Source organism: Triticum aestivum, chromosome 2D (assembly GCF_018294505.1).
Source record: "Triticum aestivum cultivar Chinese Spring chromosome 2D, IWGSC CS RefSeq v2.1, whole genome shotgun sequence".
NCBI classification, from domain to species: Eukaryota; Viridiplantae; Streptophyta; class Magnoliopsida; order Poales; family Poaceae; genus Triticum; species Triticum aestivum.
Window position 1 is genome coordinate 336,786,128 of NC_057799.1, and position 72,089 is coordinate 336,858,216.

At 43.7% G+C, this 72,089-nt stretch overlaps 2 protein-coding genes across 4 annotated transcripts; one reads left to right on the forward strand and one right to left on the reverse strand.

The window, feature by feature from the left end:
- The first annotated feature begins 10,733 nt into the window (after positions 1-10,733).
- Positions 10,734-13,279, forward strand: LOC123053038 (tyrosine--tRNA ligase, cytoplasmic). The gene is made up of 3 exons (XM_044476410.1): positions 10,734-11,370; positions 11,838-12,044; positions 12,993-13,279. Exons 1-3 carry the CDS (start codon positions 10,801-10,803, stop codon positions 13,134-13,136), a joined length of 921 nt encoding a protein of 306 aa, XP_044332345.1. The 5' UTR covers positions 10,734-10,800; the 3' UTR covers positions 13,137-13,279.
- A 986-nt stretch (positions 13,280-14,265) lies between these two features.
- Positions 14,266-29,102, reverse strand: LOC123053039 (oligoribonuclease). Of its 3 annotated transcripts, none has more exons than XM_044476411.1 (10): positions 28,849-29,102; positions 28,512-28,680; positions 27,419-27,529; positions 19,523-19,599; positions 18,693-18,774; positions 18,531-18,586; positions 16,213-16,299; positions 15,831-15,921; positions 15,706-15,756; positions 14,266-14,633 (listed from the first exon to the last, which is right to left on the reverse strand). In XM_044476411.1, exons 2-10 carry the CDS (start codon positions 28,633-28,635, stop codon positions 14,512-14,514), a joined length of 801 nt encoding a protein of 266 aa, XP_044332346.1. In that variant the 5' UTR covers positions 28,636-28,680; positions 28,849-29,102; the 3' UTR covers positions 14,266-14,511. The 3 variants fall into 3 exon arrangements, with proteins under 3 accessions (XP_044332346.1, XP_044332348.1, XP_044332349.1); XM_044476413.1 differs by having other exon boundaries at positions 28,763-29,032; XM_044476414.1 differs by lacking the exon at positions 15,706-15,756.
- Between the last annotated feature and the right edge of the window lie 42,987 nt (positions 29,103-72,089).

Consider the following 72,089-nt stretch of genomic DNA (forward strand, 5'->3'; position numbering starts at 1 on the left):
CCCAGAAAAGTGTGCCCGGCCAAAGGAGATCGAGCGTGTTGGGTTATGTGGTACACCCCTGCAGGGAAGTTTATTTATTCGAATAGTCGTGTCCCTCGGTAAAAGGACGATCCGGAGTTGTACCTTGACCTTATGACAACTAGAACCGGATACTTAATAAAACACACCCTTTCAAGTGCTAGATACAACCGGTGATCACTCTCTCACAGGGCGACGAGGAGGGGATCGCCGGGTAGGTTTATGCTATACGATGCTACTTGGTGAACTTACCATCTACTCTCTTCTACATGCTGCAAGATGGAGGCTGCCAGAAGCGTAGTCTTCGACAGGATTAGCTATCCCCCTCTTATTCTGGCATTCTGCAGTTCAGTCCACCGATATGGCCCCTTTACACATATACCCATGCATATGTAGTGTAGATCCTTGCTTGCGAGTACTTTGGATGAGTACTCACGGTTGCTTTTCTCCCTCTTTTCCCCCTTTCCCTTCTATCTGGTTGTCGCAACCAGATGCTGGATCCCAGGAGCTAGACGCCACCATCGACGACGACTCCTACTACACTGGAGGTGCCAATACTACGTGCAGGCTGCTGAAGACGACCATGAGTAGTTTAGGAGGATCCTAGGCAGGAGGCTTGCGCCTCTTTCGATCTGTATCCCAGTTTGTGCTAGCCTTCTTAAGGCAAACTTGTTTAACTTATGTCTGTACTCAGATATTGTTGCTTCCACTGACTCGTCTACGATCGAGCACTTGTATTCGAGCCCTCGAGGCCCCTGGCTTGTATTATGATGCTTGTATGACTTATTTTATTTTTAGAGTTGTGTTGTGATATCTTCCCGTGAGTCCCTGACCTTGATCGTACATGTTTGCGTGTATGATTAGTGTATGATTGAATCGGGGGCCCGCATAACAACATACGTCATTCCCTTTGTCATGTGTATGTTACTTACCCGAGATTCGATCGTCGGTATCATCATACCTAGTTTAATCTCGTTATCGGCAAGTCTCTTTACTCATTCCGTAATGCATCATCCCGCAACTAACTCATTAGTCACATTGCTTGCAAGGCTTATAGTGATGTTCATTGCCGGGAGGGTCCAGAGATACCTCTTCGATACACGGAGTGAAAAATCCTAATCTTGATCTATGCCAAACCAACAAACACCTTCGGAGACACCTGTAGAGCATCTTTATAATCACCCAGTTACGTTGTGACGTGATACGTCTCCAACGTATCTATAATTTTTTATTGTTCCATGCTATATTATATTCTATTTTGGACATTAATGGGCTTCATTATACACTTTTATATTATTTTTGGGACTAACCTATTAACCGGAGGCCCAGCCCAGAATTGCTGTTTTTTTGCCTATTTCAGTGTTTCACAGAAAAAGAATACCAAACGGAGTCCAAACGGAATGAAACCTTCGAGAACGTGATTTTTGGAACGAACGTGATCCAGAGGACTTGGACCCTACGTCAAGAAAGCAACCAGGAGGGCACGAGGTAGGGGGCGCGCCTACCCCCCTGGGCGCGCCCTCCACCCTCGTGGGGCCCATGTTGCTCCACCGACGTACTTCTTCCTCCTATATATACCTACATACCCCCAAACTACCAGATACGGAGCCAAAAACCTAATTCCACTGCCGCAACCTTCTGTACCCGTGAGATCCCATCTAGGGGCCTTTTCCGGAGCTCCGCTGGAGGGGGCATTGATCACGGAGGGCTTCTACATCAGCACCATAGCCTCTCCGATGATGTGTGAGTAGTTTACCTCAGACCTTCGGGTCCATAGTTATTAGCTAGATGGTTTCTTCTCTCTCTTTGGATCTCAATACAAAGTTCTCCACGATTCTCGTGGAGATCTATTCAATGTAATCTTCTTTTGCGGTGTGTTTGTTGAGACCGATGAATTGTGGGTTTATGATCAAGTTTATCTATGAACAATATTTGAATCTTCTCTGAATTCTTTTATGTATGATTGGTTATCTTTGCAAGTCTCTTCGAATTATCAGTTTGGTTTGGCCTACTAGATTGACCTTTCTTGCAATGGGAGAAGTGCTTAGCTTGGGGTTCAATCTTGCGGTGTCCTTTCCTAGTGACAGTAGGGGCAGCAAGGCACGTATTGTATTGTTGCCATCGAGGATAACAAGATGGGGTTTATATCATATTGCATGAGTTTATCCCTCTACATCATGTCATCTTACGTAAAGCGTTACTCTGTTCTTTTGAACTTAATACTCTAGATGCATGCTGGATAGCGGTCGATGTGTGGAGTAATAGTAGTAGATGCAGGCAGGAGTCGGTCTACTTGACGCGGGCGTGATGCCTATATACATGATCATACCTAGATATTCTCATAACTATGCTCAATTCTGTCAATTGCTCAACAGTAATTTGTTTACCCACCGTAATACTTATGCTCTCGAGAGAAGCCACTAGTGAAACCTATGGCCCCCGGGTCTATTTTCCATCATATTTAATCTCCCGACAACAAGCTATTTCTGGCACCGTTTTTATTTTGCTTTCTTTACTTTGCATCTTTATCATAAAAATACCAAAAATATTATCTTATCATATCTGTCAGATCTCACTTTCGTAAGTGACCGTGAAGGGATTGACAACCCCTTTATTGCGTTGGTTGCGAGGATTTTATTTGTTTGTGTAGGTGCGAGGGACTCGTGCGTGGCCTCCTACTGGATTGATACCTTGGTTCTCAAAAACCGAGGGAAATACTTACGCTGCTTTACTACATCACCCTTCCCTCTTCAAGGGAAAACCAATGCAGTGCTCAAGAGGTAGCAAGAAGGATTTCTGGCGCCGTTGCCGGGGAGTCTATGCAAAAGTCAACATACCAAGTACCCATCACAAACCCTTATCTCCCGCATTACATTATTTTCCATTTGCCTCTCATTTTCCTCTCCCCCACTTCACCTTTGTCGTTTTATTCGCCCTCTCTCTTTTCCGTTCGCCTCTTTTTCGCTCGCTTCTTGTTTGCTCGTGTGTTGGATTGCTTGCTTGTCACGATGGCTCAAGATAATACTAAATTGTGTGACTTTACCAATACCAACAACAATGATTTTCTTAGCACTCTGATTGCTCCTCTTACCGATACTGAATCTTGTAAAATTAATGCCGCTTTGTTGAATCTTGTCATGAAAGATCAATTCGCCGGCCTTCCTAGTGAAGATGGTGCTACCCATCTAAATAGCTTTGTTGATTTGTGTGATATGCAAAAGAAGAAAGATGTGGACAATGATATTGTTAAATTGAAGCTATTTCCTTTTTCACTTAGAGATCATGCTAAAGCTTGGTTTTCGTCTTTACCTAAAAATAGTATTGATTCTTGGAATAAGTGCAAAGATGCTTTTATCTCTAAGTATTTTCCTCCCGCTAAGATCATCTCTCTTAGAAACGATATTATGAATTTTAAGCAACTTGATCATGAACATGTTGCACAAGCTTGGGAGAGGATGAAATTAATGATACATAATTGCCCTACACATGGTTTGAATTTGTGGATGATTATACAAAAAATTTATGCCGGTTTGAATTTTGCTTCTAGAAATCTTTTAGATTCGGCCGCGGGAGGCACTTTTATGGAAATCACTTTAGGAGAAGCTACTAAACTCCTAGATAATATTATGGTTAATTATTCTCAATGGCACACCGAAAGATCCACTAATAAAAAAGTGCATGCGATAGAAGAAATTAATGTTTTGAGTGGAAAGATGGATGAACTTATGAAACTATTTGCTAATAAAAGTGTTTCTTCTTATCCTAATGATATGCCTTTGTCTACTTTGATTGAGAATAATAATGAATCTATGGATGTGAATTTTGTTGGTAGGAATAATTTTGGTAACAACGCGTATAGAGGAAACTTTAATCCTAGGCCGTATCCTAGTAATTCCTCTAATAATTATGGTAATTCCTACAACAATTCTTATGGAAATTTTAATTAGTTGCCCTCTGAATTTGAGACTAGTGTTAAGGAGTTTATGAATTTGCAAAAGAATTTCAATGCTTTGCTTGAAGAAAAATTGCTTAAAGTTGATGAATTAGCTAGGAACGTTGACAGAATTTCTCTTGATGTTGATTCTTTGAAACTTAGATCTATTCCACCTAAGCATGATATCAATGAGTCTCTCAAGGCCATGAGAATTTCCATTGACGAGTGCAAAGAAAGAACCGCTAGGATGCGTGCTAAGAAAGATTGTGTGAAAGCGTGTTCTTCTAGTTTCTATGAAAATAAAGATGAAGATCCAAAAATTATTGATGTGTACCCTATTAAATCTTTGTTTTGCAATATGAATCTTGATAATGATGGGACTGAATATGATCCACCTTTACCTAGAAGGCGTTCCAAAAATTCGGAGTTTTTAGATCTTGATGCAAAAATTGGTAAAAGTGGGATTGAAGAGCTCAAAACTCTAGATATTAATGAACCCACTATTTTAGATTTCAAGGAATTTAATTATGATAATTGCTCTTTGATAGATTGTATTTCCTTGTTGCAATCCGTGCTAAATTCTCCACATGCTTATGGTCAAAATAAAGCCTTTACCAAACATATTGTTGATGCTTTGATGCAATCTTATGAAGAAAAACTTGAGTTGGAAGTTTATATCCCTAGAAAACTTTATGATGAGTGGGAACCTACTATTAAAATTAAAATTAAAGATCATGAATGCTATGCTTTGTGTGATTTGGGTGCTAGTGTTTCCACGATCCCAAAAACTTTGTGCGATTTGCTAGGTTTCCGTGATTTTGATGATTGCTCTTTAAACTTGCACCTTGCGGATTCCACCATTAAGAAACCTATGGGAAGGATTAGTGATGTTCTTATTATTGCAAATAGGAATTATGTGCCTGTAGATTTTATTGTTCTTGATATAGATTGCAATTCTTCATGTCCTATTATTCTTGGTAGACCTTTCCTTAGAACGATTGGTGCAATTATTGATATGAAGGAAGGGAATATTAGATTCCAATTTCCGTTAAGGAAAGGCATGGAACACTTTACTAGAAAGAAAATAAAATTACCTTATGAATCTATTATGAGAGCCACTTATGGATTGCCTACCAAAGATGGCAATACCTAGATCTATCCTTGCTATTATGCCTAGCTAGAGGCGTTAAACGATAGCGCTTGTTGGGAGGCAACCCAATTTTATTTTTAGTTTTTTTTTGCTTTTTGCTTTTGTTTAGGAATAAATATTTGATCTAGCCTCTGGTTAGATGTGTTTTTGTGTTTTAATTAGTGTTTGTGCCAAGTTTAACCTATAGGATCTTCTTGGATGATAGTTATTTGATCTTGCTGAAAATTCCAGAAACTTTCTGTTCACGAAAATAATTGTTAAAAATCACCAGAACGTGATAAAATATTGATTCCAATTGATGCTGATCAATAAACAAATTTTCTAGGCCGTCCTATTTTGGCTGAAATTTTGGAGTTCCAGAAGTTTGTTTTAGTTACAGATTACTACAGACTGTTCTGTTTTTGACAGATTCTGTTTTTCGTGTGTTGTTTGCTTATTTTGATGAATCTATGGCTAGTAAAATAGTATATAAACCATAGAGAAGTTGGAATACATTAGTTTTGACACCAATATAAATAAATAATGAGTTCATTACAGTACCTTGAAGTAGTGTTTTGTTTTCTTTCGCTAACGGAGCTCACGAGATTTTTTGCTGAGTTTTGTGTTGTGAAGTTTTCAAGTGTTGGGTGAAAGATTTGATGGATTATGGAACAAGGAGTGGCAAGAGCCTAAGCTTGGGGATGCCCATGGCACCCCAAGATAATCTAAGGACACCTAAAAGCCAAAGCTTGGGGATGCCCCGGAAGGCATCCCCTCTTTCGTCTACTTCCATCGGTAACTTTACTTGGAGCTATATTTTTATTCACCACATGATATGTGTTTTTCTTGGAGCGTCTTGTATTATTTGAGTCTTTATTTGTTAGTTTTCCACAATCATCCTTGCTGTACACACCTTTTGAGAGAGACACACATGATTCGGAAATTGTTAGGATACTCTATGTGCTTCACTTATATCTTTTGAGTTATATAGTTTTTGCTCTAGTGCTTCACTTATATCTTTTAGAGCATGGTGGTGGTTTTGTTTTATAGAAACTATTGTTCTCTCATGCTTCACTTATATTATTTTGATAGTCCTACAAAACAGCGTGGTAATTTGCTTTAATTATGATAGGCATTCAAGATTAGTAAAAAAATCTTATGAGTGTGTTGAATACTATGAGAAGTTTGATACTTGATAATTGTTTTGAGATATGGAGATGGTGATATTAGAGTCATGATAGTTGAGTGGTTTTGAATTTGAGAAATACTTGTGTTAAAGTTTGTGATTCCCGTAATGCACGTATGGTGAACCGTTATGTGATGAAGTCGGAGCATGATTTATTTATTGATTGTCTTCCTTATGAGTGGCGGTCGGGGACGAGCGATGGTCTTTTCCTACCAATCTACCCCCCTAGGAGCATGCGCGTAATACTTTGCTTTGATAACTTGTAGATTTTTGCAATAAGTATATGAGTTCTTTATGACTAATGTTGAGTCCATGGATTATACGCACTTTCTTTCTTCCACCATTGCTAGCCTCTCTAATACCACGCACTTTTCGCCGGTATCATACACCCACCATATACCTTCCTCAAAACAGCCACCATACCTACCTACCATGGCATTTCCATAGCCATTCCGAGATATATTGCCATGCAACTTACCACCGTTCCGTTTATTATGACACGCTCCATCATTGACATATTGCTTTGCATGATCATGTAGTTGACATTGTATTTGTGGCAAAGCCACCGTTCATAATTCTTTCATACATGTTACTCTTGATTCATTGCATATCCCGGTATACCGCCGGAGGCATTCACATAGAGTCATATTTTGTTCTAAGTATTGAGTTGTAATTGTTGAGTTGTAAGTAAATAAAAGTGTGATGATCATCATTTTTAGAGCATTGTCCCAAGTGAGGAAAGGATGATGGAGATTATGATTCCCCCACAAGTCGGGATGAGACTCCGGACTAAAAAAAGAGGCCATAAAAAAAGAGAAAAGGCCCAAATAAAAAAATGAGAGAAAAAGAGAGAAGGGACAATGTTACTATCCTTTTACCACACTTGTGCTTCAAAGTAGCACCATGATCTTCATGATAGAGAGTCTCCTATGATATCACTTTCATATACTAGTGGGAAATTTTTCATTATAGAACTTGGCTTGTATATTCCAATGATGGGCTTCCTCAAAATGCCCTAGGTCTTCGTGAGCAAGCAAGTTGGATGCACACCCACTTAGTTTCTTTTGTTGAGCTTTCATATACTTATAGCTCTAGTGCATCCGTTGCATGGCAATCCCTACTCACTCACATTGATATCTATTAATGGGCATCTCCATAGCCCGTTGATACGCCTAGTTGATGTGAGACCATCTTCTCCTTTTTTGTCTTCTCCACAACCACCATTTTATTACACATATAGTGCTATGTCCATGGCTCACGCTCATGTATTGCGTGAAGATAAAAAAAGTTTGAGAACACCAAAAGTATGAAACAATTGCTTGGCTTGTCATCGGGGTTGTGCATGATTTAAATACTTTGTGTGGTGAAGATAGAGCATAGCCAGACTATATGATTTTGTAGGGATAACTTTCTTTGGCCATGTTATTTTGAGAAGACATAATTGCTTAGTTAGTATGCTTGAAGTATTATTATTTTTATGTCAATATTAAACTTCTGTCTTGAATCTTTCGGATCTGAATATTCATACCACAATTAAGAGAATTACATTGAAATTATGCCAAGTAGTATTCCACATCAAAAATTCTGTTTTTATCATTTACCTACTCGAGGACGAGCAGGAATTAAGCTTGGGGATGCTTGATACGTCTCCAACGTATCTATAATTTTTTATTGTTCCATGTTATATTATATTCTGTTTTGGGCATTAATGGGCTTTATTATACACTTTTATATTATTTTTGGGACTAACCTATTAACCGGAGGCCCAGCCCAGAATTGTTGTTTTTTGCCTATTTCAGTGTTTCGCAGAAAAAGAATATCAAAGGGAGTCCAAACGGAATGAAACCTTCGGGAACGTGATTTTTGGAACGAACGTGATCCAGAGGACTTGGACCCTACGTCAAGAAAGCAACCAGGAGGGCACGAGGTAGGGGGCGCGCCTACCCCCCTGGGCGCGCCCTCCACCCTCGTGGGGCCCACGTTGCTCCACTAACGTACTTCTTCCTCCTATATATACCTACGTACCCCCAAACTACCAGATATGGAGCCAAAAACCTAATTCCGCCGCCGCAACCTTCTGTACCCATGAGATCCCATCTTGGGGCCTTTTCCGGAGCTCCGCCGGAGGGGGCATTGATCACAGAGGGCTTCTACATCAACACCATAGCCTCTCCGATGATGTGTGAGTAGTTTACCTCAGACCTTCGGGTCCATAGTTATTAGCTAGATCGCTTCTTCTCTCTCTTTGGATCTCAATACAAAGTTCTCCACGATTCTCGTGGAGATCTACTCGATGTAATCTTCTTTTGCGGTGTGTTTGTTGAGACCGATGAATTGTGGGTTTATGATCAAGTTTATCTAGGAACAATATTTGAATCTTCTCTGAATTCTTTTATGTATGATTGGTTATCTTTGCAAGTCTCTTCGAATTATCAGTTTAGTTTGGCCTACTAGATTGATCTTTCTTGCAATGGGAGAAGTGCTTAGCTTTGGGTTCAATCTTGCGGTGTCCTTTCCCGGTGACAGTAGGGGCAGCAAGGCACGTATTGTATTGTTGCCATCGAGGATAACAAGATGGAGTTTATATCATATTGCATGAGTTTATCCCTCTACATCATGTCATCTTACGTAAAGTGTTACTCTGTTCTTTTGAACTTAACACTATAGATGCATGCTGGATAGCGGTCGATGTGTGGAGTAATAGTAGTAGATGCAGGCAGGAGTCGGTCTACTTGACGCGGACGTGATGCCTATATACATGATCATACCTAGATATTCTCATAACTATGCTCAATTCTGTCAATTACTCAACAGTAATTTGTTTACCCACCGTAATACTTATGCTCTCGAGAGAAGCCACTAGTGAAACCTATGGTCCCCGGGTCTATTTTCCATCATATTTAATCTCCCGACAACAAGCTATTTCTGGCACCGTTTTTATTTTGCTTTCTTTACTTTGCATCTTTATCATAAAAATACCAAAAATATTATCTTATCATATCTATCAGATCTCACTTTCATAAGTGGCCGTGAAGGGATTGACAACCCCTTTATTGCGTTGGTTGTGAGGATTTTATTTGTTTGTGTAGGTGCGAGGGACTCGTGCGTGGCCTCCTACTGGATTGATACCTTGGTTCTCAAAAACCGAGGGAAATACCTACGCTGCTTTACTGCATCACCCTTTCCTCTTCAAGGGAAAACCAACGCAGTGCTCAAGAGGTAGCATGACGTTTGATAGCACACAAGTTGTTCCTCCGCTATTCGGGAGTTGCATAATCTCATAGTCAGAGGAACATGTGTAAGTCATGAAGAAAACGATAGCAATAAAACTCAACGATCATAATGCTAAGCTAACGGATAGGTCTTGTCCATCACATCATTCTCTAATGATGTGATCCCGTTCATCAAATGACAACACATGTCTATGGTCGGGAAACTTAACCATCTTTGATTAACAAGCTAGTCTAGTAGAGGCATACTAGGGAAACTTTGTTTTGTCTATCTATTCACACATGTATCAAGTTTCCGGTTAATACAATTCTAGCATGAATGATAAACATTTATCATGATATAAGAAAATAAAATAATAACTTTATTATTGCCTCTAAGGCATATTTCCTTCAAGAACTACCCGAAGTTTTACAAGGGCAATATCAGGGGTCATGTTAAGAAGCCCACCATCATTCTTGAAGCAGTTGCATCACATGATCTTTGGATTTGGCATGCTTTCTTTGGCATGCCCCGGTCTCACAATGACATCAATGTGCTGCAACAATCACCATTGTTTGCGAGGCTGACTGAAGGAAAAGCTCCTCCTTGCCACTATACTGCTAATGGACATGAGTACAACATGGGCTACAATCTGGTTGATAGTATCTATCCTCTGTGGGCTACCTTCATCAGTATCATCTCTAACCAGTTGGCCAGAAAAAGTCTCACTTTGCCTAAAGACAAGAAGCAGCTAGAAAGATGTCGAGGAGGCTTTTGGAGTTCTGCAGGCACGTTTTGCAGTTGCTCATGGACCTGCTAAATAATGGGATCCAGAGACCTTGTGGGAGGTGATAGCATTTTATGTGATCATGCACAACATGATCATTGGGGAAGAGGGTGAGGATGCTACCGCAACTCTAGAATTTGAGGACATGAGTGATGCTATCGAACTTTCAGACCAGAATCTGGCCACATTTGAAGAGTTTATTCGAATGCATCAATAAATTCGGCATTGACCAACTTACAAGCAGCTTAAAAAAGATCAGATTGAGCATATATGGGAAGTTAAAAGAGACAACAATGTTGAAATATGACATTTGAACTATTGTTGCATGTGGCTATTTGAACGTCTGTACTCTATGTATGCGGCTATTTGAACGTGCGAACTCTAAAAAAAATTAGGGAGGCCAGACGTACGTGGGACCATTCCGCGGATGGATGCACGAGAAAATTTGCGGGTCGCCTACTGTGATACGGTAAAGAAAAACGATGCATTTTTTTGGGACATAAAAAAACAATGCATTTGCTTGCACTGTTCCATACATGGGCCTGTGGATCACTTGGGCCCTTCCTCCCCCATCGGATAAAATCCCAGCGCCTCGCTTTGCGGCGGAGACGAACCGCCGGCGGCAGCTGAAGCCTGAGAGCGCCACGACGATGATGGCCGCAGCGAGAATGGCCTTCGCATCAAGCTGTCGCGTCCACCTCCTCCTCCCTTCCTCGCCTTCAACCCCCATCTTCGCCAGGACCCGAGTTGGCTGCAGGGGCATAGCCAAATCCATCTCGTTCTTGGCTCCGTTATCGGCTGCGAGATCCGCCGCCCTCTTCTGCTCTTGCTCCTCGCCTTCCTCCGACGCCGTCGTCGCACCGGCACCTACGCAGGCGGTTGTAGAGGAGAAGAAGCCGGCGCCCGCGGCTGGGGAGGAGGAGAAAGGCGAGGTTCCGGTGGGCGAGCTCGCTGGCCTCCTGGACATCCGGGTTGGGCGGGTCGTGAAGGCGTGGCTGCACCCAGAGGCGGACACTCTGTACGTGGAGGAGGTCGACGTCGGCGAGGAGCAACCGCGCACCATCTGCAGCGGCCTCGTCAAGTACCTACCCCTCGACCAACTCCAGGTAATGAACGATGCATGAGAACTCGTCCATCCAAGATTTTTCAGTTATTCATCAATGATGTACTTGTCTAGTATGCTCACGTTTTTGTATAGATCACATAATTTGCGCATTTCGGCGGACAAGTGACTACTCCTTAGTATTAGTATCTATGTGGACGAACTGGAAATTTTAGTAAGTACTATCAATTAAGAGGAACGTTGCTATTAGGTGAAGTGTACAGCTTACTTAATGATTATGCTGGAAGTGTAGATTCACTTGGTGAGATAATACCAGGTGCCAACCTTCCTGAGTTTACCAGGATTGGGCTAGCTTGAGCCAAGATCCTGATGCTTCACTCTACGGTTGCATTTTGTTATGTTTATTGACACTTTTGGGAATATAATACATGGTCTGCAATGAAGTGCAAGTTATTTTCTTCTATTTTACTGAATACTGATGACATCAGCTATGGCATGCGATCTATGCAGGACAGCAATGTCATTGTTCTTGCTAACCTGAAACCAAGAAACATGCGCGGCATCAAGTCTAATGGCATGCTTATGTGTGCCTCTGATGCTTCTCACGAGAATGTTGAGTTGCTCACCCCTCCAGAAGGTTCTGTTCCCGGTGAAAGGGTATGGTTTGGATCTGAAGATGAAAAGAGTATTCAATCAGAACCTGCAACAGGAAACCAGGTATCACTTACAATTTAGACACTTGTCTTTGCATTGTCTCTTGACGATCCTAGTTATGCTGCAGATTACTACAGTTAATTTTCTGTGTATGTAGTCCGTTCAACTGTGAAATGATTTTCCTTAATGTTCTACATGTTGCCATGAACAATATTAATTTTGATTAGATGTTGCTCACGATGGCTCCAATGAATGAGTCAGGTACATGGAAGGGATTACAGTTTTAGTTGAGACTGGTAACTGTGGGTAGTACATTATGCATTCACATATGAACCAGTACACAGCCACCGAAGATTTGTTCCATGAATTTCAGAGCAAGGAACATGATATATGTGGTATAAACCATCTACATAGTTACAACCCATGTCCCACTTGATATATTGGTCACAAAACTAATATTTGAAATTATCTGGATTTTTCTGCAACTTCTTTTCAAAATATATGATGCTTATGTAAACCTAGTGAGCAAAAGTAATGTATTGAAAACAGATTTCTTGCCAAATTCCACACAATTCGTTCTACGCTGAGCCATTTGCAGAAACAGCTTACACGGCTAACTGCCACATCGTTGTCTTTCTTTCTTTGTGATGTAGTACTCATTCTTAGGTTTGCATACAGGTCTGCATCTTATGCAGACTAAATTTGGTGAGAAAACCTGCAGTGAAAACTGATATCTCGCTGATATTTTCTGGGAACTGCTGTGGATTCTTGAGAGGCAGTCCCTGGTTGTTAGGTCATGAAACGCTTAGTAAAACATAAGTGCTAAAATACTATGACTTGTTATTTATGTGGAAATAATATAATATTCAAAATCTTGATAGGCCTAGAGCCATGTTGCATTTTGTCCACTTCCATGAATCCAACCTATGTAAGAAATTATTTTGCAGAAATGGGTTACCATGGAAGTTATTTTGCAGCAACACATCTCATGGATTGCTGTATTTTTGCCAGGTTCAAAAGAAAAAGATTTGGGAATCTGTTCAGCCTCACCTTAAGACAACGGATAACTGCGTAGCAGTTCTTGGTGAGCAACCAATGCGCACCTCAGCAGGCATGGTTTTCTGCAAATCATTGCAGGGTGCAAGCGTGTCATAATACTGATTGAAGAGATTATTTCTTCTTCCTTTTTGGCTGTATCCATATAATGTATTTCCCTGAAATTAATTATAGTAGGAGTGAAATCTTTAATGAAAAGATTGCTTCTGAGGATATTTTATTGATAGTAGCCACATTTTATAGTTTCTCAGTGGTCAAAGCTCAAAAGTGAGTCCATGGGTGGAATTTATCTTCTCTTTCACCTCAATCCAAGATTAACAATTGAATTTTGCATAACTGTTGATTAACTAACCTGTTTTGGTCATTAGACTTTTAAATGATGATTTTCAACATCTGTGGCTGGAAATAAGTTATGACTTGGTTGTTGGATCACGAAGGGTGTAGCTGGAGCAACCAGATGGTCCTCCAGTTAGAGTTGTATACATCTCTGATGCATCGTAATCTCGTTTATTTTGTAGTTCTGTTTTCTTTTATGCCTTACTGGTAAGGTTTGCACGTATTGACTAATGCACAAAGAAATAGTCTGTATCTGTACTATAAAGAACTCATCCAAATCTCAACCATATACTATAATTATAATAATCATATAAGAGGTACAGTTTTTGGAAAAAAGCAAAGAAAAACCGGCCTTCAATGGATGATCGACAACCATTCTCTCTTCAAGAGGTAAATTCTTCAGTAATGTCGGTCACATTAGTGAAGCTCTAAAAAAGGTTGCGTGGCAGAAATCATGCTTGATGAGATCAAAACAAAATATATCAATAGGTTAACATGTTAGATTCAAGATGAAGTGGGTGGATCAACCTACAGGACCAGAGAATCAACGTGTGGGAGGCAGTTGACTGGAGAATGTTTGCAAAATTTGTTAGGCCACGACAGTTGTTCAATGCCAAGCAAGTCATTCCCAATGACGAAGATGAGGCAAACCCTGACAGATCGTTGCCTCAATTTCGGTCATCGCGAGGGCAATCCCCTGTTTCAAGCGTGGCGGATTGGTGCGGATGCCCCTAAGTCAACAAAAAATGCATTTTTCATAATTAACCTCAACATTTAAAAAGATGGGAGTTGGCAAAATGGTAATACATTATTAGTTTAAATAAGTGTTTGAAATGATTTGTATTAAAAATGTGTTTAATTTTTTTAGGGACTAAAATTATAGGGGATCTCCTAGCTGTGAAACAGTGATTTCCCTAAAACTAGTAAAGTGGGATAGGGAGCACTTTTGCCAGTGTGACAAAACAAGTGGCAAGCCATGGCAAAGTTGGTCACCAACCACACAGGCCCTATGTGACTACAATCTTGGCGTTACCCCAAAGGCACTTGGCCATTTAAGCATCATCAAATCTATGGAAGGATCATACACCAGGGAACGTTTTCATCCCAACAATCAAGAGAGCTAATGAATCCCAACAGGCTAATGCTTAGATTGCCGCGATTTGAAGATGTTCTCCTTGTAGTACTGCAGCTCCATGATGCTCTCTCTGATGTCGTCCAGTGCCCTGTGGTTTTTCTCCTTTCTTGGAGCTTGCTTCCTTTCTGTGAACAGTCAAAAGAATGAGCAAAGCCTTGTCATGTGGAGAATTTCACAAGTATTCCATGCATATTCCAAAAGGAAATTAAAATATACTAGGTCTGCTCGGCTTTGGCAATCAATGGTTGTGAAGACGACGAAACACATAAGGTCAATTTGAACCAATTTCAGATTCCAAACCACTATCGAATAACCAACAAGTATAATCATGAGGAAATACGCCCGGATTGGATGAAAGCCTTATAGTCCAATAGCACTCAAGTATGTTTCCCATCTCACTAACTGATCTTTAAGTCTGCCCCTATGTAATCGTGAGTTCTCTGCCACAGGAATATCTACAAACCGATTAAATCAAACCAAAACAGTGTTGCAATTTGCGAACACTCAAAAACTGTTCAAATTTTACACCACCTAGCAATATTTTTCGAAATTAGCAAGATATGTTTCAGACCAACTTTATTTTCAAAATATAGGCATACAAGCTACCTCACAGTACATTGTCGGCATTTGGCACATTAATGAAAATAAATACCAAAACGAAATGATTTCACAATTAATCGACCTCTAGAATGCATTTTGTTGGGCTTTGAGTCCCCCAATGGGACTCCGCCGGGGATGAAATCAAAATTCATGTTCGGTTTTGAATTAGTGACACTAAAAGAATCAACTAATGTTGACTATAAATCAGTAGATCACAATAGAATGCTCAATAATAACGCCCTGTTCGGAATCGCGCCGCTCCACAACTCCGCTCCCGGAGCGGGCGGAGCTGCAGTTTCCTCGCTCCGTGGATTCCAGGAGTGGGTGGGTTGCCGAACAGGGCCTAAAGCTTTTATTTCATACTCCCTCCGTCCCAAAATAAGTGTCTCAACCTTAGTACAACTTTGAGTAATTGTGATCTGCAGATCTTTATGTTTTAGCAGGTGGCCTCAGAGCCTAGACAGGTTATATAACTAAAAAGATTATAATTTATGAAACTTTTTAATTCAACTAGAGAAAAAAATCTATGTGAAAATGCCAGCATTCTATCAGGATGAAATATGTAAGACATGGATTTATTTGTTTACAAAAGTCAACCTGCAAAAATAGATTTGGTTGAGTCCACTAGCAATACCATACTTGTATAATCTGGTAATTGATGATAACACACCACAATCAAATTCTGCAACACTGCATTGATAAAATACTGAAGAATAATTTACCCTTGGGGAACCAGCGGATGCACAGAGCCGTTATGCTGCTCACATCAACTATCACATGAGGGAATATGCCTGCAAGCTGTGGCATATACTCCTAGAAATAAAAAACACAAGTGTCAGCAAAAAAGTTGCAAAATAAAGCTGGAGTCCTACTCAATCCGCATGCAAGGATACTGGACAATTGTTTCACAATAATATCTACTGGAGAGTAAATAAATGTATTTTTTTTGTGGACAGTTAGATAATGTATTTGGTATGTGTACAAATCAGGAGCATCGATAGTAACAAATATGCCAAAACATCTACAGGTCACCTGAAACATCTAGAGAAGTGAGGACATGATAAAATTGTATGAACCATTTCATTTTTAGTTTCTCTTGCTAACCTTCAAAAATAGTAAATCTGTATAGATAGAATTCCCAGCAATCAATGGAGTCGCCGAACCAATATACCTCCTAACAAAGTCTAGCACCTGAAAATAGCTAACACAAGAAAAGTTTGTTGGGAAACATTACGGTGGATAAAAAGAAACATCAAAGAAGCGGATATGGACATTTCCGAGAAACACAATACTGCCAATAATTAGAAGGGAACAACAAAACACTTGTACACAATAGACTAGCAGCATGTCAGCATCAATCGCCAGTATTGACCAAGGCGAGCGCAACTAGTGCCTAATCACTGGTAGGATAAATCGGATAGGCGGGTGACGCGGCATGGAGTTGCCTAGCACCACCTAGGGCGGTTAAGGGCCAGTTCTTTTGCTGACTTCCCAAAAAAGACACCAAAAGAACTGGCCCTAACTTTGAGAACACATATGGACATTAGAACAGTTCTTGGAGCACAACAATGGTACAGTGTAACACTAAACATACAATCTAAGTGTAGGAATTACGGACAAAATAATGCATTTTGTTTGAAATAAACAAATGAACAGTCGTGTTACAACATTTCCTTTAACTAGGGATGTAGGGAAACACATACTCCCTCCGTTCCTAGATATAAGGTTTACAGATTTTTAAGAAAAAGTTCAGATTATATGGTGCATTGCATTAGTAGACAATTTTACCCTTCCACTAGCTACAGCCCACGCACATCACCTCCCTAGAAAAAGGAGATGGCACAACACATCCTGTCCGTTTTGTGCATGCGTGTAGGTTAATTAGGAAAGAAAGATTAGACGTGGTGCATATCCAGCCGGCCCTTAGTTTTAGGGGAAAAGAAATATTGTTCCATCTTTTTTTCCTTCGTTCGTGTGAACATAACCGGCCGTCTCTTTCTTTGTTTGCATGGAGAATCAACACGGCAAGGACGCGAACTCCCATCCCATGGAGCCGGCCACCTCCCTTCTAACCGACGAGGAGATCAAGCCGGTGAACTCCGCTCCCATGGACAGGGAGGAGGTAAAGCTTGTGACCTCGGCTCCATTGGACAAAGATCAGATGAAGCCTGCGAACGTGCCATGCTTCATGTGTCTTCCAAGTGCCCGGAACAACGAACGACTTAGTAATGAATTGGCTCACAAACATGGCTTCCTACAAGTGTTCCGGCTGCGGCGTTCGAGCCTCTCTCAAAAGAATCTTCAAGGAGCATCTCCGAGTATAAAGGTAGCAACGATGAAGACAATGGCAGCGACTCCAACGCCGGATTGAAGATTAGAGAGCTTGTGAAAAACAAGTATGGAACACCCGACATGTAAGAGTTGATCGGTAGCATGAATAAAAAAATTGTCGTACCTCTACTTTCAATGTGTTCCTGATGTACTCAATGCCGGTTTGAGCATTAATAAAGTTTTTGTCGTACTCGATATGCCGGTTTGAGCATTAATAAAGTTTTTGTCGTACTTGATATGCCGGTTTGAGCATTAACAAAGTTTTTGTCGTACTCGATGTGTAAGTCTGATGTATTCATACAATTCCACAAGACTTTGAGCATGCACATGTTAATGACCATACACTTATTTATGCCATTGAGTGTAAAAAAAGATGAAGTCTTTTGAGGGCAGCTCGAACAAAACTCGAGCCTCGCTGCAGCCAGGACACTTGTAGGAAGCCATGTCCGTGAGCCAATTCATTACTAAGTCGTTGGTTGTTCCGGGCACTTGAAGGCACATGAAGCATGGCATAGCCGCCGGCTTCATCTGATCTTTGTCCAATGGAACCAAGGTTGCAGGCTTTACCTCCCCCTGTTCATGGGAACGGAGTCCACCGGCTTGATCTCCTCGTCCTTGAGAAGGGAGGTGACCGGCTGCATGGGATGGGAGTTGCCGTGTTGATTCACCATGCGAACAAAGGAAGAGAGACGGCCGGATATGTTCACACGAACGAAGGAAGAAAAAGATGAAACAAGATTTCCTTTTCCCCTAAAACTAAGGGCCGGTTGGATATGCACCACGTTTAATCTTTGTTTCCTAACTAACCTACACGCATGCACAAAACGGACGGGATGGGCTGTGCCATCTCCTTTTTTCTAGGGAGGTTCTGCGCGTGGAAGAGCAAAATTGTCAACTAACGCAATACAACATATAATCTGAAGTTTTTCTCAAAAAACTATATACCTTATAATCTGAAGTTTTTCTCAAGAACAGAGGGAGCACATACTAACAGTACCTAGTAGCAATTTTCTTTCTGAGGTTTCAAGTAGAATATGCTTTAATTATATGAGCCCTTTCAAAGAGGTCAGTCTACCAAAAAGGACTAATACCTGTTTCTCAGCATCACACTCAGAAATATCACTCTGCAGTACTTGTTCTGTCAGTCCTAAAGTGGTTACAAGAGCAACAGATTAAATTAGCAAGTCCTAAATTGGTTACACGGGCAAGAGACTACATTCACATGTGACTTTTCAATACTATAAGGTATTTACCACTGGCACCATGATGGGTTTTACACCATTCATTCATGTTGTCTAAGCATTCCTTGCTCTGTCTTATAACCAAATCAGGACCCTGCAAAAGACAGTAATAATAGTTATGTTGAACACCATGTCTCGCGATGTCATACCAACAGAAGTTGTTCATCACCAATATGATTAATGACAAAGCAACAAATTGCCTCTGTAACCTCAGATACCCAAACACAATGTAAGTATGACATAAGTACATAGCCAGAGTCAGTGGAGACTACCAGCTTGCATTACAGGGTGAATTTGCCAAACAACATGATCACTTAAGGTTGCAAGGGGATTCTTAGAATAAGAAAAGATTATGCAAAGTAAACATCAGAAGCTGATGGCATATCAGTTCGCTACTTCCCACTAGCCTAATTTTACAAAATAAACAGTATAATAAGAATTGACCCATCATCTAATAGTCTTTCCTTCTCATTGACTCTTCAAAAACAAATTAACTTGCACTTACATAGTCCTGATGCGATTGGCAATCTTATTTAACTGTTTTGAACTAAATGATAACGAGCTTGGAACAACTCATTCAGGATCACAGATTAGTGTGCCTTATCTACATACTAAATGAGCTAGCAATGGAAGCAGCTTCAATAACAACGAGGCAGAGTAGTCTAAGAAGCTACTCACTTCCAAACTCAAGGTCAAGAAATATGTACCACGACAAAGGTGTTACTGGATCGAGAAAACTAGCATATCACAAGTTGTGGAAGCTACTCACTTCCAAAACACGAAGTCAAGAAATATGTACCACAACTTCATAACATTGTATGTAGCATTAGTTTAGAACTCACCTCTATCCGTTTGGTAAGTTTACCATCTGTTATAATACAAGCAATCTCCAATATGCGGTCTTTTCTGATATCCAAACCTAAACAATCAGAAACCAGCATGTGGCCTGTTAGCCAGAGTGTTGACATTGTGTAAAATTGATAATTCGAGTTCCGACAGAAGCAACAGAATTTCAGTTTGACATATCTACACATCAGTTAGAGGAGAACAATAGCAAGAAATGGAATGAAATGCCCACAAGGCGCAGTTCACATCAGCAAACAGCAAAAAATAAATATTCTTGACTTATGATACCAAGGAAATCAGTAATGGGTTGTGTATTGTTTAGGGCAGAGTAGATATCATACGCTGTAAATGACTTCCGACCAACTGTTCGCGTGCATCTTTTTTCATTTTAATGTAGTAAACTATAAGTTGCAAAACTCGAACAAATTAGAAACCACAAAGGTTTGAAACCCTACTTGTTGTGTTGGCATCAGTCTTGGTTGAATGGCAGATGTTAGTACTTCATAAACTGGCCTCACTAACTTATTAAACTGGTAACACATAGCCAATGGCGTGCTGATCATTTTGAATTCTGTATATCAATTGTCTTTTCATCATTTGTTCTAAGTTGCTGGTTAGATCTTTTAACTTTTTACATTTCAGTGCTCAGAGGTGCAATGCAATATCGAGTTTACATCACCTACAATATGCTTCCTGTCGGAGTCATTTCCGGCAGATCCCTTGATAGGGTATCCCGGCTGGGCGAGTAGATCGGATGGGAAAAAGGGGACAGGTATATCCAGGTTCAGACCCTCACGATAGAGGTACAACCCTACTCCTGCTCGTGTTGTATTATTGCGATGGGGTGTACAAAATACAAGTATGATCGAGGGATTGAGTTCTCTGCTACCGACTAGCCCTGCCCTGGTTTGTATAGAATATCAGACCCTAGGTTTTACAAGATCCTAGTTGGGTACGTCGGTGGAGGGGTCCTCCTGGACTCCGGCTTCCTTGTCTTGTACGTCAAGGCTTTCGAGTCTTCCTTCTAGGGGCCCTCGGGCCGGCCTACTTGGACCGACTTCCAATGAAATGGGGCACCCATGGGCAGTAACACCGTCAGTGACTCCTGAACCGGTGTATGAGCTTGGTTGCTTCATGATCGGGGTCAATCTTGAATGTCGTCTTCCTGAAGCTCGTCGAGATCGGCACTGCTTCTCCGAAGGTACCGTGGAAGTGAACATACCTAGCCAACCTCCCATGGCCAGCAAGCTCCATGAAGTCGGCCCATCCATCGGGAGGACGGCCGCCTCTGGCAGTGATTTGTCGATGAAGATAGCCGACCTCCGTGGAAATGATTTCATGCCAAGCCAGCTCCCGCGAGCCGATTTCCCACGGAACACTTTGCATAACTTTAAATGGCGTACAGCCCAACCAGGGACCAAGCCATACGTTTGACCACGTGGTCGAGCCGGGTCAAATTCTTTGTCCAGCCCGTTGAACCAGACCACGCTGGTCATGCTGACCTTCGGTCAACGAGACGTGCGTGGGTGGAAGACGGACCCACCAAGGTCAGGTCCCATTAGTGTTATGGCGTGACCAGGCGTGCGCCTCGGTTACCGGCGCCGTTAACGGAACATTCGATCCCCGCGCACCATAAACAACGTTAGTGGGGATACGCGCAGGATTTCCCTGTCGCGTACAGCACGACACGGCACGGCTCCGACAGTTTCTCGTTATGTTTGGGCTTTAAAAGGGATGAGACGCCGAGGGGAAGGGCACTTGTTCCATTTTCCCTTTGGCTCCATCTTCTTCCTCGCGTTCTTCTGTCTCGTGTGCTCCGCCATTGCAGCTCAAGCCAAAACTCTCCTCTTTTCTTCTACATCTCCCAATCCCGAACCCTGTGCCGCCGCAATATGCCACCCAAATCGAGCAAGGACATCGCGACCAGGAGCATAACCGGCAAAGCGAAACTGAAGGTCACGTCGGACACCAAGGGCAAATGGATCCCTCGACGGCCAACTCCCCCAGCTCCTCAGAGAAAGGGGATACTTGCCGGAGGCAGGGCTCGCCGATTGGTGCTCGCCGGGGGTCATGACCTATGGTGAAGTTGCCGAGGCAATCCCCAAGATCCAAGAGGACGAGACGGTATGCTTTGCACCCTTTCTTTGAGGTCTCATGCACTTCTACGCCCGCAACTTCATCACTTGACCCCGAATAGCATTACGCGTAACGCTTGCTTCGTGACCTCGTGCGAGCGCTTTCTCGACATCGAGCCACACTTCGATATCTGGCATCATTATTTCCAGGTGAAGTTATAGACAAATGTAACAGAGACTTGCGAATGCAGCGGAGCAGCCATCACCAAGAAGTCCGGCTCCGAATATCTCGACGGACGTTGGCTGAATCAAACAAGTGGCAAGAGGGCTGGTTCTATATCCCAGATGTTAAGTTCAGGGTACCTCCTCGGATCGGTCTCATCGAAGGCTTCAGCATGGTGCGTCAAGCACACCCCAGCTGACTCAAAGGAAGTAACCCGGCTTCACAAGGCAATGCGTAGCCTCACCAAGCAGGGGTTGAACATGGTCGGGATGATGATGGTAGCCCTGGAGCGGGGCATCCACCATCCAGCCTCCAAAGGCCAGGGCTCATCTGATGTACCGGTACACCAGCGACGATGACATCACCCGGAGCATTCAGACCGGCTTCTTCGAGGAGAAGTCGCTCCAGGAGATGATCTCGATGATGTTCAAGGGGAAGACAGCGGACTTCCTGACAGAGACCAGCCTGGCCGGTTACTCGTTAGAAGAACCACCGCCCGCTATGAGTATTCCTTGCTTTCTGGTTAATTAAGCTTTCCTTTTCGATCTGCAGTTGCTGATCCAATATCTTCAATTGTACTCGCAATGCCAAGGAAGCCAAACCAACTCGGACAACAAGGATGAAGACGAGCGGGACCATTTCCTCTCGAGGAAACGGGGTCTTGATGACGAGGCTTCAGCCTCCCATTTGTTAAGCTTCATGCACTAGCCAACGCAACCAAAAGTCCGAACTGATAGAAAGGGCTAGTGCAATCCACATATACTGTAACACCCCCTCTCACGTGTGGGAAGACAAGTCAACACGTGCAACCGGAAGAGAGCGACGGCGCGCGAAACTCATGTATGACACAAGAGGCCTCTACGTGGACACAAAGGGGGGCTACCGGCAATTTTTTACAAATTGCGAAAGCCAGGACTTGAACTCAAGACCTTAGCTCTGATACCATGTTAAGCTTCATGCACTAGCCAACGCAACCAAAAGTCCGAACTGATGGAAAGGGCTAGTGCAATCCACATATACTATAACACCATTCTTCACCGCCAAGGACAGCGACCGAGACAGCCTTAGAGCCACACAAGAAGAGGTGTGAGGATCCTGCTGCCAAGGCGCCAGCTTTTTCGTGCGACCTCCAAGGGAGCATCCCAGTAGGTCCCACCTCGAGTTGCCCGGAGACTAGGGCCCAACAATAGGTAAATCGTTATTGTTTTTTTATCCACTGCCAACTTTTGCTTTTTCTCAACTCTCATTATCTGATCCACTGGCCACAACGCAAACTGGGTGCCGATCTGACAAGCCACCCTTCTGCCAATCTGACGGTATTCATTGCCAACACCCTAGGACCAAAGACGGGGCGCTAATGGCGACGCCCATCTCCATCATTCCACCATCCGAAAACGTGGTAATGCCTCTGGAAACAAAGACCACATACCCAGGGCACACCGACCAGCCTCCGGAGCCTGTTGTCGCGCTCTCTGAAGGCGCCACTTCTGAAGGGCCTGCTACCTAAGCAACGAGTGAAGAGGACAGAGACCCGGCTCTCAATGTTGAGAACAGGTAACCGGTCTCCGAAGATGCTGCCGAGAATTGATTCCCCGGCACCTACGTTGCAAGGACCCATTGTGTCGCCCTCTTCTCCGACCACCCTGGTTCACTGTCCTGCGACCTCTTCAACTAATCCAGCTACGGGTGTCGGGAGCAATGCGATCGTGGTGGCGCGGCGACCTGGTCCCCTACCTATCTGCAGTGTTGCCGTTGGCCCTCTTCCCTCCAAGATGCTTGTCACGTCCTCGGAGGTCAGGGCAATTCTACGCCGACACGATGCCTGCACGACCTGGTCAACCTGTACTTGTCTGAGAACAACGAGCCGCCCTACGCTTCATGCGGGGGAATTTCTGGATGTCCTAGTCGGGCTGGGAGGAACTCGACTTGGGTCGTTTGGTGAGCTTGATGTCATCCTTGTCTACTACAAGCGCCTTCTCAGCCAGGGCCACTATGGCCTGCTCAGCCTCATGGGATCACTGAACATTGTGGGATATTGTGATGACCCCGTTGAGGCCTGATATCTTCAACTTCAAGTATGCATAGTGTGAAAATGTCGTGTATCACGGAAAAGTCGACTTGTCGAGGAGTGCATGATAGCCACTTTAACGAGGACCTTGAAACAGAGTGGTTCAACGTGGTGGTTGTCCGAGGTACCGAACACCACGTCAAGTGTGACCTGGCCAAGAGGTTGGGCCTCCATGTCGGGAATAATGCCAACGAAGCATGTGTTGGACGGCCTGATGCTGGACTCGTCGACGTCCATCTTCTTCAATGTGTAGACGCACTTGAGACTGGGGCTACTACCGCCGTCCATGAGGACCCTGGTGAGGTGGCAGCCCTCAATGATCCGATCCAAAAGTAGGGCAGCCTTTCCGGCGTGGCGGCCGCCAATCAGATGATCGTTCTGATCGAAGGAGATCGGCATTAGCTGGTCCGACAACTCCAGGAACTGTGGTACTGCAGGCTCTGCGGCATGTATGTCTCTGTGGGCGGGCTTTTGCGCCCTCTTGAACTCGTTGCTACGAAATATCATGTTCACAGGCCATACCAACGGGGGAAATTGCTTTTGCGCATTTGCGTTCACACCAGCCCCGCCACCGTGTTGTCTGCACTGCCACCTTGGCCTCCATTGAGGGGAGCGCGCTTGTCGTCGCCTCTGCTATTTCAATTCTTGCTGGCCAGCTTGGCTGCTTTCAACTGAAGCCAACACTCTAGATTGTTGTGGTTGGTTGGGGGGAGGGGGGATCTTTTGGCTCATGGTTTGTCCATGATTTGGACCTTGCTTCCTACGTACGACGCATGCAGGGCCTCGGTTTGCTGTGTGGACTGTCTATGCATTCATGCAGAGTGTAATGGAACCCAGCTCAGCTCCGCGAGCCAAAAGAAAATAACAGAACAGCCGGAGGCGAAGAGTAGAGAATATCCAAGGGGCTTTCGTTGTTCGTGAAGGACCTAACAGAAGGCCATGCTCCAAAGTCATTGAGAGCTTTGTTTTAAGAACACTTGGCTTTACCCCTTCATTTTGAGCCATATCTAGGTTGAATCGGCAAGATTAAACCGCCGCCCACCCAGGCACTGCGGGGGGACAACCAGACCCCTGCCCTGGCGATGGCATCCGAACTCAACATTGACCTCATCGTCGCCCCTGCGCCCCCGGCTGCGGTTGCTTTTGCTGCGCTGAGATCGCTCCTGCTCATCTTGTGCCCCAGAAGTTCCATGGTCGCTACACCACTACGGGGCCGTCATAGATTTCTGCTTGGCAACCCACGCTTTCTCCGCGAATACGTAGTTCCATCAGGTTGGCCATGGTTCGAAGTGATTCTTTTCCTATATCACGGGTTAGCTGCTCGTCTCGAGAGCCGACTTTGAATGTTGTTATGGCCTCAGCGTCGATGATGTCTACGGCGTCATTCTTTTCCTTTAGCCATCAAGCAACGTATTGGTGAACCAACTCATCGTCTTCCTAGATAATACTACTAAGGTCATGTCGGCTAGCCGGCCTCTGGTAGGTACCCCGGAAGTTGGCGATGAACTCCTCCTGCATGTCGTTCTAGTCGTAGATCTATTTGGGCGGCGAAGTATTTAACCAGGCCCAGGGCGATCCTTTTAGCATGATTGGCAGGTACTTGATGGCATGGAACTAAAATCCCCATTGGCTCATTGAACAACGGCGATGCAATCAGTCAACCAAAGATCTGGGTTCTGCTCTCCATTATTATCTACGAGGCACAAGTGGAAGTTTTTCAGGAACTTGTAGTTGACGATATCATCCACGAAGCACGCAGGTTATAGGGGTTGCAAGCCGATATCACTCCACAAGGCGGTGACGACCTCATGTGCGTCGTCTTTGCCGATGGAACGGCCGTGCTCATTGAAGAGTTGTCAGCCTGGCCACCTGGCATTCTCGCTGAGCCACGCCAAGGGCTGCCTCTCGGTTTCTCGAGGAGGTTGGCCGACCTGCGCATCGAAGCGAGTGGTCATCCTCCGATTTACCAGCTGGCGGTGCTATGGTTGCGGATGAGCCGATCCAGTCTATGTGGGGAGATCGCAAGATTGTTCGTCCCGGATGCCGAACTTGCAGTCTTCAGGACTTCCACCACCTGCTCAAACCTCTCCCGGTCTGGGTGATCGGCAGGAAGAGTGATGTTTCGGAGCTCTCCGGCCGCGCATGCGTGTTCTTAGCCAGCGTGCGGAAGGCGAGCAGCTCGGGAGATGCTGAGGCGTTGAGGGTGTTGTTCAACGCCCGGCTCTAGAGCGCCAACCCGGCTGCGTCGTCCGTTCTCCGCTGAGCATCTCTGCAGATTGCAGCAGGTAGATTTGCCTCTGATACAAACGCTCTTTCTCCTCCTGCTTCTTGAGGGCTGTCTGGAGCTTCTTTCTCCGCTCCTCGAGCTTGATGTTGGCGGGGTTGGTCATCATGATTTCATCGAGCTCGTCCTCGTCCTCTTCCTCGGCCTCAACATCGTCGGCACGGGAGTCCACCATGTAGTAGGCATAAGTGGAGGTTGTGTGCCACGGGCGGAGAGGCGGTGCGGGCAGGATTGCTTCCGGGCAACTCTTAGCTGAGTCGCCCATCTCCTTGTCATGGTCCTCAAGCTCCTCAGTGTCGCCGGGTTCCTCGAGGATGGTGTGGAGCGTGTCAATGTTGGCAGCGATGTGGGAGGTGGGTGGGTTGAAAAATTTTGCTGGCCGCTCCTAGGCCCGACACGATGCCAGGCCCTGGAGAACGAGCTTGTCGCGAGAATCGATGACGAACTCCAGGTTGCCGACATGGACGAACCGGCCTGCAGCAAAGGTCTCAACTTGGCCGAGGTGGCCTGTCGAGTCGGCGACGTAGCACCACACCGAAAGCAAAGATCTGCCCCACCGTGAAGATGTTGGTGTCAATCGAAGATCCCATCTGGTCTCTGAGTTCACCGCATGGGACCAGTATGGGCCACCACTACCGGAGTTATTTCCGGCAAATCCCTTGATAGGGTATCCCGGCTAGGTGAGTACATCGGATGGGATATAGGGGACGGGTTTACCCAGGTTCAGGCCCTCATGATAGAGGTAAAACTCTACTCCTGCTCGTGTTGTATTATTGTGATGGGGCATACAAAGTACAAGTATGATCGAGGGATTGAGCCCTTTGCTACTAGCCCTGCCTCAGCTTATATAGAATATCGGGGCCCTAGGGTTTACAAGATCCTAGTCGGCTACGTCGGTGGAGGGGTCCTCCTGGACTTCGGCTTCCTTGTCTTGCACATCAAGGCTTCTGAATCTTCCTTCTATAGGGCTTGTGGGCCGGGATGATGGCCCAAGGCGTAAACTGACCTAGGGGCCCTCGGGCCAGCCTACTTGGGTCGGCTTCCGGTGAAGTGAGGCACCCCTGGGCCGTAACGCCATCACTTGCCATCATAAAAGCACTTAAGTTGGTACACATGTGCAGAATAATCGGTCTGAACATTGATTGAAGTTGAGGACTAAATTGCATTAAGCCTATTAAATTAAACATTTCATGAAAATAATATGGAACATACGATATACAATATGAAGGAAGACAGGCTCACCGGTCATTTCCAAGTCAATCCACACCAATGGCATCTTGTACTCACTTGACGATGAACCAAGTGTATCCCCATTATAATTTACAATCATTTTGTTATTCACCATGCCACTATCTGCAAGGAATGTGATTTTTGAATCTCATAAGAAGAAATGAGAGTAATTAAAACATAATAAAATGGAAAATTTATATCATTTAGTTTTCTTTTAAAGTATAACAAGGCAGAACTTAAGTTATCATGTAACTGCATCGTTCAATTATTTATCATGTAGGGGCAAGATGAAGATGGAGTTACTTGATTCCATCAAAGATCCAATAGAGAAAAAAATGGGTGGTCCTGATTGTGAAGAAATATGCACTTGTTGTCCATTCCGTCGATTTGCCTGGTAGGTTTATTTGGATACTGAATGATACAACTTTGTGCACACTACACAAAAATGATTTCTCCTAAAGATTTACTCCCTCCGTTCCTAAATATTTGTCTTTCTAGAGGTTTCAACAAGTGACAACATACGGAGCAAAATGAGTGGATCTACACTCTAAAATATGTCTATATACATCCGTATGTGGTAACCATTTGAAATCTCTAGAAAGACAAATATTTAGGAACGGAGGGAGTAGTTTATTCGGAGCATCACGAACATGATTTAGTGAAGTGATCAGGTTTTAACACAAAAGAAATACTCCCTCCGTCCCAAAATAAGTGTCTCAACTAAGGTTAAGACACTTATTTTGGGACGGAGGGAGTACTTAATACACACGCTGCACAAGCAAATGGCAAGAAGGCTTGGAACGTATGCTCCAACACAGCTAACAGCTTTAATATGTTTTTAATCGATGAGCTGAAATATTCTGTTGAGTTCTTTTTGAAGTACTAAAAGTTAAGAGTGCAGGACCAGACCTGATTTCTTTGGAAAAAGAATCAAAACATTATACTTGACACATTATTGTTACCCTACTACATTTTGTTCCAGGAGTAGGGGCACATTCACAAGCGAACTTCGCGATGAGTAATGCAAATCTCATACCACGGACTAACAGGAGCACACAATCCCAATCCATCCTGTGAGGAAGCGAAAGAAAAAGTGCGCCCTTACCGGGTTTCCTGGCGGCGGCGGTGGCAGCAGCTTCTGGCTTGCTGGATGTCGGTTGTTCCACTTCCTTTCGATCGTCCTCGCCATCCAGGTCAAGGACAGCAAACATGTTGGCAAGATTAGCCATCCTCTCCCAAATCTTCCCCAGATTGAAGATAAACCCGCGTAAAACCTGCGGCGTTCTAGTGCTGATCAACTAAACAGAAATCTCTTGGTGAAATTGAGGAAAGAACATGCCAGGTTCGACAGCCGACAACTTATGGATAGAGCGACTAAAGCTTCAAGGATGGTTCGCTTCTTAGCAAATCCCTGACTGGCTTGGGAGGTGGTCTACACGTACCGCGGCGGTTGCTTCGGATCTATGGGCCCCGCCGCCGCCGCCGCCACCGCAGTGGCCGCCGCCGGAGTTGGAGGAAGAATTGATTATATAAGACCTAATCTCTACACAACGAGATTCAAGCGGCGCACGGAAGGGCAAAAAGACGATCACTCCCGGTATTTGGCCGCTATCTATACTTTTTTTTTACGTTGATGTGCTAAAATCTTACTGTTATTTGGCACACGGAGTAAGTTTTTTAGCAATCATCATGATTTACCTGTCATCTTATTGTTCCGTATACTTATTACTTGATATGAACTTATTTAGCAAGTTTTCTTACACAATCACCATGATTTATTTGACATCTTATTGTTACTACTTATTTGGTAACACCTAATGACTTACCCAAAAAGCTATTGTTTTATTTTACTAGCTGATTTTTCTGACTTCACAGGAAGCCACGTCATCCGAATTGCTATAGTCGTTGATGCAGTATAGTTCACGAGTCTGCAGCCATTTGATCATATTTTGATGTAATTTACCAAGACTTGCCACCGCTAAGTGGAAAATAACGATTCGTTGTTTCTCCCCAGCGCCCTCTATTCTTCAATCACACTGCCTCGCTTCGTACATGGGCTTTTTTGACCTGGACCAGTCGCTGTTGGGTTGGCTCCCGAAGCCAATATATGTTATGTGGGTTGTAGGTTGTAGCCCATGCGTGCTAGGTTCCCACATACGGTCATCTTCCCCACGTTGCGACTCTCATCACCGTCGTTATCTCTTCCGCCGCCACAACCGTACCTCTCATATGCCACAAAGTATAGCTTCAATGCAGATGAAACTGCCGCATTGATCGCCCACATTACCGTCCCTCCGTTACCCTACAACTGATGAAGAATTGCTAGATATAACTGAGCGGACACCGTCTCCAAGTTCTAGTGCTGCCATCCTCCCGCGAGATCGTCAGTCTGCCTCGCCTCCGTCGTCACCATTTTTCTTGGGTCGCAGGTCGTGTCGCGATTCAATTGCCGAGCAGCCAGATCTTCGAGGAAGACATAGCCAAGTCGACCTACGCGGGTCATTGACCCCCTCTGCCTCGCCCCAAATTTTTCTGGGTGATGGGAAGCTGGTTGTTGGTCCGCCGTTCCATTGTCAGCCACACGCTGCTGCTCCCCTCTAAACCTCCACCGCCATGCTTGCCAGTACGTCTCGCATCTTAATGTTTCTATGAGTGTTGGGACGCGGGCTAAGTCGTCGTTCCTTGGTTGGCCATCTATATCATCGAGCAAGGAACAACTCCTGCGTCCTTTGTTTGTCGTTGCTCTGCTCTGAAGCCGTCGGGGGCAGCGAGAAGTCGACTCAATCAGCAAAGGCGATTTCTATAGAGAGTCATGTCCACCTTCGGGATGATCACATCAGATTATCAGGTAAGCATCGATGCGCTCTTACATTTGCCACCGCTAAGTGGAAAATAACGATTCGGTGTTTCTCCCCAACGCCCTCTATTCTTCGATCGCACTGCCTTGCTTCGTACATGGGCTTTTTTGACCTGGACTTGTCGCTGTTGGGCTGGCTCCCGAAGCCAATATATGTTATGTGGGCTATAGGCTGTAGCCCATGCGTGCTAGGTTCCCATGTACGGTCATCTTCCTCACGTTGCGACTCTCATCCTCGTCATTATCTCTTCCGCCGCCACAACCATACCTCTCATATGCCACAAAGTATAGCTTCAAATGCAGATGAAACAGCCGCATTGATCGCCCACATTACCGTCCCTCTGTTACCCTACAACTGATGAAGAATCACTAGATATAACTGAGCGAACACCGTCTCCGTGTTTTAGTGATGCCATCCTCTCGCAAGACCGTCGGTCTGCCTCGCCTCCGTCGCCACCATTTTTCGTGGGTCGCAGGTCGTGTCGCGGTTCAATTGCCGAGCAGCCAGATCTTCGAGGAAGACATAGCCAAGTCGACCTACGCGGGTCATTGACCTCCTTTGCCTCGCCCCAAATTTTTCTGGGTGATGGGAAGCTGGTTGTTGGTCCACTGTTCCATTGCCAGCCACACACTGCTGCTCCCCTCTAAACCTCCACCGCCATGCTTGCCAGTACGTCTCGCCTCTTAATGTTTCTATGAGTGTTGGGACGCGGGTTGAGCCGTCGTTCCTTGGTTGGCCATCTATATCATCGAGCAAGGAACAATTCCTGCGTCTTTTGTTTGTCGTTGCTCTGCTCTGAAGCCGCCGGGGGCAGCTGATACGTCTCCGTCGTATCTACTTTTCCAAACACTTTTGCCCTTGTTTTGGACTCTAACTTGCATGATTTGAATGGAACTAACCCGGACTGACGTTGTTTTCAGCAGAATTGCCGTGGTGTTATTTTTGTGCAGAAATAAAAGTTCTCGGAATGACCTAAAAATCAACGGAGATAATTTTTGGAATTAATAAAAAATACTGGGGAAAGAATCAAGGCCAGGGGGCCCACACCCTGTCCACGAGAGTGGGGGCGCGCCTACCCCCTGGGCGCGCCCCCCTGCCTCTTGGCCCCCTGGTGCTCCACCGACCTCAACTCCAACTCTATATATTCACGTTCGGGGAGAAAAAATTCAGAGAGAAGGATTCATCGCGTTTTACGATACGGAGCCACCGCCAAGCCCTAATCTCTCTCGGGAGGGCTGATCTGGAGTCTGTTCGGGGCTCCGGAGAGGGGAATCTGTCGCCATCGTCATCATCAACCTTCCTCCATCACCAATTTCATGATGCTCACCGCCGTGCGTGAGTAATTCCATTGTAGGCTTGCTGGACGGTGATGGGTTGGATGAGATTTACCATGTAATCAAGTTAGTTTTGTTAGGGTTTGATCCCTAGTATCCATTATGTTATGAGATTGATGTTGCTATGACTTTGCTATGCTTAATGCTTGTCACTAGGGCCCGAGTGCCATGATTTCAGATCTGAACCTATTATGTTTTCATGAATATATGTGAGTTCTTGATCCTATCTTGCAAGTCTATAGTCACCTACTATGTGTTATGATCCGTTAACCCTGAAGTGACATTAATCGGGACCACTACCGGTGATGACCGTAGTTTGAGGAGTTCATGTATTCACTAAGTGTTAATGCTTTGGTCCGGTACTATATTAAAAGGAGGCCTTAATATCCCTTAGATTCCAATAGGACCCCGCTGCCACGGGAGGGTAGGACAAAAGATGTCATGCAAGTTCTTTTCCATAAGCACGTATGACTATATTCGGAATACATGCCTACATTACATTGATGAATTGGAGCTAGTTCTGTGTCACCCTATATTATAACTATTGCATGAGGAATCGCATCCGGCATAATTCTCCATCACCAATCCAATGCCTACGAGCTTTTCACATATTGTTCTTCGCTTATTTACTTTTCTGTTGCTACTGTTACAATCACTACAAAACCAAAACTGCTACTGTTACTTTTGCCACTTTTACCGCCACTATCATATTACTTTGCTACTAAATACTTTGCTGCAGATAGTAAGTTATCCAGGTGTGGTTGAATTGACAACTCAACTGCTAATACTTGGGAATATTCTTTGGCTCCTCTTGTGTCGAATCAATAAATTTGGGTTGAATACTCTACCCTCGAAAACTGTTGCGATCCCCTATACTTGTGGGTTATCAAGACTATTTTCTGGCGCCGTTGCCGGGGAGCATAGCTCTATTCTTTGAGTCACTTGGGATTTACATCTGCTGGTCACTATGAGGAACTTGAAAGACGAAAGAACTAAGATTTTTCCCTCAACTACGAGGGGAGGTAAGGAACTGCCATCTAGCTCTGCACTTGATTCACCTTCTGTTTTGAGTAAGCTTGCGACACCTAAACCTGCTTCTGCTATTAATTCTGATATGTCGCATGTTATTGATGATGCCACTTCTGCTATGCATGATACTTATGATGAAACTACTTTTATGCTTGATACTACTGTGCCACTAGGTGAATTTCTTGATGACCAACTTGCTAGGGCTAGAGAGAATGAAATTATTAAAACTGATAATATTGATGAAAGTGATGATGAAGATTCTCCCCCTAGATATGAATTGCCTGTTGTGCCTGAGGGTTATGTTATGGATGAAGAAACTGCTAGAGACTTTCTTGCTTGCAATGATAGGAGTGATCTTAAGAAATTATTAGCTAAGCTGAAAGAAAAATCTCTGAATGCTAGAATGAAATATGACCCTGCTTTTGCTACTTCACCTATCTTTATTACTGATAAGGATTATGATTTCTCTGTTGACACTGAGATAATTACTTTGGTTGAATCTGATCCTTTCTATGGCTATGAATCTGAAACTGTTGTGGCACATCTTACTAAATTAAATGATATAGCCACCCTGTTCACTAATGATGAGAAAACTCGCTACTACTATATCCTTAACTTATTTCTGTTCTCATTAAAGGGTGATGCTAAGATATGGTTTAATTCTCTTGATCCTGGTTGTGTGCGTAGTCCCCAGGATATGATTTACTACTTCTCTGCTAAATATTTCCCCGCTGAAAGCACAAGTGCTCCCTGGGTGATTTTGGTAATTAATGTCAACATATCTCTTGTTGGACTAATGCTTCTACCTAGTATGTTTCAGATAAGTTCAACAATGGAGTGGCATGGACTAGAGGATGTGGAACCCCTTCTAAATGCTAAGGACAAAGGATTGGCTTAAGCTCAAAGCTCAGGACTCTACATTTTCTATTTTAGTGATCCAAGATCACATTGAGTCCATAGGAAAGCCAATACTATTAAGAGGGGATGAGGTGTTGCTTAATGGCTTGCTTGCTCAAAGTGCTTAGTGATATGCTCCAAAGCCCTCAACCACTTTCTCACATCCACATATGTCCCAAACCAATAGTCAAACTCGGCCCCACTGAAACTTTCTATCCGGCGCCACCGAGTTCGGTTGACATAGCCACTGCCAGAAACCCTAGTCAATTCGGTCTCACCGATGGGATCTCGGTCTCACCGAGATGGGCTTGCAAACTCTCTGTTGCCTATTGCAATAATTTCGGTCCCACCGAGGTATGCAATCGGTTCCACCGAGTTTACTTGGCCAACTCTCTGTTTTGCTTATTATCCAAATCGGTCCCACCGAGTTTGTGTAATCGGTCAAACCGAGATGAGGTTTTACCCTAACCCTAGCACATCGGTCCCACCGAATTGATTATATCGGTCCCACCGAAATGCCTAACGGTCACATTATGAACTAAATCAGTCTGACCGAGTTCTCTGATTCGGTCCCACCGAGTTTGGTGATTTGTGTGTAACGGTTAGATTTTGTGTGGAGGCTATATATACCCCTCCACCCACTCTTCATTCGTGGAGAGAGCCATCAGAACATGCCTACACTTCCAACATACATTTTCTGAGAGAGAACCACCTACACTTGTGTTGAGGTCAAGATATTCCATTCCAACCACATAAATCTTGATCTCTAGCCTTCCCAAGTGGCTTTCCACTCAAATCTTCTTTCCACCAAATCCAAATCTTGTGAGAGAGAGTTGAGTGTTGAGGAGACTATCATTTGAAGCACAAGAGCAAGGAGTTCATCATCAACACACCATTTGTTACCTCTTGGAGAGTGGTGTCTCCTAGATTGGCTAGGTGTCACTTGGGAGCCTCCGTCAAGATTGTGGAGCTGAACCAAGGTGTTTGTAAGGGCAAGGAGATCGCCTACTTCATGAAGATCTACCCGAGTGAGGCAAGTCCTTCGTGGGCGACGGCCATGGTGGGATAGACAAGGTTGCTTCTTCGTGGACCCTTCGTGGGTGGAGCCCTCCGTAGACTCGCGCAACCGTTACCCTTCGTGGGTTGAAGTCTCCATCAACGTGGATGTACGATAGCACCACCTATCGGAACCACGGATAAAAAATCTCCGTGTCTCCAAATTGCGTTTGCACACTCCAAACCCTCCACTTTACATTCTTGCAACTTGCATGCTTTACTTTCCGCTGCCCATATACTCTTGTCATGCTTGCTTGATATGTATTGTGAATGTTTAAACTTGTGCCAAAACTCCACATCAACTTAAGGAAATTAAAAACTGAAACTTTTCTTGATTAGAGTCTATTCACCCCCCCTCTAGACACCTCTTCTCGATCCTTTCACCCGCTCATAAGAAACAAGCTGCCTTAAGGGAAATATATAATTTTGTGAAAATTGAAGAAGAGAGTCTCCTACAAGCTTGGGGGAGGCTTCTCCAATTACTTAATGCTTTGCCTGATCATCCTCTCAAGAAAAATGAAATACTTGATATCTTTTATAATGGACTAACCGATGCTTCCAGAGACCACCTGGATAGTTGTGCTAGTTGTGTTTTCAGGGAAAGAACAGTTGATCAAGCTGAATTGCTATTGAATAATATGTTGGCTAATGAAAATAACTGGACACTTCCTGAACCAATTCCTAAGCCAACTCCGAAGAAAAGGGGTATTCTATTTCTCAGTCCTGAAGATATGCAAGAGGCAAAGAAATCTATGAAAGAAAAAGGTATTAAAATGGAAGATGTTAAGAATTTACCTCCTATTGAAGAAATACATGGTCTTAATTTGCCGCCTGTTGAAGAAATACATGGTCTTGATAACCCCGCACAGGTAGTAAAGGTAAATTCTCTCTATAGATTTGATGAAGGTGATATTCCTCGTTATAAGTCTGCTAGCCAATGCTTAGATGAGTTTGACAATTTTATTGTCAAACAAGAAAACTTCAATGCTTATGTTGGTAGACAATTGAGACACAATGCTGATATGCTTGAACACTTGAGTGATTATATGTCTAGAGTTAAAGGTGAACTTAAACTCATTAGTAAACATGCTTCTATGGTTACCACTCAAGTAGAACAAGTGCTTAAAGCTCAAAATGATTTGCTCAATGAATTACATAACAAGCAGAATGATAATGCTGTTAGAGTTATGACTAGAGGGGGTAAAATGACTCAGGAACCTTTGTATCCCGAGGGCCATCCTAAGAGAATTGAGCAAGATTCTCAGAGAACTAATGTTGATGCACCTAGTCCTTCTAAAAAGAAGAAAAAGAAAAATGATAGGACTTTGCATGCTTCTAGTGGATCTGTTGTAGACACACCTGAGAATCCTAATGATATTTCTATCTCTGATGCTGAAACACAATCTGGTGATGAACATGGACCTAGTGATAATGTTAATGATGATGTTCATGTTGATGCTCAACCTAGCAATGACAATGATATAGAGATTGAACCTGCTGTTGATCTTGATAACCCACAATCAAAGAATCAACGTTATGATAAAAGAGACTTTGTTGCTAGGAAGCACGGTAATGAAAGAGAACCATGGGTTCAGAAACCCATGCCTTTTCCTCCTAAACCATCCAAGAAAAAGGATGATGAGGATTTTGAGTGCTTTGCTGAAATGATTAGACCTATGTTCTTGCGTATGCGTTTGACTGATATGCTTAAAATGAATCCTTAAGCTAAGTATATGAAGGATATTGTTACAAATAAGAGAAAGATATCGGAAGCTGAAATTTCCACCATGCTTGCTAATTATACTTTTAAGGGTGGAATACCAAAGAAACTTGGAGATCCAGGAGTACCAACTATACCATGCTCCATTAAAAGAAACTATGTTAGAACTGCTTTATGTGATCTTGGAGCCGGTGTTAGTGTTATGCCTCTCTCTTTATATCGTAGACTTGATTTGAATAAGTTGACACCTACTGAAATATCTTTGCAAATGGCCGATAAATCAATTGTTATACCTGTCAGTATTTGTGAGGATGTGCCTATTGTGGTTGCAAACATTACTATTTTAACAGACTTTGTTATTCTTGATATTCCCGAGGACGATAGTATGTTGATTATCCTTGGTATACCCTTTTTGAATACTGTAGGGGCTGTTATTGATTGCAACAAAGGCAATGTCACATTTCATGTTAATGGTAATGAGCATACGGTACACTTTCCGAGGAAACAACCTCAAGTCCACAGTATCAATTCTATTGGAAAAATTCCATCGATTACTATTGGAGGTTTTGAATTTCCTCTTCCTACTGTCAAAAAGAGATATGATATTCTTATTGTTGGGGATGTGCATATCCCCGTTGAGGTAACATAGTGTTATTCGAAATTTCTCCGGTTCCATATTATTCGGAATGATTTTGTTAACAAGACTTGATCAACCTTGTTAGTGGATTCCTTTTGATGAGCATGAGATGGATGAAGTTAGAAAGCACAACCTTCTGTACCCTCCTTTTACTTTCTATTATTTAGATTAAATAAAGCAAAAATAGTATTTTCTGTCTGTTTTCTGAATTATCCGTGCAATAAAAAATATCCTGAAAATAAAAGTTCTCCAAATGCCCCGAAAATGGAATATGATTTTGTCTAGAATATTTGAGAATATCTGGCACTGAGAACACACTAGGGGGAGCAAGCACCTGGCCACGAGGGTCCAGGGCGCGCCCCCTGCCTCGTGAGCCCATGGTGGCTCCCCTCCACTTATTCCAGCCACCACACACTCCTTCTTCCTCCCAAAAAAATCACCAACCAGCTCAAGCACGAGTTCTAGCTCATCTTGCTGCCATTTTCGATCTCCTTGCTCAAAGCTTCACTCACAAAACTGCTTTGGGGGATTGTTCTTCGGTATGTGACTCCTCCAATGGTCCAATTAGTTTTTGTTCTAGTGCTTTATTCATTGCAATTTTTTGCTGCCTAGGTGACCTTGTTCTTGAGCTTGCATGTCAAATTTATATGGTCCCAAGTAGTTCTAATGCATGATATAGTCTCTAGGCACTTGTGGGAGTAGTTGCTATCAATTTTGTTGAGTTTGGTTCAATTTTATTTTGAGTTACTAAAAATTTCAGAAATTTTTCAAAGGAAGAAATATGTCTAGGAAATTGTTCCAAGGTGGTTCTTCAAGGAAGCAAGGACTCAGGCCCGCAATACGTGAGCCAGACTAGGAACCACCAAGAGAAGCTCAAGTGCGGCCTTGTGAATGGCCATCAGAAAATTTCATGGTCCAAGCAGGAATTAAGGAGGAATTTGACGCATATGTGTGTAATGCTGAACTCGAGGGATTCATGCAAGATAAGTGCCCTCAGTATTATCACCTAACTAATTCCTTTGTGAGAAGGTTCAAATTTTCATCTTCACGTAATTCTCACACCGTCCTATTTGATCTTTATGGTAAATCTTATACTATGGACTTAGAAGATTTTAATACTGCTTGCAAACTTCCACAATGGGGTAGTGCTAGTGAACCTCGCAAATCTGAGCTTAGAGATTTTCTTGCTAGTGTTATAGTGGGGGAGTCTAGAGATATAACACAAGCTACCATAGGGAGCATCCATTTTCCTGCTATACATTGTTTTGCTCTCTTCATAGGTAGGTGCATAAATGGTAAAGATGAAGCATGTCACATGTGTGCCCCTGATCTTAGTGTTCTCAAGAGTGTTGTTTTAGGAGATAAACATTATAACTTGGGGGCCATTGTTGCACGGAGGTTGCACAATAATGGTTTAAGTGGAGACTTATTTGGTGGTATTTATGCAACCCGTGTGGCTAATTTTCTTGAGATACCCATACATGAAAATGATATGGAATTGCCTCCCACTTATCTAGGATATGAGGCTATGGTTCGCCATCAGTTTATTGAGAGGAACGGACAACCTCTCCAGTACCGACTAATGTTTGACAGGCGCCGCATTTTCCATGTTGCTCTCCCTGCTCCTACTTTCTTTGACTTTCAGACAAAAGGGAGATTTATTATAACCAGAGAGGAGGCGAACGAGTATAAGAGGAGGACGGAGACAGCTCGCCTCCAAGTGGCAGCTCATGAGACAATAGTTGTTGCATCACAGTACGACCCCAACTACAACTATGGATATCTGCCAGGCCAGCCGTGGCAGTAGACCAACTTAGGCCAAAAGCCTAAGCTTGGGGGGGTACGTATTTCTCACCGACATCACATTCATATTCACACACTCATGTTAGTTGTCGGTGCTCATACTTTTTCATTGTAATATCCATGATACTTTATTTTCTTCTTCTCGCTTTCTTCTTGTGTGTTTGATAAACCTTAAGAAAAACAAAAAAAATAGTTGTAGCTTTTAGCTAGTTTACTTTCCATGCCTGTAGTAGTAATAATTAAAAGAAAACCCAAAAAGATTTCCTGTTCTTCTTTTGTTTGTTGGGAGCTTTCCCATGTAAATAGTTTTATTTCTTTTATTTTCTTTGGGGGTCGAGAGGAGAAGACCAAAATGAAAATGTTGAAGTGGCTTTTATATGCATTATTGTTGATTTAACAAAGAGCCCATATTATCTTGTCTTCTCCTGTGTGGCAGATGCCTGCAGATTACAGCTTAGTTCAATGCACATGCACTATTATTATTATCCACATCGTTCGGTCGTGCAAGTGAAAGGCAATAATGACGATATATGATGGACTGATTGAGATGAGAGAAGCTGGTATGAACTCGACCTCTCTTGTTTTTGTAAATATGATTAGTTCATCGTTCCTGATTCAGCCTATTATGAATGAACATGTTTGCAATGACAATTAGAGATTATAGTTGCTTATTCCATGCTTAATTAGCTAGGAGTTATAATGGTTTACCTTGCGTGCCAACATGCTATTAAAATGGTTGTAATGTGGTATGATAGGGTGGTATCCTCCTTTGAATGATTCGAGTGACTTGACTTGGCACATGTTCACGCATGTAGTTGAAACAAAATCAACATAGCCTCCACGATATTTATGTTCATGGTGGATTATATCCTACTCATGCTTGCACTCAATGTTTATTAATTTTAATGCATGTTCATGACTGTTGTCGCTCTCTAGTTGGTCGCTTCCCAGTCTTTTTCTAGCCTTCACTTGTACTAAGCGGGAATACTACTTGTGCATCCACTTCCATAAACCCCAAAGTTATTCCATATGAGTCCACTATACCTTCCTATATGCGGTATCTACCTGCCGTTCCAAGTAAATTTGTATGTGCCAAAATCTAAACCTTCAAATGAAATTCTGTTTTGCATGCTCGAACAACTCATGTATCAACTAGGGATGTCTGTATCTTCCATGCTAGGCGGGTTATTCTCAAGAGGAGTGGACTCTGCTCCTCACTCACGAGAAAATGGCTGGTCACCGGGATGCCCAGTCCCATACTCTAAGCAAATCAAATCGAAATAATTGCAAACAAAACTCTCCCGGGACTCTTGTTAGTTGGAGGCACTCGTTGTTTCGAGCCAGCCATGGATTGATGCTTGTTGGTGGAGGGAAGTATAAACTTTACCATTTTGTTTGGGAACCGCCTATAATGTGTGTAGCATGGAAGATATCGAGATCTCTCGGTTGTTATGTTGACAATGAAAGTATGCCGCTCAAAATATTATTTATCTCTATTTCAAAATCGAGCTCTGGCACCTCTACAAATCCTGCTTCCCTCTGCGAAGGGCCTATCTATTTACTTTTATGTTGAGTCATCACCCTCTTATTAAAAAGCACCAGTTGGAGAGCACCGCTGTCATTTGCATCCATTACTATTAATTTATATTGGGTATGACTATGACTGGATCTCTTTTACCATGAATTACAATGTTTAGTCAGTCCTTGATCTTCAGAGGTGCTCTGCATTTATGTTTTGCGGTCTCAGAAAGGGCTAGCGAGATACCATCTTGTTATATCATATTATGATTGTTTTGAGAAAGTGTTGTCATCCGAGATTTATTATTATTGCTCGCTAGTTGATTATGCCATTGATATGAGTAAACATGAGACCTAAATGTTATTGTGAATATGGTTAGTTCATAATCTTTGCTGAAAACTTGAATGCTGGCTTTACATATTTACAACAACAAGAGCAAACAGAGTTTGTAAAAGTTTTTCTTTATCACTTTCAGTTTGTCAACTGAATTGCTTGAGGACAAGCAAAGGTTTAAGCTTGGGGGAGTTGATACGTCTCCGTCGTATCTACTTTTCCAAACACTTTTGCCCTTGTTTTGGACTCTAACTTGCATGATTTGAATGGAACTAACCCGGACTGACGCTGTTTTCAGCAAAATTGCCATGGTGTTATTTTTGTGCAGAAATAAAAGTTCTCGGAATGACCTGAAAATCAACGGAGATTATTTTTGGAATTAATAAAAAATACTGGCGAAAGAATCAAGGCCAGGGGGCCCACACCCTGTCCACGAGGGTGGGGGGCGCGCCTACCCCCCTGGGCACGCCCCCTGCCTCATGGCCCCCCTGTTGCTCCACTGACCTCAACTCCAACTCTATATATTCACGTTCGGGGAGAAAAAATTCAGAGAGAAGGATTCATCGCGTTTTACGATACGGAGCCGCCGCCAAGCCCTAATCTCTCTCGGGAGGGCTGATCTGGAGTCCGTTCGGGGCTCCGGAGAGGGGAATCCGTCACCATCGTCATCATCAACCTTCCTCCACCAATTTCATGATGCTCACCGCCGTGCGTGAGTAATTCCATCGCAGGCTTGCTGGACAGTGATGGGTTGGATGAGATTTACCATGTAATCAAGTTAGTTTTGTTAGGGTTTTGATCCCTAGTGTCCATTATGTTCTGAGATTGATGTTGCTATGACTTTGCTATGCTTAATGCTTGTCACTAGGGCCTGAGTGCCATGATTTCAGATCTAAACCTATTATGTTTTCATGAATATATGTGAGTTCTTGATCCTATCTTGCAAGTCTATAGTCACCTACTATGTGTTATGATCCGTTAACCCCGAAGTGACAATAATCAGGACCACTACCGGTGATGACCGTAGTTTGAGGAGTTCACGTATTCACTAAGTGTTAATGCTTTGGTCCGGTACTCTATTAAAAGGAGGCCTTAATATCCCTTAGTTTCCAATAGGACCCCGCTGCCACGGGAGGGTAGGACAAAAGATGTCATGCAAGTTCTTTTCCATAAGCACGTATGACTATATTCGGAATACATGCCTACATTACATTGATGAATTGGAGCTAGTTCTGTGTCACCCTATGTTATAACTATTGCATGAGGAATCGCATCCGGCATAATTCTCCATCACCAATCCAATGCCTACGAGCTTTTCACATATTGTTCTTCGCTTATTTACTTTTCTGTTGCTACTGTTACAATCACTACAAAACCAGAACTGCTACTGTTACTTTTGCCACTGTTACCGCCACTATCATATTACTTTGCTACTAAATACTTTGTTGCAGATACTCTTTTATCCAGGTGTGGTTGAATCGACAACTCAACTGCTAATACTTGAGAATATTCTTTGGCTCCCCTTGTGTCGAATCAATAAATTTGGGTTGAATACTCTACCCTCGAAAACTGTTGCGATCCCCTATACTTGTGGGTTATCAGCAACGAGAAGTCGACTAAATCAGCAAAGGCGATTTCTACAGAGAAACATGTCCACCTTCAGGATGGTCACATCAGATTATCAGGTAAGCATCTGCGCTCTTACATTCATCCGTGAGATGATGAATACCACTCTTGACATGCTTATGTGTGGCATGTCATTTAGATTCTACTTTTGCAGTTATATCCCACTACTCACACCGCATAGTCTACACCATATGATGCTACGAAGTCACACGCCTCCGATACTCTCCAGTCCAGGCACATGTACGTGCATGCACTTCACCAGGATGCCTTTTCACTTGGAGTATGTTCTTAGATACAAGTGCTCTTCTCAATAGGTCATCTAGCAACAAAATTTGAAGGGATGCTAAGCGATTATCTCGCACATCTATGTTGTGACCTTTTCTCTATGCATTTTGTTTTGTAAAATGCACCATGTTTTTCCCTGCTGTTTTTCCTTACATTAAATTTTCATATTAGAGTGGCAAAGTTATCAATAGATACACTGTTTTGTTGCTCAGATCAAGAAGCCGAGGTGAGTGCTTTGATTAAAAATAAGTTGTTTCGGGGTTTAGTCGTGCACGTTGGCCTGGCTCTAGCCAGCCGCTGGCTTCCAAAAACCTACAGTTCCTCTTGCCTCCCACCGATGCCGTCGCCGGTTCGCCCCATCTCTGGTGGCCTTTAGGGCCATGGAGGCGGAGTGGATCTCGGCCCTTATCAGTGGGAGGGCTCCGTTTTTAGATCTTTTTTCGAGTTTTGTTAGGGTTTGTGTCCTCCTTGGAAAGGCGAGATGGCAGCGACTCCCTGAAGATGGAATAAAGGTCTCTCCGCCTAGCCCCCGTTCCGGTGATGCGTCTAGCATCATCGGTGGGCGTGTGGAGTTGTGTCTCCGGCGGATATATCTTTGGTGGATTTGCTCGGATCTGTTCGTCGTTCGTCTATGCTCATGTGTCTTTAGCTTGGATCCTTCTCATCTACAGTCTTCATCGGCGGCGGGTGCTATTCTGGTGCGTTGGTTCTATGGGACCTTAGCACGACGACTTCCCGATTGTCTACTACAACAAGGTTTGCCCAGCTCCAGCGAGGGAGGGGCAATGACAGCAGCGCACCTTCGGCTCGCTTCAGTGATTCTAGTCGTCGCTAGGTGGTTTACGGATCTGGATGTAATTTTTATTATTTCTAGTGTTTGTTGTACTACCATGATTGAAGATGAATAGATTGGAAGTTTTTCTCACAAAAAAGTTGTTTCATCTTTATATTGTGGTTTAAGTTTAATGTTTGCATCTTATAATTCTTCCATATGCTATTGGTTTTGGAATATAAGATTAATTTTGCATCCGTGAAGAGGGCATATTTCACAAGAAGATATAATTAACATTTATGGCCAAAGTCAGTCATCGTGTCTTATGTGGCAAAGGTGACCCATTCATTATTTGTTTGTAAGACCCCATAATTAAGGTGAGAATTTTGTTTCCCACTAATTCATTAGAATACTCAATGGAAATTTGTTAAGACTTTTTCCCACAGTTTTTTGGAATATGCTCTATTGAAATTTAGTGTTCAATGCAGCCGCTTGATGTTTTAGGATATATTGTTTCACTTAGTTTTGTTATAATACTAACATGTAATATATATTAGGTCCACTTTTTTCGTAATACAGTAGTTCTAAACTTAAAGATAGCCATTTTGTGGTTAATATAGTTCCAAATTAATTGTGATGATTGATTGTATCAATTCCAAATTTCTACTTGCAAAGTTTTCTCTCTTATGTGTTATGATATATTTTTTACATTGATGAGGATGATTTTTCATACAGAGTGTTGCGGATCAAGACAAATTGTAACTTTGGGCCAAATTTTACAAGTATTTGAACAACTTTTTTATCTCGATGCTTCAAAGTTATTTCCTTTGTATTAGAGAATTCACGCACATGAGAATCATTTTGTGCCAGTGGTACTCCGCCAGTCAACTAGCAAATATTTCTCTTCATATTCTTTCCATGTCACTAATTTTTCTACCTGTATGTCTATAAATAGGTATATTCGCACTCCTTTCCGCAGCAACGCGCGGGGTATCATCTAGTATACATAGTGATGGGAAACGAAGCATAAAAATAAAAAAATCCTACGAACACCCAAGATCTAATCTAGATGTATAACAACGAGACGGGAGTGTGTCTACATACCCTTGTAGATCAAAAGCGCTAGAGTCATAACGCGGTTGATGTAGTCACACTCTTCACGATCCAATCGCGATCCAATCCGATCTAGTGCCGAACGGACGACACCTCCAAGTTTAACACACGTTCAGCTCGATGGCGTCCTCTCTTTCTTGATCCAACAAGCAAGAGAGAGGAGTTAGATGAGATTGGAACCAGCACGGCGGTATGGTGGTGGTGGCAGGAGCGGAATTCCGGCAGGGCTTCACCAAGCGCCTACCGAAGGAGGGGTATGGGATAAGTTGGGAGCGACGTTGGGCAAGGGCGGAGGCATCTGGCTGCCCTTCCACCACCCCACTATATATAGGGGAAGGGGGAGGGGCGCCGACCCTTGGCCCCTCCTCCGAGGAGGGGGCGGCGGCCCTAGGGGGGTGGCTTGCCCCCAAGTCAAGGGGGGCACCCCCATCTAGGGTTTCCCCTTAGCCCTAGGCGCATGGGCCTCTTGGGGGGCTGGTGCGCCTGACCCAACTAGGCTAGGCCGCACCCTTTACAACCCATGTGGGTCCCCGGGGCTGGTGGACCCCCGGAACCCTTCAGGCCCCCGGTACACTTGTTGGCATGCTCCCGAACTTTTCCGGTGGCCAAAACAGGACTTCCCATATATAAATCTTTACCTCCAGACCATTCCGGAGCTCCTAGTGATATCCCGAATCCGATTCGGGACTCCGAACAATCTTCAGACTTTTCTCTATTAATACCTCATTACTATCCTAGCACTATCGAACGTTAAGCATGTGACCCTACGGGTTCGGGAACATGTAGACATGACCGAGACTCCTCTCCGATCAATAACCAATAGCGAGACCTGGATGCCCATATTGATTCCTACATATTCAACGAAGATCTTTATCGGTTGAACCACGATGTCAAGGATTCAGTCAATCACGTATGAAATTCCCTTTGTCCAACGATATGTTACTTGTCTAAGATTTGATCGTCTGTATCTCCATACATAGTTCAATCTCGTTACCGACAAGTCTCTTTACTCGTTCCTTAATACAATATCCCATGACTAAACTCATTAGTCACATGAAGCTTCTTATGATGTTGTATTACCGAGAGGACCCAAAGATATCTCTCTATCACATAGAGTGACAAATCCAAGTCTCGATCCATGCAACCCAACAGACACCTTCGGAGATACCTGTAGAGCACCTATATGATCACCCAGTTACGAAGTGACGTTTGATAGCACACAAAGTATTCCTCTGGTGTCCGGGAGTGGCATGATCTCATGGTCTAAGGAACTGATACTTGACATGAAGAAAGTTGTAGCAAATAACTAAGGATCTTATGCTAAGTGCTACTTGTGAGCTGCGTTGGGATTTCCTCGAAGAGGAGAGGATGATGCAGTACAGTAGAGATAAGTATTTCCCTCAGTTATGAAACCAGGGTTATCAATTCAGTAGGAGAACCAAGCAACACTATCTAAACAGCACCTGCACACAAACAACAAATACTTGCAACCCAACGCGCGCGTAGAGGGGTTGTCAATCCCTCAACGGTTATGAGCAAGAGTGAATTGTATAGTTTTTGATAGATAGATCTGACAAAAATACAAAATAAAATAAATAAAATAAAATTGCAGCAAGATATTTTTAGTTTTAATATATGATAAAAGATAGACCCGGGGGCCATAGTTTTCGCTAGAGGCTTCTCTTGAGAAAATAGCATAATGTGGGTAAACAAATTACTGTTGGGCAATTGATAGAAAAACAAATAATTATGATGATATCCAAGGAAATGATCATACATAGGCATCACGTCCAAGATTAGTAGACCGAAATGATTCTGCATCTACTACTTTTACTCCACACATCGACCGCTATCTAGCATGCATCTAGTGTATTAAGTTAATGGAAAACGGAGTAATGCTTTAAGCAAGATGACATGATGTAGACAAGATAAAATCAGGTATGAAATAAATCCCATCTTGTTACCCTTAATAGCAATGATACATGCGTGTCATGTCTCTTTCTTTCACTAAGATTGAGCACCGCAAGATCGAGCCCATTACAAAGCACGTCTTCCGATGGCAAGATAATCAATCTAGTTGGCCAAACCAAACCAATAAATCAAAGAAGAAATATGAGGCTATATTAATCATGCATAAAAGAGTTCAAAGAAAACCCAAATAGTATGCATGCATAGATCTGATCATAAACTCATGATTCATCGGATCCCAACAAACACATCGCAAAAAAAACATTGGATAGAACTCCAAGAACTTCAAGGAGAACATTGTATTGAAGAACATCGAGAGAGAAGAAGCCATCTAGCTACTAACTACGAACCCATTGGTCTATGGTAAACTACTCACGCATCATCGGAGGGGCAACAAGGATGATGAAGAACCCCTTCGTGATAGTTTCCCTCTCCGGTAGAGTGCCGGAAAAGGCCTCTAGATTGGATCTCGTGGTTATGGAACTTGCGGCGGTGAAAAAAGTATTTTGTGGACTCCCTAGTAGGTTTTGTGATTTTAGGGTATTTATAGAGGCGGAGGTAGGTCAAACGGAGGCTTATGGGCCCCACTACCCACCAGGGCGCCCCCAGGCCCCTAGCGCGCCCTGGTGCTTAGTGGGTCACTCCTTCGTCTTCCCATTCCCTCCCAAAGCTTCTAAGGTCTCTTATTGCCAGAAAAATCTCCAAAAAGTTTTGCGGCATTTGGACTTCGTTTGGTACTAATATTCTGCAAAGTAAAAAACAAACAAAACACAACAACTGGCACTAGGCACTAGGCACTAAGTTAATAGGTTAGTCCCAAAAAATGATATAAAGTTGCTTGTAAATGTGTATAAAATATCCAAGATTGATAATATAATAGCATGAAACAATCAAAAATTATAGATACATTGGAGACGTATCACTAAGCTTACAGTTGGGTCTGTCCATCACATCATTCTCCTAATGATGTGATCCCGTTATCAAATGACAACTCATGTCTATGGTTAGGAAACCTTAACCATCTTTGATCAATGAGCTAGTCTAGTAGAGGCTTACTAGGTACACGGTGTAGTTTATGTATTCACACATGTATTTAAGTTTCCGGTCAATATAATTCTAGCATGAATAATAAACATTTATCATGAACGGGAAATATGATAATAACCAATTTATTATTGCCTCTAGGGCATATTTCCAACATACTCCCACTTGCACTAGAGTCAATAATCTAGATCACATCGTAATGAATCTAACACCCATGGAGTCTTGGTGTTGATCATGTTTTGCTCGTGGAAGAGGTTTAGTCAACGGGTCTGCTACATTCAGATCCGACGCACTAGGCACAACTCCTAGGTCGGATATGAACTCCTTCATCTAGACTCCTTCTTGCGATGCTTCCAAAGCAGCTATATACTCCGCTTCACATGTAGATCCCGCTATGACGCTCTGCTTGGAACTGCACCAACTGACTGCTCCACCATTCAAAATAAATATGTATCCAGTTTGTGAGTTTGAGTCATCTGGATCAGTGTCAAAGCTAGCATCGATGTAAGACTTTACAACGAGCTCTTCGTCACCTCCAGAAACGAGAAACATGTCCTTAGTCCTCTTTATGTACTTAAGGATATTTTTGACCGCTGTCCAGTGATCCGCTCCTGGATTACTTTGGTACCTCCCTGCCAGACATATGGCAAGGCACACATCAGGTCTGGTACATAGCATGGCATACATTATAGAGCCTACACTACAAAAAAATACACTTCCGTGATGATACGTGTTTGTCACAGTAGGTCACGTTTTTTGTCATTCATGTACATCCACGACGATTTTATGACAGAATCAAGACAGTCATACCTGTGCCGTCGTAGAAGTGTTCCATGACATTACCAAAATTATCATCACATAAGTGTCCACTTCCGTGACGGTAAATTGCGCGTCATAGAAGTGCTTTCGTCAAGGGTAACCGACACGTGGCATCCACCGTAACGGGTCGCCGTTAAGCTATCGGGTTCCGGGTTGGATCCGATAACCCGTTAACAGCCCGGACCAATGGCGATTTTCCATGTGTAAAATTCTCATTCGCCGATAATCCACGTGTCAGCTCAGCGTTGGGACAGATGTCAACCGTCCATTTGACAAGAATCGCCAATGAAACGTTGACATGTGGGATGGCCCAATAGAGGCCCATATAGGTTTAAAAGCAGGCCCCGGAACAGGCCCACAGGATTTCGTCAGATCTAATGGGCCGACCCGTTAACAGCCTAACATTTTGTGGACCAAATTATAGCCCACATCAGATACGGGCCGTTAAATGACTGCAATATTCTGGGCCAATTTATGGCCCATATCAGATTCGGCCCGTTAACAGCCTACAATAGTTTGGGCCAAATTACGGTCCATACCTGATCTGGCCCGTTAACTGACTTTCATTTCTTGGGCCAAAATACGGCTCATAACAGATACGTCCCTTTAACAGCTACTGTGCCATCGGGCTCATTGGGGGCCTGATTTGCTCTTCGGGCTCTTAATGGCCCGTTTAATAGTTCGGCCTGATATTAATTTTGGCCTGTCAGCGGCCCTGTCTACATATGGGCCTCTTTCGGCCCGGTTTCACTTTCGGCCATTTAAAGGCCCGAGTTGCACCCGGGCCTAATTCTGGTCCGTAGTTACTTTCAGCCTCTTAACGACCCGTAGTCTTCGTGGATACATTCTAGCCCAAACTGCCTATCAGCCCGTTAAAGGCCCTTGAGAGTGTTGGGCATAATTTTGGCCCATTATACATCCGGCCTGCTTCTTACCCGTCATGTAATTGGGCTAGCCAAGGCCCAAAAGCATTTCAGCATGTTAATGGCCCGTCACCCGAATGGGCCAATAATGGGTCGATTTATATTACAGCACGTTGTCGGCCCGTGATTTGTTCGCCACAATTAAGACTGAATCTAGTTTTCAACCTGTTAAAAGCCTATTTAATTTTCCAGCCCAATTAAGGCAAGCGGTTTACTCGGCCTTTTAAAGGCCCGAAACTAATAGTGGACCAGATTAAGACTAGACCTAACTAATGGCCAAGATGATTGTAGGCCCACGGTTCGGCCCGTACTAGCGATTGATGACCGACCAGTTTTAGTACAAAAATTATTATTTTATAAACCTAACCTATTGGCTCATTGCGCACCGATCGAAGATTATGACCTTTTCTCAGAGCGACGACAACATAAACAACAAATAAATTACAACATCGTGACGAAGAATAAACCTAGACTATACAACAAAGAAATTACATCATATTACATCCCCTGGGCATCAAAGTTCGCCGCCAGTGATAATAAAGGGCAACCAGACAGCAGATTCCATAAACTGGGCAGGTCGCCACTAGTGGAAGTAAACAGGCCGACAAAATAATAGACAGAACCGACAGCACTTCAACATAGTTCAAGAAAGGTTAGCCCAGCCCAGGAGCTGCAGCGCAAGCAGCTTAGCAACCTGATGAGACTGTGCTTCTTTGACGCTTATATCCACCAACTTAAGCTGCATAGCATCAATAGATGTCATGTACTTATGGTTAATCTTGCATAGAGATTGGAGTTCCAGTCAGATTTGAGCGGAAGCATGTCTTTCTAGTTTAATTTTAGATTGAAGAAGTCGAACAGATTCAGGTGGTGACTTCATCGAGCTTGTGTCACCGAGTAAGTTCGACACTACATCAAGATATGACTTTGTGGTTGTATCCCTACCCTCAAGATGTGTTGCCTTCTTCTCTGGATTATATGTTAAGAGGGACAAACAATGGGTTCGTCTCACTATCAGTGTGGCAGTTCTTCCTAGCATCAGTGCTGTCACCCTGAAAGAAAAACAAGTAGGTAGATAACAGGTTTTGCACGTATAAGCATCAGCGCCGTCAATTCATCTCACTTCTTTGTCAGAAATAAAGAGACACAATTTAAAATCGCATTAACATAATAGGCATTGTTCATAGTTAAGACGGCAGGAAATGGCATTGTGCAGGAGCGGCCAGCTTCACCAGACCACTGGATTACAGATCAAGAACACAAGCATACATGTAGTTCTAAACAACGTATAAGCATGAATGGTGGGTGTACTGTCAATTTATACCATTTCAGATTGGTAAATAAAGAGACACGATTTAAATAACATTAATATAATATGGCATTGTTCATAGTTGAGACATAGCAGGATATGACATTGTGCTGTTGTTGGTAGTTTCACCACACCACTGGATTACAGATCATGAACACAAGCATACACATAGTGCTAAAGAAGATAACTTGCTATGTTTAGTTTAATTTACATGGTACGAATAAGGAACTAGGTTGTACAACTAAAGACTGAAATTGAGAAGGACAAACTTATGTTTATGTACTTATTCTTTATAAACTTTGAACAAGCAATTTGATGCAGACGACAAAAATAAACAGCATTTGCACTCATAGCTATATATCCAAATATACACAACAAAGTTTGAAGACTCGAGGAGGACAAACTTACATTAGTAGTGAAGATAGGCTCTATAAAGCCCTTGTCCATATTGATGGGGCGCAAATCAAGAAGTTTACCGCACACTCTTCTTCAAGAGCATTGCCTTTATTCTACATTTTGTTAAGAGTAAATATAGATGTGAAAATATAGGAACAAATGACGATTATTTAACCTAAGATGCAGAGTACAAATGTAAATACAACATACAGGCAAAAGGCACTGACAAGAGCAATGCGGAGCTAAACTACTTCAGTAACATTGGTTTTATTCAATATTTTGGCAAGAGTAAATGTAGATTTGATGTGTAGAAAACGAAGGGCAAGGGAAAATAAGCTGCAGAGTGTACATGAAGAACTAGCTGACAAATATAAGTACAATGATGAAGGACAACAGATACTTACAAGAACAATGCAGAACTAAATTTCTTCATAAGCATTGGGTTTATTCTACATTAATTTAAGCATTAATATAGATCTGATAATTTGGAGCAAACAGTGGATAAGCAAGCTATAATGCACAATGATGTCACATAATCCACCGGGTATGAATGTAAGGACAACGATAGGACAATAGGTACTCACAAGAGAAAAGCAGCGACTAGCATAGTTGCGATATCCTAGGTTTTACGGCGCTGGTTCTATCGCCAATATACGTCGGGTGCTATGTGATTTCTCCGGTGGCACCACCTTTTTCAAGGACTTTGCTTGTACTCCTTCAGGTTCTGCAATCACCCTCTTCCTTCACATATATCATGAGTAAACTAAGCAGATGGCAGCGCAAGGAAGCAAAAGAAATGCAAGATACCTTATGCAAGATATGTGCAACCAATAAAACCTTGCCAAATTAGAACATGCACCTTATTGGGTGAACAGGATAGGCCATCTGCCTTTGACTCCTTGAGCTCAGAATAGTCATTAGGATCATATTTTGAATATGAATCTATAGGTCGGGAGCATGTGGGTTTCATTGCATCCACAATGGACCTCAGTCCCTTGATGCCAAGTTTGTTACCCATTGAACTGTTCCGCAATATTCTTCTGATGTGTGCATTCTTATATTCATTGTGCGTGAAAAGCATGAAAACATAAATAGTAGTGAGATTATCTTTGTAATGCAGAGGATATTGTAATATAATAGGGGCTCCCTGTAAACCCTTGTGTGCTATCACTGGATTCTGATGAGACAGCCTATTTGTGTTGTAATATGGTGAGTAGATTAATATAATCTGGCACAACTACACAAAAATAGGCTCCCTGTTGGGTGCTCCAGATGTAAGGATAGTTGGCAGATGATAGGTTCATAATATACTGTATAGAAAGTTTATTGCCAAACCATGATAACGAGAGCGCAGAGCCACTATGCATATCGTAGTGTAGATAATAGGGGTACACCATAACCACCATAAATAAATCGGGAAAGCAGAACTAGCTGGAAAATACAGGGTTTTGCCGCTACTAATATGCAGCCTATCGATCACCTACAGGCCAGCTCTATTCATTTGAAGGCGCACAACTGTTACTATCAGTCTAGTCTATCAAAGATCATGCAGCTCTCACCATTCCCGAGATATTATGGCAGACCAACTCGAAGTGTGAAATCATGTAGCAGAACCAGCCCAATAGAGCTGTCGGCTGCGGATGTCCCTGCTCCCCTTCCTGACAAGGGACATATTGTACTTACTAAAGAAGAACAGAAGAGGAACATGTTAAAGAATAGAAGGGGAAGCATATTATTGAGATTCCCCTTCTTTCTATACAATGTTGGTTGCCCAGCCATGATGAATCAGAGCACCCAAAGAAATATCATTCCATGATGTCTCTCTATATGTGGCCACATGAAACTCAAGTAGGAGCATTAGCTAACCAATTAAATGTGTATCTGTTAGTTAATGTCAGTATCATATCACATTCATATTTGAAGAACCTTAGGACATATGATTGGTGTGTTATTTAGCTTTAAAGGGTGGACAGCTGCTAGTAGGACACAAAGAACCTACGCAGATTGTAGTGCAGATATAATGGGAAAACCCTAAGCATCAGGAGAAAATCAGGAAAGTGGAACTTGCTAGAATATATGTGCTAGTATTGCCGGTACGGCTAGACAGGCTTCGAATACCATCTCTCTAAAACTGAAGGCCCAATACTGTTACTATCAGTCTAACTCTCAAAGGCGACACATACGATCGAATACAAAGAGTTGAAAGCGTCCATGACAATGGACATGAATACCAACACGAAGAGCAAAGCATCCATGACAAGCGAGCGAATAGACCTGTACACTGCAAATGTCCCTGCTCCTCTTCACTACAAAGAACATACTGTACAACTATTATACTCCCTCTGTTCCTAAATACAAATCTTTGTAGAGATTCCACTATGGATCACATACGGATGTATATAGATACATTTTAGAGTATAGATTCACTCATTTTGCTTCGTATGTAGTCCATGGAATAATCTCTACGAAGACTTATATTTAGGTACGGAGAGAGTACTTACAAAGGAATAACAGAAGTGGAGCATGCTAAAGAAGAGCAAGCATATTTTGGATAATAAAATGTTGGTTGGCCACATATGATGAACCAGAGCGCATAAAGAACGCAACTCCCTGTTGTCCCTCGATATGTGGCGCATGTGCTTTTCGAAAGTAAAGTAGGAACATTAACTGACCAATTAAACATTTCTGTTTTAGTACATGTCAGCATCATATCAGATTCGTATTTGAGCAACTAAGGTTGGAATTATGAGTGGCATGTTGTTTAGCTTGATGGGTTGAGGAGCACTGCTTGCACGTACGTCTTGAAGCACCTACAATAATGTACTGAATATATGGGAATGTCTACATGCAAGTCGCCAGACTTTCGTCATTTGGGTCAGTCGATCATTTCAGGCGGTTGGATGAAGATCCTACGTCTCCTAACCCTTCTTCTTCCTTGCCTCTTATTCTTCCCCTAAAGACTGCCGCACGGGTCGCCGGCCGAACCACCGGCCCCCGCCCTCCCCTGAACCGCCCACCACCTTCGATCTTCCGCCGCCCCCTGCCATCCCTCTAGCTAACCCCACCCCCACCCGCGTCGAGTTTTGCCTCCGGCGAGGCCCCACCATAGCCCGACGAAAGCCCCCTACAACCACTGTCCCCACCCAAAACCCTAAGATAGATAATGGGGCAGCCCTCCGGCGAGCCCCTTCCTTCCCTCCGGCGAACTCCCAAAGATGGACTGACCCCAATTTTAAATTTAGTCGACTGTCATTTAAGCTAATATGGAATATAAAGGGGAAAACCATAAGCATTGTGAGTATAGTGGTGCGGGTGCCACGGCGGATCTGGAGGTGCAAACCGGACAAAGGCAACTTCGCAACCAATGTCTGGTTTCAACTAACAAGTAAGATTCTAAGTGATGGACAAGAAATCATAGTAAAGCAGTGGCGAACTATTTTCTTGCTGAGATAAATAACTTGAGCAGATACGAAAGAGTACCACCTATGGTGTGGTGCCGTGTAAGCATCTATTGAGGCGTTAAGGGTGCTGCAGTAGCGATGGCTGTCGGCGGCGTGGGAGCAGATCTAGGAGGGCAGACGGTGGCGGCGAGGGAAATATCCCGGCATGGTGGATGAGACGGTCGTACGAGCGGCCTCAGCAAGGAGGACGACGACACGGATGAAGTGAGAGGACGCGAATCAAGGATCCTGGTCCGAAGCCGTGGATGAGAGAGGTCGATCTCTTGTAATGGAAGACGGCGTCGGGGTAGCAGCTCCGGCATGGTGGAGGAGGACGGCGATGGATGGGGTGGCGGACGGAGGAGACTGCGGTGGAGAGGGTGTTTTGGCGCCCACAGAGTACGAATGGGGAAATGGAGGGAGAGAGAGAGGAAGGGGGGACCATGTCTTCATGGCACGCTTGTCTCAAATGCGAGGAAATTTACAAACTTAGCCCCCATTTAAAATTTCCTACATCACAACAACATTAGTCGGTTGGGGGTAGGACGGTAATCTCGCATACACCAAATATTTGCCGACGGAGATTTCGGCCGACAAGAGTTTGTTTTGGTGCCCACCGTGTATGAATCGGGGAGGGAGGTCAGAGGCGATTTCGACCGAGGAGAAACTGTGTTTTGGCGCCCACTGTGTATGAATCTGGGGAGGTGAGAGGCGGAGGTGGTTATGTCACATTTGAGTGAAATTACAAGCCTATCCCTATCAAAACGTATAGAAATCGAGCCGATAGGCTTTGCGTGTCAGGTATAGGCAATAAATTTCCATCTTGCAGATTTTGGCTTCAGACGGTTACTGCGACTTTCCCCACTTCGTTCAAATTTTTGCAGAGAAAGAGTGCACGTTTACCGTGCCAACTCAATTCGAATCCAGTTTGTATTTTTTTTGGGCAGGATCCATATTGTATTCGAATACAAATCTATAGACATCATTTTTATATATACTTTCAAAAGCACAACACCCTTTATACATAAATATGGTTTACAAATGGCATGATCTCAGATTCGTAAGGCTGGATCCATCTTAATTTGGGATTTCAAATATTTGAAACCACTTTATGTTGAAAACCAATGTATGCCTTCCTCGCTAACTGTCTCCAATTAATTTGTGTTTCATGCGGGTTTTTTTACTTCTCAAACATGTATAATGTGTTTCACACACGCAACATATAGTGTAATCCTGTTTAGACATTAATTGCATATAAACCATGCATTGTCTCTAATTCACTGGTGCACGTCGGTCCTAAACAAACGGTTTAAAACCCCTTTCCGCGACGGCATTTGGAACCGTCGCCAAGTGAGTGTGGGTGATAGGGTGGTCCTTCCCACACGACCCAGAAACTGTCGGAGATAGGGCCCCTACAGTACTCCTACTCGTTTCTTCTCGCATTGCCATCACAGTCGGTATTATGTGGTGCTACGTTTATGATGCGCGGCCCATCACAAACGGTTCACTATTATAGAACGTGTATGATGTGCGGCCCATCACAAACGGTTCACCGTTAAGAAGATTAGCTAATCGTCGTACGAGTGTTGGACAGGATTACGGAACGCCGGACCGTCATAACATCGTCATACACGACAACTATCGCACACGCTATTCTGTGGTGCAACGTTACGATGCATACTTCATCAGAAACAGTCCATGGTTGCGAATCGTGTACGATAAGGCAACTAACACAAACATTTAGTTTGCCCGCACCATTTGTGATATTGTCTGACATCGCACACGCTTTGCAAACGGCAACTGTGTGCATGCTTGCACACGTTTCCTCTCTGTGAACCGTCTCGGATTATGGTGCATATCACAAACGTATGTGTTTTACCAACCGTGTGTGCCGTAACAACCCGGAGAGCGTAATTTCACTGTAATTTAATTGCTGCTTTTCCAAATTATACCGGATTTGGATTTGAATTTGAATGTATGCTAAAGCTTTATTCATATCCATGAGGTTCAAACAACCAATGCATTATTCGATTCATAGGTACATATGTTCAAGAATTACATAAGAACCAAATAAAGAATGATGAACCACAGTTGTATACTTGTACTATTAAAGACGGTAAAGAAAGAGGCGAAATATATTCTGGTTGCTAAACAAGGTGAAGCGGAATGCCCATATTGTGCCCTCCTCCATGCAGAAGGCACACACGACTCTAGTCCAACCCCTTGTGATGACCGACCGCCCATCCTTCACGGTCTTCATGAAAACATCTAGATAATCATCATGTTCTGGTATAAATACTTTAACCTTTGCATGCCCACCAATCATGTAGTTTGAGAGGTAATCTTGAGTAAAGTGCTTTGGCAACCACTGCAAAGGAATAAGATTTCAGACATTGTCATATAACACAACTCATTATGGGCAGTAAAAAGAAGGCTGCAGAGTTCTTACTTACCATCCTGCAATTCGCTGTTATCTTGGATAAAGTGTAAACAAATAGTTTAATTGCCATCTTTGGACCCATTTTACTAACAATCTTTATCAGCTTCCTCACTTGATGCTGTTTCATCGATATCTCATTGCCCCATACGCAGAAAGGGTCGAAACGTGGATCTTTACCAATGACATATGTACCTAAAAGCACCAAGTTAATATTAGAAGCTAAACAACAATTGCACAATGATGTAGTACAACACTCTTTTATAATATGTCTATATACATCCGTATGTGGTAGTCCATTTGAAATCTCTAAAAAGACAAATATTTAGGAACGGAGGGAGTATCTTATAACATCCAATATACTCACATATTAGATGAATTAACATCTTATATTATGGGCCGGAAGGAGTTTAGTTCATTCTTACAAATTATCTGCTGCTGTATCCACGGGTTATAGTTAGTTTGAGCTAGTTCAGGCTTAAATAGCCCTAAAGTATATCTAAACATGAGGGCTAGTTTGAGCTAGTTGCATCTATAACCCACCCAAAAAAACTAGTATCCAACCCAAGAGGTGCTAATTGGAGCTAGTTCTCCTAGTGCATTTATTGTCAATCTAACCCTGCCATCCAAACAACTCTTTGGATGGAGTTAGTTCAGGGTTAGTAATGAGCTAGAAACTAACTCTAACCTCTAGCTAAGCTGAGTATCCAAACAGGGCTGTGTTGTTGCTGTTGCTGCTGCTGCTCTTCTACGTATATCTAGACATCATTAGAACATTAATGTAACACTCTTCCTTGTTGCTATGTAGCCTAGGATTGCATATTTAGACATTAAGTATAGTGCATGTTGCTATGTAGGCTCAGATATATTACATATGGCCCTAGTTAACCTAAGGAAAAATGGGTTGCAGATATATTCAGTTAAAAGTCCGATTCACCGATTAGTCCCTTATCAGCCGCCGGCCTATATGGTACTAGCTACGGATATCCTGAATAGTGAGCAGATAAAAGCCATGGGATGAAACTAACCTCGATGGAAAACAACAGTCGTTCCCAAAATTGTCCTGTGTAGGTACATCAAGAAGCATGTTAAGCACAACAGGCTAAACATCAACCAAAATTACACATGGCAGACAAAATAATCTCCAAAAGATAGCTTCAGTGTGCAGGTTTAAGCACGCTAGTAAAGCAAAACAAGTGGAAAGGTGTGCTAACTGCAACATGCCTAACATTTAACAACAAGCAAACATGGTCATTCAAACTGGTATTGTGCCGGTCTAAGTACACTGGTTATGGTTAAATAAAAATGGAAAGGCGTGTTAACTACAAGATGCAGCAACCAAATGTAGTCATTCATAGTGGTATTGTTGAAACTGGTACTGATGAAATTGAACTACATAGTTCATACTTGCACATATAGAACATCACGTTGTGAATAACTGGAATAAACAAGGCATACTACGAACAACCAAAGATAGCATTTGAAACTGAACATATGCTAACTACAAACAACCAAACAATCAAAAAACTTTAAAAGAGGCATATGCTAGCTATAACAGGCTTAACAACAAGCAAATATATGCATTCCTATTGGTATGTTTAAAACTGGATTGATGAAATGTACTGCACAGTAAATAATTGCACATATAGAGCATCACATTGTGAACAACTAAAATAAACAAATCATGGGTTTCCTCACTTGTCACAGATGGGCCCATTCCCGTGGGAAGAGCACGGACCCTGGATGCGCTTCATGTTGTCGCAGATGGGCTCTTTCCCCTTGGAAGAGCACGACTGTAGGGTGCCCTCCCTGATGTCGCAGACGTGCGCTTTCCCCTTGGAAGAGCAGATGGGCTCTTTCCCCTTGGAAGAGACAGAGAGGGTGCCCTCCTCGTGGTCGCCGTCGATGAGGTCTGACTTGGAAGCTGTGGATCCCAAGCCAGCATCGCAGAACATGTCCTTCAGAAATGACAAAAGGGGCTCGATGGCGATGTAGAATGGCAAATTGTTGACGGCGAGCCAGAGGAGATCAGCGGCGGGGCCATGGATGAGATCGACGGCGGTTGAACCCGAGGGGTTGGGGGTGGGCCACTTAACTTGTGACACATCCCGCCTCAGGGCTTTGCTGCCGATGACCTCGATGTCATAGCCGGCGGACGAGACATGCCCGCATACTCTAGCCTGCTGCTTGAGTGCCTGTCACCAATAATGGTCATCGGCTTCCTCGGCGACGTCGGGCGAAGAGACCGCTATACACCTCTTTTGGGCCAGTCGCTCCTCGAGCTCCATGGGAAGCATAACCGGGCTTAGGTTGCGACGCTCTAGAGTGGGGGATGGGGATGGGGATCTGTGGGAAAGGGGGCGTTTGGCAGGCGTCATCTAAGAAACTCAGGGCGGCCTGGGTATGGAGATCGGTGGGTAAGCTGCATGGGCAAACCGGCAGATGTTGACAATGGAGGCCTTGCGGCAGCGTTGGTAGCGTCGGCGGGGACTTTGCTAGGGTTTCGAGCGAGGGAGGGTGTGTGTGTGTGTGTGCGCGCGCGCATGCCCGAGGAGGTTTTGGTGTGTGTGTGTGTGGAGGGGGGGCGCGGGTGTTTGAGGAAATGATGCGGGTACTGAAAATTTACTACGCGGGAGTGAAATGCCGAGCTATTGAAAACTTTGATGATAGTGCATCGCACACGGTCCGGAGATAACAACCGTGTGTTGTGAAAAAGAAAAACCCTCGAGGCGGGCAGATATTTTCGATGCAGGCGGGATTGGGAACAAGAAACATCGCACACGGTCCGGAGATAACAACCGTGTGTTATGAAACAGAAAAACCCTCGAAGCGGGCAGATATTTTTGAGAGGGGAGCCTCGTGGAGCCCAATGTACTGTGCGGGTGTGTGTGTGACAGGTGCACCGGCGTGGCACACGGTTAGTTTGAGTGAACCGTGTCTGTTGCGTCATCCGACTTGTCTAATCTTCATAAATTTGGCGAAAAATGACGCGGGAGAGGGTTAGAACACGAACACCCTTGCATGTGCACCAAATTTATGTATCAAAAGGGTGGTTTGATTTTCAAATACCAAATGCAACTTCGGTGTGGCACCTTTCTCGCAAAGCGCACGGTATTGCTTGCTCCCACCCTCTCGTGTCGGCACGAAGGGAATCCTAAGCTATGAATGCATGCCCCCTCCCCCTCAACCGAGGTTCACCTAGCAAAGTGCGAAGTAGCTAGCAGCCCCCCTCCTCCCTCGTGTCGGCACGAAGGGAATCCTAAGCTATATATGAATGCATGCCCCCCAACCAAGGTTCACCGTAGCAAAGTGCGAAGTAGCTAGCAGCCCCCCTCCCTCGTGTAGACACGAAGGGAATCCTAAGCTATGAATGCATGCCCCCCAACCGAGGTTCACCTAGCAAAGTGTGAAGTAGAGCTAGTATGTAGCGACCCAACCTCAGACGGTCAAGTCTCTGTGCTTCAGTGTCATCCCTGGATTGGTAATGCTGACACACACAGTACTCGAAGGATTTATAACAGAGTAGCAATCACACACTTACTACATCGATAGTCTCCAAAGAGAAATTATTACAATAAATATGGCTTAAGGCCATCTAAAATGATAACAGCGGAAGACTTGGAAGATAAAGTGAGTCCATCAACTCCAACGGCATAGCCGAGTGCATGAGAACGGCCTAGCGAACCTTACTCCTCGTCTGAAAATTCTGCAACATGATACGTTGCAGCCCGAAAACGGGTCAGCACATGGAATATGCTGGCAATATAACACAGTAGAGCAAATGAACAGATAAATGCTATCACTGTATGCACATATGGCTGGTGGAGGCTCTATGGTTATATGATTTTTGCGTAAAGCCAATTTTTCCCTACAACAAAGGAATACATTTTATTTAACTATCATGGTGGTTGAAACATTGAAAATGGTACCCCCATCTCAATCCCAATTAAAGTAATCATTAACAACCCAACAACATTAATTTAGAGTGATGAGATCAAATCAATAATTCAAGTACCAGATACTCAAGATGTCCATAACCGGGGACACGGCTAACCATGATTAGTTTATACACTCTGCAGAGGTTTGCGCACTTTTCCCCACAAGACTCGATCGCCTCCATTGGATTTCTCGCACTACATGGTGTTTGAGAAATGGATGACCGAGACACAGTCTTTCAGAAGCATTTACTCATTACTCTGGGTGGACAGTTACACCTACTTCCCTCTACATCTGCTAGCCCACCACTGAAAGAGGTCACACAACATACTCAACTATGCCAGAGCCCATAATGGCTTGTGGCTGCACACGGAAGTTTCTAGCATGAATAATCTTATGATCCCTTTGAGCCTGGGTGGCGGACCGTAGGATGATCGCACGGTATAACCCCGGGATATCATAGGACAACACTGGATTCCCCAGGTGCCCAAAACAAACAATCCACCCAGATGTGTATTAAAGTTGCCACCTTAAGTTGAACCAGTAATTAGCAATCTCACATCTGTCATGGATACACTCAAACCCAATCCACGTCTACGAGCATAGCATGGCAATATAAGCATAACGTAGAAGTAAGTCCCAGGGTTTGATAATAAAATAGGGCAATAGGTTCTACCTCATTTACTACTTCCCAAACCCACAAGTTAAACGCATCCTAATCATGCAATGTTTGAGGATTGTAACTAATGCATAAAACTGGGTATGGAAGAGTATGATCAATGTGTTAGTTGCCGTGCTGACGATCCGCAAAACCTAGAGACTCGTAGTAGCACGCTTCGCACTCCGGGAATTCTATCGCAAACAAACAATAGCATACATGAGCAATCAAGCAAAGATGCATGGGTAAAACTCAAATAAGAAGATCTAACCAGAAAGTTCAACCGAAGAACTCTAGTTTGCAAAAAGAATCAAATCAAACGAAGCAACGAAACTCAAACTACGAAAGAAACAAGATCCAATTACTAATCTGGACTAAAGTCAAATTTTACAGTACCAAAATCTTGTTCAAGTTGGTTAAACAGAAAGAGGGCTTCGAGACGAAGATCTAGGCGCTTGAATCGCCTGATTCCAATAAACGAGCGAAAAGATAAACTAAAGCGAAAATCGGGTCAGAAGTCGCGATCGAAAATAATCACGAAAAACCCTGGAAAAAGAAAAACTGACGAACAGGCTAAGGAACGAACGTTCACTGTCTGTGAAAAACGGATAAACGGCGTTCGTTAAAACGAACGTACGGATGGACATCCGCTACTTAACTAAACCGCAGAAAACCGGAATAAAACCGATCTAAAAAAACTCGAGAAAGCCTAAAAAAACGACCGGTCAACGGCGGCGGCTCGACGACGGCGCGAAGTGGCAGCAGCGGCGGCGCGGTTCTTGTGGTGCAGCAGGGCTAGGGTTTGGGGGCGGCTCGGGCCTCCGCTTATAAAGTCCGGGCGGGCAAAGTCCTAGTCGGGCACGGCCCGGCTAGGTCGGTTGGCTTTTTTTTAATAATTCCACGCAGAAAAACAAAGAAAAGAAATACTAAACAGACTCCAAAAATCCCAAAATAAATTTTCGCCGTCCTCTAAAAATATGCCGGACAAGGTGAACATTTATTTGGGCCTATAATGCAATTTTGAAAAACGCGTATTTTTCCTAATTCGAATAAAATAGCAATAAAATCCCAATAAAATCCTTTATTTGATTTTAACATTTTTCCTCCGATATTTCACTTCATTTTGGAGAAGTCATATTATCTCCTCTCATATATTTTAATTCGAAATATTTTCGGAGAGAAAAATCATTAAAACCAAAATGATCCTTGTTTCAATATTTGATAAAATTCAAATATGAAAATCGGGAAATCCCCAACTCTCTACGTGGGTCCTTGAGTTGCTTAGGATTTCGAGGATCGCGAAACGAAAAAATGCAATAAATATGATATGCATGAATGACCTATGTATAACATTCCAAATTGAAAATTTGGGATGTTACAAACCTTCCCCCTTAAGATGAATCTCGTCCTCAAGATTCGGGTTGGCTAGAAAATAGGTGTGGGTGGTCTTTGCGTAGATCATCTTCTCGTTCCCAGGTGGCTTCATCCTCAGTATGGTGGCTCCACTGAACTTTGCAAAACTTGATAACCTTGCTGTGAGTAACCCAACTGGCAAACTCAAGAATCTTGACAGGTTTCTCCTCATATGTCAAATCACTGTCCAACTGAATCGCTTCCAGGGGCACTGTATCTCTCAGAGGAATATCGGCCATCTCTGCATGGCACGTCTTCAACTGGGAAACGTGAAACACATCATGTACTCCTGACAGTCCTTCGGGTAACTCCAACTTGTAGGCAACCTCTCCCATACGTTCCAAAACACAGTACGGTCCTACAAATCTCGGGGCTAACTTTCCCTTAACTCCAAAACGTTTAACTCCTCGAAGAGGTGACACTCGCAGATACGCTCTGTCTCCGATTTCATAGACTACCTCCTTGCGTTTTGAATCTACATAACTCTTCGTCGGGACTGAGCTACCTTCAGTCTATCTCGAATCAGCTTAACCTTCTCTTCAGATTCCTTTATCAAATCCAGTCCAAACAACTGGCGGTCTCCAACTTCATCTCACATCAACGGTGTTCGGCATCTTCTTCCATACATGGCTTCGAAAGGTGCCATCTTCAAACTGGCCTGGTAGCTGTTGTTGTATGAGAACTCCGCGTAGGGTAAATTGTCATCCCAACTAGATCCATAATCCAGCGCACAAGCTCTCAACATGTCCTCCAGAATCTGATTGACTCTCTCGGTCTGTCCATCTGTCTGCGGGTGAAAAGCTGTACTGAACTCTAGCCTGGTTCCCAAAGTTTGGTGCAGCTGGTGCCAAAACTTTGAAGTAAAATGTGTTCCTCTATCTGATACGATGGTCCTCGGAACTCCATGCAGACATACGATCCTGGTCATATATATCTTGGCCAACTTCGCACTTGTATAAGTGGTTTTCACTAGGATAAAGTGAGCTACTTTGGTCAAGCGATCCACTACTACCCAGATAGAATCATATCCCAATCGGGTCCTGGGCAATCCGGTGATAAAATCCATGCCAAGCTTATCCCACTTCCATTCGGGTATCGGCGTAGGTTGCAGTAATCCTGCTGGCTTCTGATGTTCTGCCTTCACTCTCTGACATACATCACATATGGCTACATACTCGGCAATATCCTTCTTCATACCAGTCCACCAGAAACGCTCCTTCAAATCCTAATACATCTTAGAGTTTTCGGGGTGTATCGAGTATGGCGAGTCATGAGCTTCCTGTAGTATCAACTTCCTGATCTCTGCATTATTGGGCACATATACACGGTCCTCAAACCATAAGGTGTCGTGCTCATCCTCACGAAAACCCTTGGCTTTCCCTTCACTCATCTTCTCCTTTATCTCGGCAATCTCCTTATCATCCTTCTGAGCTTCTCGAATCTTTCCCAACAATGTAGAATGAACTTCCATAGCTGCAACAAATCCTTTAGGGACTATCTCCAAACATAGCCCCCTGAGATCTTCTACCAACTCCTTTGGCATTCCTCCGCTTACGAGGGTATTGGCATAACTCTTCCGGCTCAAAGTGTCTGCTACGACATTGGCCTTGCCTGGATGATAGTGCAACTTCATATCATAATCCTTTATGAGCTCCAACCATCTCCTCTGCCTGAGGTTAAGCTCCTTCTGTGTGAAGACGTACTTCAAACTCTTGTGATCCGTGTACACATCGCAACGGTTTCCAATGAGAAAATGTCTCCAGGTCTTGAGCGCATGCACCACAGCTGCTAACTCCAAATCATGCGGTCGAAGCTGTCGTGAGGCATATGAAACAACTCTTCTGTCTTGCATAAGTACTCCTCCAAGTCCTAAGCGAGAGGCGTCGCAGTACACCTGGAAATCCTTGCGTATATCCGGCAGAATCAGCACTGGGGCTGTAGTCAAACGTTTCTTCAACTCCTGGAAACTTGCTTCACATTCTTCAGTCCAATGGAACTTGATGTCCTTCTTCAACAATGCCGTCATAGGCTTCACAATCTTGGAGAAATTCTCGATAAATCTCCGATAATATCCCGCGAGTCCAAGAAAACTGCGGATCTCGCTAACTGGGGTGGGTGCCAACCACTCAGTTACTGACTGAACCTTGGTGGGGTCTACTGCTATACCTTCTCCTGATATAACATGTCCAAGGAATCCAACTTCCTTCAACCAAAACTCGCATTTGCTGAACTTGGAATAACTGATGTTCCCTGAGCTTTTCGAGAACTAATCGCAAATGCTCCTTGTGTTCCTCTTCATTCTTCGAGTATACCAAGATATCATCAATGAACACCACGACAAACTTATCCAAGAACTCCATGAACACCTTGTTCATCATACTCATGAAATAGGCAGGGGCGTTAGTTAGTCCAAATGACATAACCGTATACTCGTATAACCCGTACCTTGTGGTGAAAGCTGTTTTAGGTATATCTTTTTCCCTAATCTTCAGCTGGTGATATCCTGATCGTAGATCGATCTTCGAAAACACCTTAGCTCCTTGCAACTGGTCAAACAAATCATTGATCATCGGCAGTGGGTACTTATTCTTGATTGTTACTTCATTCAACGCATGATAATCAACAACCATCCTTAAGGATCCATCTTTCTTCTCGACCAAGAGCACTGGGGCTCCCCATGGTGATGAACTTTGTCGAATGCAACCTTTCTCCAACAACTCCTTAATCTGCTTCTTAATCTCCTCCAGATCATTTGCGGGCATCCGGTATGGTCTCTTAGATATTGGTCCGGTGCCTGGCAATAGTTCTATCAAAAACTCGATGTCTCAATCTGGCGGCATGCCGGGTAACTCCTCTGGAAATACATCCGGGTAATGCTTTACTACCGGCACTTCCTCCTGAACAACTCCCGTGAGAGAATTTACTTGAGTCCTCCTCGGCGCATGCCTGGATACATACTTGATCCTTTTTCCCTCCGGGGTAGTGAGCAAAATCGACTTACTCGCGCAATCGATGTTCCCTCCATACATCGATAGCCAATCCATTCCTAGTATCACATCCAATCCCTTTGACTCCAATATTATCAGGTCTGAGAGGAAAACATGGTTTCCAATGGTCAATGGCATCTGAAAATATCCTTGTCTTGCCATATACTCCGCTCCTGGCGAACTTACTAACATAGGTGTCCTAAGTACCTTAGTGGGCAACTTATACTTATCCACGAATCCCCTTGATATGTATGAATGCGATGCACCAGTATCAAAAAGAACGATTGTAGTAAAAGACTTAACCAAAAACTTACCGATAACTGCATCTGGCTGCTCCTCAACTTCCTCCATGTTCACGTGGTTCACTTCTCCCCTGTTGAAAGGGTTGGACTTCTTCCCAGCGCTTCCATTGCCATTTCCGTTCTTCAATTCCGGACAATCGTTGGCGTAGTGCCCAGTCTTCCCACACTTGAAACAGGTAATGTGACTTTGATCCTTCTTAGCGGGTGTTGCTGGGTTCGAGCGGTTCTGATTGCTGCCTGCTCCATTCCCGTTTCCATTCTTGGGGCCATTGTGGTTATGAGAACTCCCTCCATTGTGGGTGTGGCTTCCATGGTTATGGATAAGTCCTCCCGAGTTTGGGGTGAAACGAGGCTTCTGGTGAGCTCCAGAATTGTACTTTCCTTGTCCACACTTCCTCTTGCAGCTCTCAATCTGCTGCTGCTTCCCTTCAATCATAAGAGCCTTGTCTACCAACTCCTGGTAGTTGTTGAATGTTGCCACCATCAACCGCATGCTCATCTCATCATTTAGCCCTTCCATAAACTTCTCATGCTTCGCGACATCTGTCGCCACATCATCAGGGGCATAACGAGATAGCTTACTAAACTCATCTACGTACTGAGCCACAGTACGATTCCCCTGGCACAAGTTGCGAAACTCACGCTTCTTCATGCTCATAGCTCCAGTTGAGACATGAGCTGTGCGGAATGCTTGCTGAAACTGATCCCAAGTGACATTGGCTATGGGAAAAGTGGCTGTGTAATTCTCCCACCATGAGGCTGCTGGTCCATCCAACTGATGTGCGGCAAAACGCACCTTCTCTGCATCTGTGCAACCTGCGGTGGTCAAATCCCTTCCAATCTTGCGTAGCCAGTCATCCGCAACTATTGGCTCGGTGCTACTGGAAAACACCGGCGGTTGTAACCTCAGAAAACGGGCTAAGTTGTCAACTGGAGGAGGGTTGTTGTTGTTGTTGCCTTGGTTCTGGACTAATATCTACATCAATGCATTCTGCTGCTGGATCAACTGGGTGATCTCCGGTGGGAAAACAAATCCGGTGTCACGTCTCGGAGGCATCTGATGGGTTTAGAGGGAAGAGAGTAGAATAGAAATTAGGTCTAGTGAGAAAACACTACCCATATGCACATGAGACAAACACAATCATATCACTCAATCAATCAAGCAAGGGCAAACAATCGATCTAACTATCGTTACAGTGCTCGGACTATACTATTTACATGGGGAAAATACTACTGATCATATGGTGGTCTACTAGAAATTTCGATCGGTGGAAGACTCCATGATGTCCGCTCCAACTTCGTCTTCATAATCATCATCACTATCATCGGGGTCGGATTCGGTGTCGTCGATGATGATGTAGTTATCTGGGCAAGTGGAATCATTGTCCTCTCCTCCTGGCGCGGGGTCTCCCATGAAAACTCCTAGCTTCCTTGTTAGGTCGTCATTCTTCTCCACGAGTATCGTCATTTCCTCCTCATATACATCGCGTGTAGACTTGAGTTCCTCTTCTAGCTCGGTGATCCTTGTCATCGCCTTCTTCAAATCTATCATGCTTGCGCACATCTGGTTCTCCTGGAGTCGAATGTGCTGGTTTAACTCCTGGATGAATGCTGCAATGGACCTGTCCCTCCTGGTGCTGACTATCTCCCATTGCTCATCTCGGTGCCCACATATCTGGTAGATAGTATCCTTGAGATCCTTGTGGTAAACTTCGCCAATGCGTCCCATGGCGATGTGGGCTGCCATGCTCTTTCCCAGACTCCAGGTTGGGGCATCAAAGGAAAACTCTGTGGGCTCCATAACTGGCGTGAATGTCCTTCCTGGAACTTGAACTCAAATCATCCAGCGCTCCTCTTCTGGTAATGTGGCGTTGTAGGTCTCGGTGAAACTTGGTATTCCAATGTTCAGGTATCTAGTGACTTCCTTCAAGTGTCGTCCAAAGGGGGTGTCTTCATCCGGTTGTGCAAACTTGTTCCTCGAGTCCGCCATCCTAAAGAGTAGAAAATGGAGAGGAGTCAGAAATGAGTAGAGAAGAGTGACCTATGGCTTTTCTTAGTGGTCGTGTCCTACATTCAGCATGTGCTCTGATACCATCTTGTAGCGACCCGACCTCAGACGGTCAAGTCTCTGTGCTTCAGTGTCATCCCTGGCTCGGTAATGCTGACACACACAGTACTCGAAGGATTTATAACAGAGTAGCAATCACACACTTATTACATCGATAGTCTCCAAAGAGAACTTATTACAATAAATATGGCTTAAGGCCATCTAAAACGATAACAGCGGAAGACTTGGAAGATAAAGTGAGTCCATCAACTCCAACGGCATAGCTGAGTGCATGAGAACGGCCTAGCGAACCTTACTCCTTGTCTGAAAAGTCTGCAACATGATACGTTGCAGCCTGAAAACGGGTCAGCACATGGAATATGCTGGCAATATAACACAGTAGAGCAAATTAACAGATAAATGCTATCACTGTATGCACATATGGCTGGTGGAGGCTCTATGGTTATATGATTTTTGCGTAAAGCCAATTTTTCCCTACAACGAAGGAATAAATTTTATTTAACTATCATGGTGGTTGAAACATTGAGAATGGTACCCCCATCTCAATCCCAATTAAAGTAATCATTAACAACCCAACAAATTGATTTAGAGTGATGAGATCAAATCAATAATTCAAGTACCAGATACTCAAGATGTCCATAACCGGGGACACGGCTAACCATGATTAGTTTATACACTCTGCAGAGGTTTGCGCACTTTTCCCCACAAGACTCGATCGCCTCTGTTGGATTTCTCGAACTACATGGTGTTTGAGAAACGGATGACCGAGACACAGTCTTTCAGAAGCATTAACTCTTTACTCTGGGTGGACAGTTACACCTACTTCCCTCTACATCTGCTAGCCCACCACTGAAAGAGGTCACACAACATACTCGACTATGCCAGAGCCCATAATGGCTTGTGGCTGCACACGGAAGTTTCTAGCATGAATAATCTTATGATCCCTTTGAGCCTGGGTGGCGGACCGTAGGATGATCGCACGGTATAACCCCGGGATATCCTAGGACAACACTGGATTCCCCAGGTGCCCAAAACAAACAATCCACCCAGATGTGTATTAAAGTTGCCACCTTAAGTTGAACCAGTAATTAGCAATCTCACATCTGTCATGGATACACTCAAACCCAATCCACGTCTACGAGCATAGCATGACAATATAAGCATAACGTAGAAGTAAGTCCCAGGGTTTGATAATAAAATAGGGCAATAGGTTCTACCTCATTTACTACTTCCCAAACCCACAAGTTAAACACATCCTAATCATGCAATGTTTGAGGATTGTAACTAATGCATAAAACTGGGTATGGAAGAGTATGATCAATGTGTTACTTGCCTTGCTGACGATCCACAAAACCTAGAGACTCGTAGTAGCACGCTTCGCACTCCGGGAATTCTGTCGCAAACAAACAATAGCATACATGAGCAATCAAGCAAAGATGCACGGGCAGAACTCAAATAAGAAGATCTAACCAGAAAGTTCAACTGAAGAACTCTAGTTTGCAAAAAGAATCAAATCAAACGAAGCAACGAAACTCAAACTGCGAAAGAAACAAGATCCGATTACTAATCTGGACTAAAGTCAAATTTTACAGTACCAAAATTTGTTCAAGTTGGTTAGACAGAAAGAGGACTTTGAGACGAAGATCTAGGCGCTTGAATCGCCTGATTCCAATAACGAGCGAAGAGATAAACTAAAACGAAAATCGGGTCAGAAATCACGATCGAAAATAATCGCGGAAAACCCTGGAAAAAGAAAAACTGACGAACAGGCTAACGAACGAACGTTCGCTGTCTGTGAAAAATGGATGAACGACATTCGTTAAAATGAACGTACGGATGGATGTCCGCTACTTAACTAAACCACAGAAAACCGGAATAAAACCGATCTAAAAAAACCGAGAAAACCTAAAAAAACGACCGGTCAACGGCGGCGGCGGTGCAAAGTGGCAGCGGCGGCGGTGCGGTTCTTGAGGCGCGGCGGGGCTAGGGTTTGGGGGCGGCTCGGGCCTCCGCTTATAAAGGCTGGGCGGGCAAAGTCCTAGTCGGGCACGGCCCGGCTAGGTCGGTTGACTTTTTTTTATAATTCTGCGCAGAAAAACAGATAAAAGAAATACTAAACGGACTCCAAAAATCCTGAAATAGAATTCCCCGTCCTCTAAAAATATGCCGGACAAGGTGAACATTTATTTGGGCCTATAATGCAATTTTGAAAAACGCGTATTTTTCCTAATTCGAATAAAATAGCAATAAAATCCCAATAAAATCCTTTATTTGATTTTAACATTTTTCCTCCAATATTTCACTTCATGTTGGAAAAGTCATATTATCTCCTCTCATATATTTTAATTCGAAATATTTTCGGAGAGAAAAATCATTAAAACCAAAATGATCCTTGTTTCAATATTTGATAAAATTCAAATATGAAAATCGGGAAATCCCCAACTCTCTCCGCGGGTCCTTGAGTTGCTTAGGATTTCGAGGATCGTGAAACGAAAAAAATGCAATAAATATGATATGCATGAATGACCTATGTATAACATTCCAAATTGAAAACTTGGGATGTTACATAGTAGGCCCCCCTCCCTCGTGTCGGCACGAAGGGATTTCTAAGCTATGAATGCATGCCCCCCCAACCGAGGTTCACCTAGCAAAGTGTGAAGTAGCTAGCAGCCCCCCTCCCTCGTGTCGGCACGAAGGGAATCCTAGCTAAGCTATGAATGCATGCCCTCCCCCCCAACCGAGGTTCACCCTAGCAAAGTGCGAAGTAGCTAGTAGCCACCCCTCCCTCGTGTCGGCACGAAGGGAATCCTAAGCTATGAATGCACATGCCCCCAACCGAGGCTCACCTAGCAAAGTGCGAAGTAGCTAGCAGCCCCCCTCATGACGGCACGAAGGGAATCCTAAGCTATGAGCATGCCCCCTCCCCCCCAACCGAGGTTCACCTAGAAAAGTGCGAAGTAGCTAGCAGCCCCCCACCCCCTAGTGTCGCCACGAAGGGAATCCTAATTAAGCTATGAAAGCATGCCCCCCAACCGAGGTTCACCTAGCAAAGTGCGATGTAGCAACCCCCCCCCCCCACACACACACTTTCAGTCGGCGGGCCAGAGAGGCATATATCTCCCCAAGACGGATCATAAAACGGACCAAGAATAATCCACCTTGGTCGTACAACCTCTCTCTTGTTGTTGGTCAAAGTGATGGCCGTCCATGCGACCCCGGAGATGGGCTAGCTCGCCAATAATCATGCAAGTAGCTAGTCCCCGAAGACAACCACTGCATGCGTGTGGCCCAAACATATGTATGGAGAGGTGTGTTTTTGAGTAACAATGAACAACTTTGATGTGGCACCGTGATTTTGAACTAGAAATCCCCATACTGAGTGAGGGTTAGGTTGATGATGCATATGTATGTTGCACCACACTTCAAGCCAACGACGGGGATTCATATATGCATGCATGTGTGCATAGTATATGCGCTCAAACTTAATTAGGTTTGAATCTCACCATGACCTATACTACGATAACACGAACCAAATGAAGAATCCGCCATGGTAACCTATCTTGTTGTTGGTCAAGGTGATCATGGATGTCCACGCGAGCCCACGAATATATAGGCTTGTCGCCGATAACCACGCGAGGGAGTGTATCATTCGAAGGCAACCACTACATGCATATGTATGGAGGTGATGCGTGCATGCATGTTTGAATACACAGCATTGATCTGGCGCGTGTGTCAAAAATCATACACTAGCTCCCCACACAGAGCGAGATCGGTTCATGATGGTGTCATTGTACTAGCCACTTCGACTCGATGGGAGGGATTCATGCGTACACATGCATGTGTGTGTGCTCAAAGTGTATCATGCATGTCATCCCATAGAAAAAATAATAATCCCCTCCTAAGTCAAATTAACCTCTCTTGTTGTCAGGCAAAAAGAAGTGATGGACCAAGCGGGCCCATAGATGGAAAGCATCGATATCACTGATAACCGCTTAAGTGGG

Excerpts from the sequence above, each read along its gene's own strand:
- LOC123053038 (XM_044476410.1), top strand. The coding sequence starts at position 10,801 with ATGGGCCTGTGGATCACTTGGGCCCTTCCTCCCCCATCGGATAAAATC. Across the intron at positions 11,371-11,837 it reads TACCCCTCGACCAACTCCAG|GACAGCAATGTCATTGTTCT; the intron begins GTAATGAACGAT and ends CGATCTATGCAG. Across the intron at positions 12,045-12,992 it reads AACCTGCAACAGGAAACCAG|GTTCAAAAGAAAAAGATTTG; the intron begins GTATCACTTACA and ends TATTTTTGCCAG.
- LOC123053039 (XM_044476411.1), bottom strand. The coding sequence starts at position 28,635 with ATGGCTAATCTTGCCAACATGTTTGCTGTCCTTGACCTGGATGGCGAG. Across the intron at positions 16,300-18,530 it reads AGTGTGATGCTGAGAAACAG|GTGCTAGACTTTGTTAGGAG; the intron begins GTATTAGTCCTT and ends AGCTATTTTCAG. Across the intron at positions 15,757-15,830 it reads CATCCGCTGGTTCCCCAAGG|ATTATACAAGTATGGTATTG; the intron begins GTAAATTATTCT and ends ATCAATTACCAG.